Here is a 66318-nt window from a genome sequence, read left to right on the forward strand (position 1 = left end):
TAGCGTTTTCTTGCGTCCGACGCTAGCGTCGGAAACGACGCATGTGGCGAAAAACGCCACCAAAACGACGCACGCGTCCCCTATGTTAAACATAGGGGCGCGTCGCCGCTGCGTCGCCGCTGCGTCGCCGCTGCGTCGCCGGCGCGTCGCCGGCGCAACAGCGACGCACATTGGCGGAACGCCAATGTGAACGTAGCCTTACACTACTAATTGTTGCACAATGTGGTCTCCATTCACTGACATGGAGGGTTCAGAGTTTAATACCACTGATGGCTCAGAGTCCGATACTACTGCAATGTGGTCTCCATTCACTGACATGCATGACATAGACTCCATTACTGCTGACTGATGTACACCATTGTCTCCATTCACTGACCTTGAGGGTTCAGACTCCATTATAATGTTTGTATCTATTGCAGACAGGCAAGCACCAGTGAGCGGGGTCTCCCACACAGCACTGAGCGGGGTCTCACACACAGCGTCAGTACAGGGGGCACTTTCTTTATCACACACAGGAGCTGTGCTCACTTCATTTCTGCATACAGAGGACACTGCAGTTAACCCCTCGTTTGCTGACACACTTTCCTCAGCAGAGCTCCCATCATTGTCTGCTGCCTCAGACCCCTCACATTGTGCGGCTGATATAAGTTCTGCATTTCTTACCGGACTTCCTTGCTCCTCACCGTGCACACTTTTATTTTTAATGTCCTTTTTACCAGTTAAACTTTTACTTTTTCTACTCTCCTTCTTGGCTCTGGATCCCCTTTTTTTCTCCATAGCCCAAGTTACCTTTCTGGGCACAGAACTTACATCTTTGTCCAGGTTTTCATTCCGAATGACCAGCTCTCGTCTACAATCATCCAGGCTCTCACTTTTCATCAGTTTTAGCTTTGGATCAGTCTCATTCTTAATTTCATCTTTAAATTTGCTGATTTGCAATTCCAGCTTAAAAATGCTTTGCCTTGTAACTTTAGCACTCAATCGAGCAGCATAACAAGCAGGTTTAGAAGACTCACCAGCCACCATTTCCAGGTTTCCATTACCATCATGTCCATGCTGCAGGCCACATTCCAGGCTGGGAGCTGCCCCTGGATCATCAGCCCAGCTTCCCTCCCCTCCACCTGGGTCAAAAGCCATGCCTCCGCCCTGCTGGGAGCTCACAAACACACGTCTATCCTCTCCTATGGACAAGAATAGAACTACTATAATACTGCCCCTCTGTACAAGAATATAACTACTATAATACTGCTCCCACATACAAGAAAATAACTACTATAATACTACCCCTACATACAAGAATAACTACTATATTACTGCTCACGATGTACAAAAATATAACTACTATAATACTGCTCCTATATACAAGAATATAACTACTATAATACTGCCCCTATGTACAAGAATATAACTACTATAATACTGCCCCCTATGTACAAGAATATAACTACTATAATACTGCCCCCTATGTACAAGAATATAACTACTATAATACTGCTCCCTATGTACAAGAATATAACTACTATAATACTGCTCCCTATGTACAAGAATATAACTAGTATAATACTGCCCCCACATACAAGAAAATAACTATAACACTACCCCTATATACAAGAATAACTACTATAATACTGCTCCCTATGTACAAGAATATAACTACTATAATACTACCCCTATATACAAGAATAACTACTATAATACTGCTCCCTATGTACAACAATATAACTACTATATTGCCCCATGTACAAGAATATAACTACTATAATACTGCTCCCACATACAAGAAAATAACTACTATAACACTACCCCTATATACAAGAATAACTACTATAATACAGCTCCCGATGTACAAAAATATAACTACTATAATACTGCTCCTATATACAAGAATATAACTACTATAATACTGCCCCCTATGTACAAGAATATAACTACTATAATACTGCCCCCTATGTACAAGAATAGAACTACTATAATACTGCTCCCTATGTACAAGAATATAACTACTATAATACTGCTCCCTATGTACAAGAATATAACTTCTATAATACTGCTCCCACATACAAGAAAATAACTATAACACTACCCCTATATACAAGAATAACTACTATAATACTGCTCCCTATGTACAAGAATATAACTACTATAATACTACCCCCATATACAAGAATAACTACTATAATACTGCTCCCTATGTACAACAATATAACCACTATAATATTGCCCCATGTACAAGAATATAACTACTATAATACTGCTCCCACATACATACATACATACTATAACACTACCCCTATATACAATAACTACTATAATACTGCTCCCGATGTACAAAAATATAACTACTATAATACTGCTCCTATATACAAGAATATAACTACTATAATACTGCCCCCTTTGTACAAGAATATAACTACTATAATACTGCCCCCTATGTACAAGAATATAATTACTATAATACTGCCCCCTATGTACAAGAATAGAACTACTATAATACTGCTCCCTATGTACAAGAATATAACTACTATAATACTGCTCCCACATACAAGAAAATAACTATTATAATACTGCCCCATGTACAATAATATAACTACTATAATACTGCTCCCACATACAAGAAAATAACTATTATAATACTGCCCCATGTACAAGAATATAACTACTATAATACTGCTCCCTATGTACAAGAATATAACTACTATAATACTGCTCCCACATACAAGAATATAACTACTGTACTATAATACTGCTCCCACATACAAGAAAATAACTACTATAATACTACTCCTATATACAAGAATGACTACTATAATACTGCTCCCTATGTACAAGAATATAACTACTATAATTCTGCCCCTATATACATGCCCCACGAAGAAGCACTATTACGAAACGCACGTTGGGGTTCCCTTTTCCACGTTCCTTACCAGGTTGGTTTTGCCATTTTAACATATGTTCTATTAATCACATGGTCTTTATATTTGGTCAGACTCAGGCACAAACTGTGATTATTGGGCACAGTGCATTATCCTTTGATATTTGAAAACTTTCATCCACTTTCTGAGATATTTTGGGATATACCCTATATACAAGAATATAACTACTATAATACTGCCCCTATATACAAGAATATCACTACTATAATACTGCCCCTATGTACTGTTTTCCCTCCCTGTGGATCTCATATTTTATGATGGATCACAGGTTCTCTATGGGGTTCAGATCAGGTGAACAAGGGGGTCATGTCATTATTTTTTCTTCTTTGAGACCTTTACTGGCCATCCCCGCTGTGAAGTAGTTGGAGGCATGTGATGGAGCATTGTCCTGCATGAAAACCATGTTTTTCTTGAACGATACCGACTTCTTACTGTACCACTGCTTGAAGAAGTTGTCTTCCAGAAACTGGCAGTAGGTCTGGGAGTTGAGCTTCACTCCATCCTCAACCCGAAAAGGTCCCACAAGTTCATCTTTGATGATACCAGCCCATACCAGTACTCCACCTCCACCTTGCTGACGTCTGAGTCGGAGTGGAGCTCTCTGCCCTTTACGGATCCAGCCTCTGGCCCATCCATCTGGCCCATCAGGAGTCACTCTCATTTCATCAGTCCATAAAACCTTTGAAAAGTCAGTCTTAAGATATTTCTTGGCCCAGTCTTGACATTTTATCTTATGCTTCTTGTTCAAAGGTGGTCGCTTTTCAGCCTTCCTTACCTTGGCCATGTCCCTGTGTTTCGCACACCTTGTGCTTTTTGTTACTCCAGTAACGTTGCAGTTTTGAAATATGGCAACACTGGTGGCAAATGGCTTCACGCTTGATTTTCCTCAATTCATGGGCAGTTATTTTGCGCCTTTTTGTCCAACACGCATCTTGCGGCCCTGTTGGCTATTTGCCATGAAACGCTTGATTGTTTGGTGATCACGCTTCAAAAGTTTGGCAATTTCAAGACTTCTGCATCCCTCTGCAAGATATCTCTTTACTGACCCATTTTGCCAAAGGAAAGGAAGTTGCCTAATAATTAAGCACACCTTATATAGGGTGATGATGTCATTAGACAACACCCCTCCTCATTACAGAGATGCACATCACCTGATTTACTTAATTGGTAGTTGGCTCTCAAGCCTGAACAGCTTGGAGTAGGACAACATGATGTATAAAAAGTATCATGTGATCAAAATACAACTTGCCTAATAATTCTGCACACAGTGTACAAGGCAAAAATACCGCCACACCATGACCAGACCACATATCACCACCACATAGCAATCAAACACTACAATACTGATCATTAATAAAAACAAAACAATACTAATATTACCATAAGTGCAATTATACATAGGAGCTATGTATTTAGCATATAGCGTACAGGTAATACAATGATTACCAGTGACATACACAGGAGCTCTGTATATAGTGTACAGTATATAGTGTCAGTGTACAGGTAATACAGGGATCACCGATGACATTATGCACAGGAGCTCTGTATATACAGTAAAAGAAATAATTATTTGATCCCTTGCTGATTGCGTAAGTTTGCTTAATGACAAAATTATAAACTGTTCATTCTCTTTAAGGGTAGGTTAATTTTAACATTGAGAGATAGACTATCAAAAATAAAATCCAGAATATCACATTGTATAAATTATATAAATTTATTTGCATTTTGCAGTGAGAAATAAGTATTTGATCCCCAACCAAGAATTAAGAGTTCTGCAACATGCAAAATCTCACCTTATGGGGTATCAATGATCATGAGGAAGGTGAGAGATCAGCCTAAAACTACAAGGGGGGAACTTGTTAATGATCTCAAGGCAGCTGGGACCACAGTCACTAAGAAAACCATTGGTAACACATTACACCGTAAAGATTTAAAATCCTGCAGTGCCCGCAAGGTCCCCCTGCTCAAGAAAGCACATGTGCAAGCCCGTCTGAAGTTTGCCAGTGAACACCTGGATGATTCTGTGAGTGTTTGGGAGAAGGTGCTGTGGTTAGATGAGACAAAAATTGAGCTCTTTGGCATTAACTCAACTCACCGAGTTAGGAGGAAGAGAAATGCTGCCTATGACCCAAAGAACACCATCCCCACTGTCAAGCATGGAGGTGGAAACATTAGGTTTTGGAGGTGTTTCTCTGCTAAGGGCACAGGACTACTTCATCGCATCAGTGGGAGAATAGATGGAGCCATGCACCGTAAAGTCCTGAGTGACAACCTCCTTCCCTCCGCCAATACATTAAAAATGGTCCAAACGGGTGTTGAAGTATCAAAACGAAATCTTTATTAGTCCATGAAAGAGCAACGTTTCGACCAGTATCCTGGTCTTTGTCAAGCATACAACTAGGTACAATGTGTCGGCTTAAATGGTGTGGATACCACGTAAGGCACCAATCACCAACCAGCCATTAATTACATATATAAACACAGTAAAAAACATCAATCAGACAACATAAAAAAGCGTTAAAAAGGATCCACATAATGTCTGCAGTATATAGAAAAGAAAATCAAATTCAACACATAAATAATGTAACCACACTGCAGTGTTTATATTCCGTCCAACCAATTAGGTTCCGGCATCATCATAACCATGGATACGAAGGCCCAATAAGAAGGTCATAGCACCAATCCTCTTAGCCAATCCGGATCCTTATTGTGGATAGCGCCAAAAATCCAGCCAGCCTATCCAATTTCCTCTTGTTCCTGGTAAAGATCTAAGTAGCAAATCAAATAACCACTTACAAATGCGCAGCAAGATCGCATCATAATCCGGCGCCCTCCCCCCAGAGGGTCACATGACCGCAAAACACTCAGGGATACCACGTCATATGTGGCTGCGCACCATGGCAACAGCCGGCCCCTCACGCGAGCTCATGGAAAGGATCCGCCCCGCCACCACGTGACCATATGTCATCCCTGCGAGAGAGGAATCGCGGCCGTGCGCACGCGCAGCACCGCCGGAACCCGCAGCATCGCAAACACGATACATGCATATCCAGCGACGCTGCGAGCGCCACACCCCGGACTCCACCCACACCAAGGAGACACAGGCACGCCGCCGCTGGGACATCCCAACCATAACGTCACAGAGAGGGCAGGCTAGACACCAGTGCGCAAACGCCCAGTATACCTATGGGTCTATGTGACCACGGCCCACATAAGTTGCCATACAAGCCAAGAGAGCATAAGCGGATTATTAAACCATATATACACAATATAGCTCGAGCATAATGTATAAGCAAGACCACAAAATACATATAGAATCACATAGTTATATTAACCGAGGACAAGAAAACATCGTTTAATCCCATGTATAATATAAAACCTTAAAAATAAAAATAAACACCGTAAAAGCAAAATACCGATGAAGTTGCCAAAATTGCGGGGAGGAAGATTATTTAGGGATACAAACCTGTAAATTAAAATCTAAATTTAAACCCCCAGGTTGTAGGGTCCCCAATGAGTAAATCCACCTCATTTCTTTTTTTCTGAGTAATGATAATCTATCCCCTCCTCTCCTCAAAACTGGGACACTGTCTATCACTCTAAAGCGTAACTGATTAATAGAATGTTTTTTCTCCAAAAAATGTCTAGGGATCGGCAAATCAGTAAGTCCAGTACGTATCGTGCTCTTGTGTTTACTGATTCGTGCCCGCACCTCCATTGTGGTCTCCCCCACGTAAGCCAACCCGCACGGACACGTAATCATGTAAACAATAAAACTCGAAGAGCAAGTGTACCGTTCTTTCAGATAGATTTTTTTACCCGTGTGCGGGTGATGAAAAAACTCCCCTTTGAGCATATTATTGCAACTCGCACAACCCAGGCATGGAAAATTTCCAAGTCTGGGTGTGCCCAAAGTTGTCTGAACAGAGGAGCTTTTAGATGACCCAATATCTGATCTCACTAGACTGTCACCCAGATTGCGTCCCCTCCTGTAAGACATCATAGGATAATTCTTAAACGCCGGTATTGATGGTAAACCGCGTTGTAAACCCAACCAATGTTTCCTCAAGATTTTATCAATGTGGCAGCTAGCTGAAGTGTAGGTAGATACAAAGGGGATACGCTCACCCGATCGCTTAGGGGAGCCTGATTTACGAACAGATTCTCGCGTTACATTTCGGGCCCTACAACTAAACCTGCGTAGCTCCTTCTTAGGATAGCCCCTATTGGAGAATTTGAGGCACATCTCATCAAGCCTCCGGTCAGCCAAAATGTCATCCGACACTATTCTCCGAACCCTCAGGAGTTGGCTCCACGGTAAGGAGTTAACCATTCTCCGAGGATGGTTGCTATCAAATAGCAGCAGGCCATTTCTGTCCGTCTCCTTCACAAAGATATCCGTCTTTAGCTTATCTCCTTCTTTATATACAAGGGTATCTAAAAACTGAAGCTGAGTGGTAGACGATGTCAAGGTAAATTGTAACTCCACATAAATTCCATTAAGATAATCATGAAACGCATTAAGCTCTGTGATGTTACCGTCCCAAATCAAAAAAATATCATCAATATAGCGCCACCAAGCTCTGACGTGGCGCCAGAGGTTGGAACAGTACACAAACCTGTCCTCGAATACCGCCATGTAGATGTTAGCATAAGTGGGGGCCACATTCGACCCCATGGCGGTACCCCTCAACTGTAAAAAGAACTCATCCCCAAAGAGGAAATAATTCCTCCTGAGGATGAGCTCCAACAGTGTGAGGACAAGCTGTGCACTCTCTGGGGCCACGTCAGAGCCCGATAGCGCACAAGAGACTGCATTCAGACCTTTGTCATGCTCGATTGACGTGTATAACGATACAACGTCAAACGATGCGAGAAGGGTAGTCTCAGACACAGTAATGTCCTCTAGTTTATTAAGGAAATCATTTGTGTCACGAATATAAGATTTGGCAGATGTCGCATAGGTACGTAATACCTTATCCAGGAAGATCGATGTCTTATTAAACAGAGAGCCCCTGCCCGACACAATAGGCCTACCGGGGGGGTTTAACAGATCTTTATGAATTTTCGGTAGTATATATAATACCGGTATTACCGGTGTGTCCACGATCAGGTATTCAGACAACTTGTGGTCAATGAGTCCCATGGCCAGGGAGTCACTGACCACAAGTTGTAATTCTTTCTGAAACCGAAGAGTAGGGTTATTTGGTAGTTTCTCATAGACATATTGGTCCCCCAATTGCCGCAAGATTTCTGCTCTGTACTTATCACTGTCCATAACGACAACCGCCCCACCCTTATCGGCCTGTTTGATGGTCAGCGCAGCATTGTCTGCCAAGGCCCTCAACACCCTCTTATCTGTCAATGTCATATTCTGACCGCCCTGAGATTTAAATGTTTTTTTCAATTTATCGATATCCCTCTGTACCAATTCAATATAGGATTCTACAAAATGATCCTTATTAGGTGGCTGGAAATTACTTTTAGTATACAGTCCCAACTCACGTAAAGCGAAACCCTGTGCAGGTTCGCATGTGTTAGAGGGAATATCATTACGTTTGTCCGCAAAAAATGAGGATAATCTTAACCTCCTAAAAAAAGCATGTAAATCAATCTCTAATGTAAACCAATCAGGATTACTGGACGGGCAAAATGACAGACCTTTAGACAATACTTTAAGTTCAGTTTCTGACAGTGTAACAGAAGAAATATTTACCACCAAACTCCTACTGTCCATTAACTGTCCTTCATGTTCCTCATTTTCATCGTGTTCTTCCTCGTTGGTCGTTGTTCCCTGTGCAAGCTCCGATTTTCTGTGCTTGCGGCCGCCTCTCCGGCCCCTCCTCCTGGATCTGCTTTGTCCAACCCTTCTCTCTCTAAAAAATGCAATCGCCCAGCACCTTCCATGTTGGAATCCTCTGTAGAGTCCGATTCAACAGAAGTGAAACCAAAATTTGGACGTTTCCTCGCCTGTGGCTTCCTGCGTTTCCTTTGCAACCCGGGTTTACCCCTACCACTGTAGGGGGGATGGTTAGGTCCCATATGCCATGAAAAAATCCGACCAGCCTTGTAATCCTCCATATCACGGAACCACTTAACTCTTTTGGTGGATTCAATATCTGATCGGAATTTATCTAAGTTCGCCTCGATCTTATTCTGTAGGGGACCCCAGTCCTGTGCTGTCAGCTGTGACTTGAGTTGTTCCTCTAATTCCATATAGCTTCTCTTCAACACCTCCATTTCCTTTTTTAAAAATTCAATGTTCAATAGCATAATATCAAATGCAAACTTATTTGTTATTAATTCAAACTTGGAACAAAATAATTCATTATCAGGCAACAGGGTAGGCCTCAGGTGTGGCCGCAACCCACGTGGAATCCTCCTTACTCTGAAATATTCCATCAGAGTTACCACATGTAGTTCCAGGGAGATATATCTCCTCCTGTCATTCTCCCACTTCTTCCTGAGCATATCTGCCGTGGGTTTACTTAAAAATGACATGTCAGCATTAGAGCCAGAGAGTATCCGTCTGGCATCATCATCGGTATATGAGAAAATCATGGCATTATCTAGGCCACCCACCTCTAGATTAGTATTCACCTCCATATTCATGGTTGGGGTGCACATCAGTCCAGGTTCAGTCCATGTAGTAAAGAAAAGTGGGGCTGACAGCACTCACACAGAGGGGCGCTCGTTCCTTGGTCCAGGGAACCGACCTGGAAATACGTGTAGTCCAAAGAGAAGAGATGAACAGCGCTCCAAACGGGTGTTGAAGTATCAAAACGAAATCTTTATTAGTCCATGAAAGAGCAACGTTTCGACCAGTATCCTGGTCTTTGTCAAGCATACAACTAGGTACAATGTGTCGGCTTAAATGGTGTGGATACCACGTAAGGCACCAATCACCAACCAGCCATTAATTACATATATAAACACAGTAAAAAACATCAATCAGACAACATAAAAAAGCGTTAAAAAGGATCCACATAATGTCTGCAGTATATAGAAAAGAAAATCAAATTCAACACATAAATAATGTAACCACACTGCAGTGTTTATATTCCGTCCAACCAATTAGGTTCCGGCATCATCATAACCATGGATACGAAGGCCCAATAAGAAGGTCATAGCACCAATCCTCTTAGCCAATCCGGATCCTTATTGTGGATAGCGCCAAAAATCCAGCCAGCCTATCCAATTTCCTCTTGTTCCTGGTAAAGATCTAAGTAGCAAATCAAATAACCACTTACAAATGCGCAGCAAGATCGCATCATAATCCGGCGCCCTCCCACCAGAGGGTCACATGACCGCAAAACACTCAGGGATACCACGTCATATGTGGCTGCGCACCATGGCAACAGCCGGCCCCTCACGCGAGCTCATGGAAAGGATCCGCCCCGCCACCACGTGACCATATGTCATCCCTGCAAGAGAGGAATCGCGGCCGTGCGCACGCGCAGCACCGCCGGAACCCGCAGCATCGCAAACACGATACATGCATATCCAGCGACGCTGCAAGCGCCACACCCCGGACTCCACCCACACCAAGGAGACACAGGCACGCCGCCGCTGGGACATCCCAACCATAACGTCACAGAGAGGGCAGGCTAGACACCAGTGCGCAAACGCCCAGTATACCTATGGGTCTATGTGACCACGGCCCACATAAGTTGCCATACAAGCCAAGAGAGCATAAGCGGATTATTAAACCATATATACACAATATAGCTCGAGCATAATGTATAAGCAAGACCACAAAATACATATAGAATCACATAGTTATATTAACCGAGGACAAGAAAACATCGTTTAATCCCATGTATAATATAAAACCTTAAAAATAAAAATAAACACCGTAAAAGCAAAATACCGATGAAGTTGCCAAAATTGCGGGGAGGAAGATTATTTAGGGATACAAACCTGTAAATTAAAATCTAAATTTAAACCCCCAGGTTGTAGGGTCCCCAATGAGTAAATCCACCTCATTTCTTTTTTTCTGAGTAATGATAATCTATCCCCTCCTCTCCTCAAAACTGGGACACTGTCTATCACTCTAAAGCGTAACTGATTAATAGAATGTTTTTTCTCCAAAAAATGTCTAGGGATCGGCAAATCAGTAAGTCCAGTACGTATCGTGCTCTTGTGTTTACTGATTCGTGCCCGCACCTCCATTGTGGTCTCCCCCACGTAAGCCAACCCGCACGGACACGTAATCATGTAAACAATAAAACTCGAAGAGCAAGTGTACCGTTCTTTCAGATAGATTTTTTTACCCGTGTGCGGGTGATGAAAAAACTCCCCTTTGAGCATATTATTGCAACTCGCACAACCCAGGCATGGAAAATTTCCAAGTCTGGGTGTGCCCAAAGTTGTCTGAACAGAGGAGCTTTTAGATGACCCAATATCTGATCTCACTAGACTGTCACCCAGATTGCGTCCCCTCCTGTAAGACATCATAGGATAATTCTTAAACGCCGGTATTGATGGTAAACCGCGTTGTAAACCCAACCAATGTTTCCTCAAGATTTTATCAATGTGGCAGCTAGCTGAAGTGTAGGTAGATACAAAGGGGATACGCTCACCCGATCGCTTAGGGGAGCCTGATTTACGAACAGATTCTCGCGTTACATTTCGGGCCCTACAACTAAACCTGCGTAGCTCCTTCTTAGGATAGCCCCTATTGGAGAATTTGAGGCACATCTCATCAAGCCTCCGGTCAGCCAAAATGTCATCCGACACTATTCTCCGAACCCTCAGGAGTTGGCTCCACGGTAAGGAGTTAACCATTCTCCGAGGATGGTTGCTATCAAATAGCAGCAGGCCATTTCTGTCCGTCTCCTTCACAAAGATATCCGTCTTTAGCTTATCTCCTTCTTTATATACAAGGGTATCTAAAAACTGAAGCTGAGTGGTAGACGATGTCAAGGTAAATTGTAACTCCACATAAATTCCATTAAGATAATCATGAAACGCATTAAGCTCTGTGATGTTACCGTCCCAAATCAAAAAAATATCATCAATATAGCGCCACCAAGCTCTGACGTGGCGCCAGAGGTTGGAACAGTACACAAACCTGTACTCGAATACCGCCATGTAGATGTTAGCATAAGTGGGGGCCACATTCGACCCCATGGCGGTACCCCTCAACTGTAAAAAGAACTCATCCCCAAAGAGGAAATAATTCCTCCTGAGGATGAGCTCCAACAGTGTGAGGACAAGCTGTGCACTCTCTGGGGCCACGTCAGAGCCCGATAGCGCACAAGAGACTGCATTCAGACCTTTGTCATGCTCGATTGACGTGTATAACGATACAACGTCAAACGATGCGAGAAGGGTAGTCTCAGACACAGTAATGTCCTCTAGTTTATTAAGGAAATCATTTGTGTCACGAATATAAGATTTGGCAGATGTCGCATAGGTACGTAATACCTTATCCAGGAAGATCGATGTCTTATTAAACAGAGAGCCCCTGCCCGACACAATAGGCCTACCGGGGGGGTTTAACAGATCTTTATGAATTTTCGGTAGTATATATAATACCGGTATTACCGGTGTGTCCACGATCAGGTATTCAGACAACTTGTGGTCAATGAGTCCCATGGCCAGGGAGTCACTGACCACAAGTTGTAATTCTTTCTGAAACCGAAGAGTAGGGTTATTTGGTAGTTTCTCATAGACATATTGGTCCCCCAATTGCCGCAAGATTTCTGCTCTGTACTTATCACTGTCCATAACGACAACCGCCCCACCCTTATCGGCCTGTTTGATGGTCAGCGCAGCATTGTCTGCCAAGGCCCTCAACACCCTCTTATCTGTCAATGTCATATTCTGACCGCCCTGAGATTTAAATGTTTTTTTCAATTTATCGATATCCCTCTGTACCAATTCAATATAGGATTCTACAAAATGATCCTTATTAGGTGGCTGGAAATTACTTTTAGTATACAGTCCCAACTCACGTAAAGCGAAACCCTGTGCAGGTTCGCATGTGTTAGAGGGAATATCATTACGTTTGTCCGCAAAAAATGAGGATAATCTTAACCTCCTAAAAAAAGCATGTAAATCAATCTCTAATGTAAACCAATCAGGATTACTGGACGGGCAAAATGACAGACCTTTAGACAATACTTTAAGTTCAGTTTCTGACAGTGTAACAGAAGAAATATTTACCACCAAACTCCTACTGTCCATTAACTGTCCTTCATGTTCCTCATTTTCATCGTGTTCTTCCTCGTTGGTCGTTGTTCCCTGTGCAAGCTCCGATTTTCTGTGCTTGCGGCCGCCTCTCCGGCCCCTCCTCCTGGATCTGCTTTGTCCAACCCTTCTCTCTCTAAAAAATGCAATCGCCCAGCACCTTCCATGTTGGAATCCTCTGTAGAGTCCGATTCAACAGAAGTGAAACCAAAATTTGGACGTTTCCTCGCCTGTGGCTTCCTGCGTTTCCTTTGCAACCCGGGTTTACCCCTACCACTGTAGGGGGGATGGTTAGGTCCCATATGCCATGAAAAAATCCGACCAGCCTTGTAATCCTCCATATCACGGAACCACTTAACTCTTTTGGTGGATTCAATATCTGATCGGAATTTATCTAAGTTCGCCTCGATCTTATTCTGTAGGGGACCCCAGTCCTGTGCTGTCAGCTGTGACTTGAGTTGTTCCTCTAATTCCATATAGCTTCTCTTCAACACCTCCATTTCCTTTTTTAAAAATTCAATGTTCAATAGCATAATATCAAATGCAAACTTTTTTGTTATTAATTCAAACTTGGAACAAAATAATTCATTATCAGGCAACAGGGTAGGCCTCAGGTGTGGCCGCAACCCACGTGGAATCCTCCTTACTCTGAAATATTCCATCAGAGTTACCACATGTAGTTCCAGGGAGATATATCTCCTCCTGTCATTCTCCCACTTCTTCCTGAGCATATCTGCCGTGGGTTTACTTAAAAATGACATGTCAGCATTAGAGCCAGAGAGTATCCGTCTGGCATCATCATCGGTATATGAGAAAATCATGGCATTATCTAGGCCACCCACCTCTAGATTAGTATTCACCTCCATATTCATGGTTGGGGTGCACATCAGTCCAGGTTCAGTCCATGTAGTAAAGAAAAGTGGGGCTGACAGCACTCACACAGAGGGGCGCTCGTTCCTTGGTCCAGGGAACCGACCTGGAAATACGTGTAGTCCAAAGAGAAGAGATGAACAGCGCTCCAAACGGGTGTTGAAGTATCAAAACGAAATCTTTATTAGTCCATGAAAGAGCAACGTTTCGACCAGTATCCTGGTCTTTGTCAAGCATACAACTAGGTACAATGTGTCGGCTTAAATGGTGTGGATACCACGTAAGGCACCAATCACCAACCAGCCATTAATTACATATATAAACACAGTAAAAAACATCAATCAGACAACATAAAAAAGCGTTAAAAAGGATCCACATAATGTCTGCAGTATATAGAAAAGAAAATCAAATTCAACACATAAATAATGTAACCACACTGCAGTGTTTATATTCCGTCCAACCAATTAGGTTCCGGCATCATCATAACCATGGATACGAAGGCCCAATAAGAAGGTCATAGCACCAATCCTCTTAGCCAATCCGGATCCTTATTGTGGATAGCGCCAAAAATCCAGCCAGCCTATCCAATTTCCTCTTGTTCCTGGTAAAGATCTAAGTAGCAAATCAAATAACCACTTACAAATGCGCAGCAAGATCGCATCATAATCCGGCGCCCTCCCCCCAGAGGGTCACATGACCGCAAAACACTCAGGGATACCACGTCATATGTGGCTGCGCACCATGGCAACAGCCGGCCCCTCACGCGAGCTCATGGAAAGGATCCGCCCCGCCACCACGTGACCATATGTCATCCCTGCGAGAGAGGAATCGCGGCCGTGCGCACGCGCAGCACCGCCGGAACCCGCAGCATCGCAAACACGATACATGCATATCCAGCGACGCTGCGAGCGCCACACCCCGGACTCCACCCACACCAAGGAGACACAGGCACGCCGCCGCTGGGACATCCCAACCATAACGTCACAGAGAGGGCAGGCTAGACACCAGTGCGCAAACGCCCAGTATACCTATGGGTCTATGTGACCACGGCCCACATAAGTTGCCATACAAGCCAAGAGAGCATAAGCGGATTATTAAACCATATATACACAATATAGCTCGAGCATAATGTATAAGCAAGACCACAAAATACATATAGAATCACATAGTTATATTAACCGAGGACAAGAAAACATCGTTTAATCCCATGTATAATATAAAACCTTAAAAATAAAAATAAACACCGTAAAAGCAAAATACCGATGAAGTTGCCAAAATTGCGGGGAGGAAGATTATTTAGGGATACAAACCTGTAAATTAAAATCTAAATTTAAACCCCCAGGTTGTAGGGTCCCCAATGAGTAAATCCACCTCATTTCTTTTTTTCTGAGTAATGATAATCTATCCCCTCCTCTCCTCAAAACTGGGACACTGTCTATCACTCTAAAGCGTAACTGATTAATAGAATGTTTTTTCTCCAAAAAATGTCTAGGGATCGGCAAATCAGTAAGTCCAGTACGTATCGTGCTCTTGTGTTTACTGATTCGTGCCCGCACCTCCATTGTGGTCTCCCCCACGTAAGCCAACCCGCACGGACACGTAATCATGTAAACAATAAAACTCGAAGAGCAAGTGTACCGTTCTTTCAGATAGATTTTTTTACCCGTGTGCGGGTGATGAAAAAACTCCCCTTTGAGCATATTATTGCAACTCGCACAACCCAGGCATGGAAAATTTCCAAGTCTGGGTGTGCCCAAAGTTGTCTGAACAGAGGAGCTTTTAGATGACCCAATATCTGATCTCACTAGACTGTCACCCAGATTGCGTCCCCTCCTGTAAGACATCATAGGATAATTCTTAAACGCCGGTATTGATGGTAAACCGCGTTGTAAACCCAACCAATGTTTCCTCAAGATTTTATCAATGTGGCAGCTAGCTGAAGTGTAGGTAGATACAAAGGGGATACGCTCACCCGATCGCTTAGGGGAGCCTGATTTACGAACAGATTCTCGCGTTACATTTCGGGCCCTACAACTAAACCTGCGTAGCTCCTTCTTAGGATAGCCCCTATTGGAGAATTTGAGGCACATCTCATCAAGCCTCCGGTCAGCCAAAATGTCATTCGACACTATTCTCCGAACCCTCAGGAGTTGGCTCCACGGTAAGGAGTTAACCATTCTCCGAGGATGGTTGCTATCAAATAGCAGCAGGCCATTTCTGTCCGTCTCCTTCACAAAGATATCCGTCTTTAGCTTATCTCCTTCTTTATATACAAGGGTATCTAAAAACTGAAGCTGAGTGGTAGACGATGTCAAGGTAAATTGTAACTCCACATAAATTCCATTAAGATAATCATGAAACGCATTAAGCTCTGTGATGTTACCATCCCAAATCAAAAAAATATCATCAATATAGCGCCACCAAGCTCTGACGTGGCGCCAGAGGTTGGAACAGTACACAAACCTGTCCTCGAATACCGCCATGTAGATGTTAGCATAAGTGGGGGCCACATTCGACCCCATGGCGGTACCCCTCAACTGTAAAAAGAACTCATCCCCAAAGAGGAAATAATTCCTCCTGAGGATGAGCTCCAACAGTGTGAGGACAAGCTGTGCACTCTCTGGGGCCACGTCAGAGCCCGATAGCGCACAAGAGACTGCATTCAGACCTTTGTCATGCTCGATTGACGTGTATAACGATACAACGTCAAACGATGCGAGAAGGGTAGTCTCAGACACAGTAATGTCCTCTAGTTTATTAAGGAAATCATTTGTGTCACGAATATAAGATTTGGCAGATGTCGCATAGGTACGTAATACCTTATCCAGGAAGATCGATGTCTTATTAAACAGAGAGCCCCTGCCCGACACAATAGGCCTACCGGGGGGGTTTAACAGATCTTTATGAATTTTCGGTAGTATATATAATACCGGTATTACCGGTGTGTCCACGATCAGGTATTCAGACAACTTGTGGTCAATGAGTCCCATGGCCAGGGAGTCACTGACCACAAGTTGTAATTCTTTCTGAAACCGAAGAGTAGGGTTATTTGGTAGTTTCTCATAGACATATTGGTCCCCCAATTGCCGCAAGATTTCTGCTCTGTACTTATCACTGTCCATAACGACAACCGCCCCACCCTTATCGGCCTGTTTGATGGTCAGCGCAGCATTGTCTGCCAAGGCCCTCAACACCCTCTTATCTGTCAATGTCATATTCTGACCGCCCTGAGATTTAAATGTTTTTTTCAATTTATCGATATCCCTCTGTACCAATTCAATATAGGATTCTACAAAATGATCCTTATTAGGTGGCTGGAAATTACTTTTAGTATACAGTCCCAACTCACGTAAAGCGAAACCCTGTGCAGGTTCGCATGTGTTAGAGGGAATATCATTACGTTTGTCCGCAAAAAATGAGGATAATCTTAACCTCCTAAAAAAAGCATGTAAATCAATCTCTAATGTAAACCAATCAGGATTACTGGACGGGCAAAATGACAGACCTTTAGACAATACTTTAAGTTCAGTTTCTGACAGTGTAACAGAAGAAATATTTACCACCAAACTCCTACTGTCCATTAACTGTCCTTCATGTTCCTCATTTTCATCGTGTTCTTCCTCGTTGGTCGTTGTTCCCTGTGCAAGCTCCGATTTTCTGTGCTTGCGGCCGCCTCTCCGGCCCCTCCTCCTGGATCTGCTTTGTCCAACCCTTCTCTCTCTAAAAAATGCAATCGCCCAGCACCTTCCATGTTGGAATCCTCTGTAGAGTCCGATTCAACAGAAGTGAAACCAAAATTTGGACGTTTCCTCGCCTGTGGCTTCCTGCGTTTCCTTTGCAACCCGGGTTTACCCCTACCACTGTAGGGGGGATGGTTAGGTCCCATATGCCATGAAAAAATCCGACCAGCCTTGTAATCCTCCATATCACGGAACCACTTAACTCTTTTGGTGGATTCAATATCTGATCGGAATTTATCTAAGTTCGCCTCGATCTTATTCTGTAGGGGACCCCAGTCCTGTGCTGTCAGCTGTGACTTGAGTTGTTCCTCTAATTCCATATAGCTTCTCTTCAACACCTCCATTTCCTTTTTTAAAAATTCAATGTTCAATAGCATAATATCAAATGCAAACTTATTTGTTATTAATTCAAACTTGGAACAAAATAATTCATTATCAGGCAACAGGGTAGGCCTCAGGTGTGGCCGCAACCCACGTGGAATCCTCCTTACTCTGAAATATTCCATCAGAGTTACCACATGTAGTTCCAGGGAGATATATCTCCTCCTGTCATTCTCCCACTTCTTCCTGAGCATATCTGCCGTGGGTTTACTTAAAAATGACATGTCAGCATTAGAGCCAGAGAGTATCCGTCTGGCATCATCATCGGTATATGAGAAAATCATGGCATTATCTAGGCCACCCACCTCTAGATTAGTATTCACCTCCATATTCATGGTTGGGGTGCACATCAGTCCAGGTTCAGTCCATGTAGTAAAGAAAAGTGGGGCTGACAGCACTCACACAGAGGGGCGCTCGTTCCTTGGTCCAGGGAACCGACCTGGAAATACGTGTAGTCCAAAGAGAAGAGATGAACAGCGCTCCAAACGGGTGTTGAAGTATCAAAACGAAATCTTTATTAGTCCATGAAAGAGCAACGTTTCGACCAGTATCCTGGTCTTTGTCAAGCATACAACTAGGTACAATGTGTCGGCTTAAATGGTGTGGATACCACGTAAGGCACCAATCACCAACCAGCCATTAATTACATATATAAACACAGTAAAAAACATCAATCAGACAACATAAAAAAGCGTTAAAAAGGATCCACATAATGTCTGCAGTATATAGAAAAGAAAATCAAATTCAACACATAAATAATGTAACCACACTGCAGTGTTTATATTCCGTCCAACCAATTAGGTTCCGGCATCATCATAACCATGGATACGAAGGCCCAATAAGAAGGTCATAGCACCAATCCTCTTAGCCAATCCGGATCCTTATTGTGGATAGCGCCAAAAATCCAGCCAGCCTATCCAATTTCCTCTTGTTCCTGGTAAAGATCTAAGTAGCAAATCAAATAACCACTTACAAATGCGCAGCAAGATCGCATCATAATCCGGCGCCCTCCCCCCAGAGGGTCACATGACCGCAAAACACTCAGGGATACCACGTCATATGTGGCTGCGCACCATGGCAACAGCCGGCCCCTCACGCGAGCTCATGGAAAGGATCCGCCCCGCCACCACGTGACCATATGTCATCCCTGCGAGAGAGGAATCGCGGCCGTGCGCACGCGCAGCACCGCCGGAACCCGCAGCATCGCAAACACGATACATGCATATCCAGCGACGCTGCGAGCGCCACACCCCGGACTCCACCCACACCAAGGAGACACAGGCACGCCGCCGCTGGGACATCCCAACCATAACGTCACAGAGAGGGCAGGCTAGACACCAGTGCGCAAACGCCCAGTATACCTATGGGTCTATGTGACCACGGCCCACATAAGTTGCCATACAAGCCAAGAGAGCATAAGCGGATTATTAAACCATATATACACAATATAGCTCGAGCATAATGTATAAGCAAGACCACAAAATACATATAGAATCACATAGTTATATTAACCGAGGACAAGAAAACATCGTTTAATCCCATGTATAATATAAAACCTTAAAAATAAAAATAAACACCGTAAAAGCAAAATACCGATGAAGTTGCCAAAATTGCGGGGAGGAAGATTATTTAGGGATACAAACCTGTAAATTAAAATCTAAATTTAAACCCCCAGGTTGTAGGGTCCCCAATGAGTAAATCCACCTCATTTCTTTTTTTCTGAGTAATGATAATCTATCCCCTCCTCTCCTCAAAACTGGGACACTGTCTATCACTCTAAAGCGTAACTGATTAATAGAATGTTTTTTCTCCAAAAAATGTCTAGGGATCGGCAAATCAGTAAGTCCAGTACGTATCGTGCTCTTGTGTTTACTGATTCGTGCCCGCACCTCCATTGTGGTCTCCCCCACGTAAGCCAACCCGCACGGACACGTAATCATGTAAACAATAAAACTCGAAGAGCAAGTGTACCGTTCTTTCAGATAGATTTTTTTACCCGTGTGCGGGTGATGAAAAAACTCCCCTTTGAGCATATTATTGCAACTCGCACAACCCAGGCATGGAAAATTTCCAAGTCTGGGTGTGCCCAAAGTTGTCTGAACAGAGGAGCTTTTAGATGACCCAATATCTGATCTCACTAGACTGTCACCCAGATTGCGTCCCCTCCTGTAAGACATCATAGGATAATTCTTAAACGCCGGTATTGATGGTAAACCGCGTTGTAAACCCAACCAATGTTTCCTCAAGATTTTATCAATGTGGCAGCTAGCTGAAGTGTAGGTAGATACAAAGGGGATACGCTCACCCGATCGCTTAGGGGAGCCTGATTTACGAACAGATTCTCGCGTTACATTTCGGGCCCTACAACTAAACCTGCGTAGCTCCTTCTTAGGATAGCCCCTATTGGAGAATTTGAGGCACATCTCATCAAGCCTCCGGTCAGCCAAAATGTCATCCGACACTATTCTCCGAACCCTCAGGAGTTGGCTCCACGGTAAGGAGTTAACCATTCTCCGAGGATGGTTGCTATCAAATTTCGTTTTGATACTTCAACACCCGTTTGGAGCGCTGTTCATCTCTTCTCTTTGGACTACACGTATTTCCAGGTCGGTTCCCTGGACCAAGGAACGAGCGCCCCTCTGTGTGAGTGCTGTCAGCCCCACTTTTCTTTACTACATGGACTGAACCTGGACTGATGTGCACCCCAACCATGAATATGGAGGTGAATACTAATCTAGAGGTGGGTGGCCTAGATAATGCCATGATTTTCTCATATACCGATGATGATGCCAGACGGATACTCTCTGGCTCTAATGCTGACATGTCATTTTTAAGTAAACCCACGGCAGATATGCTCAGGAAGAAGTGGGAGAATGACAGGAGGAGATATATCTCCCTGGAACTACATGTGGTAACTCTGATGGAATATTTCAGAGTAAGGAGGATTCCACGTGGGTTGCGGCCACACCTGAGGCCTACCCTGTTGCCTGATAATGAATTATTTTGTTCCAAGTTTGAATTAATAACAAATAAGTTTGCATTTGATATTATGCTATTGAACATTGAATTTTTAAAAAAGGAAATGGAGGTGTTGAAGAGAAGCTATATGGAATTAGAGGAACAACTCAAGTCACAGCTGACAGCACAGGACTGGGGTCCCCTACAGAATAAGATCGAGGCGAACTTAGATAAATTCCGATCAGATATTGAATCCACCAAAAGAGTTAAGTGGTTCCGTGATATGGAGGATTACAAGGCTGGTCGGATTTTTTCATGGCATATGGGACCTAACCATCCCCCCTACAGTGGTAGGGGTAAACCCGGGTTGCAAAGGAAACGCAGGAAGCCACAGGCGAGGAAACGTCCAAATTTTGGTTTCACTTCTGTTGAATCGGACTCTACAGAGGATTCCAACATGGAAGGTGCTGGGCGATTGCATTTTTTAGAGAGAGAAGGGTTGGACAAAGCAGATCCAGGAGGAGGGGCCGGAGAGGCGGCCGCAAGCACAGAAAATCGGAGCTTGCACAGGGAACAACGACCAACGAGGAAGAACACGATGAAAATGAGGAACATGAAGGACAGTTAATGGACAGTAGGAGTTTGGTGGTAAATATTTCTTCTGTTACACTGTCAGAAACTGAACTTAAAGTATTGTCTAAAGGTCTGTCATTTTGCCCGTCCAGTAATCCTGATTGGTTTACATTAGAGATTGATTTACATGCTTTTTTTAGGAGGTTAAGATTATCCTCATTTTTTGCGGACAAACGTAATGATATTCCCTCTAACACATGCGAACCTGCACAGGGTTTCGCTTTACGTGAGTTGGGACTGTATACTAAAAGTAATTTCCAGCCACCTAATAAGGATCATTTTGTAGAATCCTATATTGAATTGGTACAGAGGGATATCGATAAATTGAAAAAAACATTTAAATCTCAGGGCGGTCAGAATATGACATTGACAGATAAGAGGGTGTTGAGGGCCTTGGCAGACAATGCTGCGCTGACCATCAAACAGGCCGATAAGGGTGGGGCGGTTGTCGTTATGGACAGTGATAAGTACAGAGCAGAAATCTTGCGGCAATTGGGGGACCAATATGTCTATGAGAAACTACCAAATAACCCTACTCTTCGGTTTCAGAAAGAATTACAACTTGTGGTCAGTGACTCCCTGGCCATGGGACTCATTGACCACAAGTTGTCTGAATACCTGATCGTGGACACACCGGTAATACCGGTATTATATATACTACCGAAAATTCATAAAGATCTGTTAAACCCCCCCGGTAGGCCTATTGTGTCGGGCAGGGGCTCTCTGTTTAATAAGACATCGATCTTCCTGGATAAGGTATTACGTACCTATGCGACATCTGCCAAATCTTATATTCGTGACACAAATGATTTCCTTAATAAACTAGAGGACATTACTGTGTCTGAGACTACCCTTCTCGCATCGTTTGACGTTGTATCGTTATACACGTCAATCGAGCATGACAAAGGTCTGAATGCAGTCTCTTGTGCGCTATCGGGCTCTGACGTGGCCCCAGAGAGTGCACAGCTTGTCCTCACACTGTTGGAGCTCATCCTCAGGAGGAATTATTTCCTCTTTGGGGATGAGTTCTTTTTACAGTTGAGGGGTACCGCCATGGGGTCGAATGTGGCCCCCACTTATGCTAACATCTACATGGCGGTATTCGAGGACAGGTTTGTGTACTGTTCCAACCTCTGGCGCCACGTCAGAGCTTGGTGGCGCTATATTGATGATATTTTTTTGATTTGGGACGGTAACATCACAGAGCTTAATGCGTTTCATGATTATCTTAATGGAATTTATGTGGAGTTACAATTTACCTTGACATCGTCTACCACTCAGCTTCAGTTTTTAGATACCCTTGTATATAAAGAAGGAGATAAGCTAAAGACGGATATCTTTGTGAAGGAGACGGACAGAAATGGCCTGCTGCTATTTGATAGCAACCATCCTCGGAGAATGGTTAACTCCTTACCGTGGAGCCAACTCCTGAGGGTTCGGAGAATAGTGTCGGATGACATTTTGGCTGACCAGAGGCTTGATGAGATGTGCCTCAAATTCTCCAATAGGGGCTATCCTAAGAAGGAGCTACGCAGGTTTAGTTGTAGGGCCCGAAATGTAACGCGAGAATCTGTTCGTAAATCAGGCTCCCCTAAGCGATCGGGTGAGCGTATCCCCTTTGTATCTACCTACACTTCAGCTAGCTGCCACATTGATAAAATCTTGAGGAAACATTGGTTGGGTTTACAACGCGGTTTACCATCAATACCGGCGTTTAAGAATTATCCTATGATGTCTTACAGGAGGGGACGCAATCTGGGTGACAGTTTAGTGAGATCAGATATTGGGTCATCTAAAAGCTCCTCTGTTCAGACAACTTTGGGCACACCCAGACTTGGAAATTTTCCATGCCTGGGTTGTGCGAGTTGCAATAATATGCTCAAAGGGGAGTTTTTTCATCACCCGCACACGGGTAAAAAAATCTATCTGAAAGAACGGTACACTTGCTCTTCGAGTTTTATTGTTTACATGATTACGTGTCCGTGCGGGTTGGCTTACGTGGGGGAGACCACAATGGAGGTGCGGGCACGAATCAGTAAACACAAGAGCACGATACGTACTGGACTTACTGATTTGCCGATCCCTAGACATTTTTTGGAGAAAAAACATTCTATTAATCAGTTACGCTTTAGAGTGATAGACAGTGTCCCAGTTTTGAGGAGAGGAGGGGATAGATTATCATTACTCAGAAAAAAAGAAATGAGGTGGATTTACTCATTGGGGACCCTACAACCTGGGGGTTTAAATTTAGATTTTAATTTACAGGTTTGTATCCCTAAATAATCTTCCTCCCCGCAATTTTGGCAACTTCATCGGTATTTTGCTTTTACGGTGTTTATTTTTATTTTTAAGGTTTTATATTATACATGGGATTAAACGATGTTTTCTTGTCCTCGGTTAATATAACTATGTGATTCTATATGTATTTTGTGGTCTTGCTTATACATTATGCTCGAGCTATATTGTGTATATATGGTTTAATAATCCGCTTATGCTCTCTTGGCTTGTATGGCAACTTATGTGGGCCGTGGTCACATAGACCCATAGGTATACTGGGCGTTTGCGCACTGGTGTCTAGCCTGCCCTCTCTGTGACGTTATGGTTGGGATGTCCCAGCGGCGGCGTGCCTGTGTCTCCTTGGTGTGGGTGGAGTCCGGGGTGTGGCGCTCGCAGCGTCGCTGGATATGCATGTATCGTGTTTGCGATGCTGCGGGTTCCGGCGGTGCTGCGCGTGCGCACGGCCGCGATTCCTCTCTCGCAGGGATGACATATGGTCACGTGGTGGCGGGGCGGATCCTTTCCATGAGCTCGCGTGAGGGGCCGGCTGTTGCCATGGTGCGCAGCCACATATGACGTGGTATCCCTGAGTGTTTTGCGGTCATGTGACCCTCTGGGGGGAGGGCGCCGGATTATGATGCGATCTTGCTGCGCATTTGTAAGTGGTTATTTGATTTGCTACTTAGATCTTTACCAGGAACAAGAGGAAATTGGATAGGCTGGCTGGATTTTTGGCGCTATCCACAATAAGGATCCGGATTGGCTAAGAGGATTGGTGCTATGACCTTCTTATTGGGCCTTCGTATCCATGGTTATGATGATGCCGGAACCTAATTGGTTGGACGGAATATAAACACTGCAGTGTGGTTACATTATTTATGTGTTGAATTTGATTTTCTTTTCTATATACTGCAGACATTATGTGGATCCTTTTTAACGCTTTTTTATGTTGTCTGATTGATGTTTTTTACTGTGTTTATATATGTAATTAATGGCTGGTTGGTGATTGGTGCCTTACGTGGTATCCACACCATTTAAGCCGACACATTGTACCTAGTTGTATGCTTGACAAAGACCAGGATACTGGTCGAAACGTTGCTCTTTCATGGACTAATAAAGATTTCGTTTTGATACTTCAACACCCGTTTGGAGCGCTGTTCATCTCTTCTCTTTGGACTACACGTATTTCCAGGTCGGTTCCCTGGACCAAGGAACGAGCGCCCCTCTGTGTGAGTGCTGTCAGCCCCACTTTTCTTTACTACATGGACTGAACCTGGACTGATGTGCACCCCAACCATGAATATGGAGGTGAATACTAATCTAGAGGTGGGTGGCCTAGATAATGCCATGATTTTCTCATATACCGATGATGATGCCAGACGGATACTCTCTGGCTCTAATGCTGACATGTCATTTTTAAGTAAACCCACGGCAGATATGCTCAGGAAGAAGTGGGAGAATGACAGGAGGAGATATATCTCCCTGGAACTACATGTGGTAACTCTGATGGAATATTTCAGAGTAAGGAGGATTCCACGTGGGTTGCGGCCACACCTGAGGCCTACCCTGTTGCCTGATAATGAATTATTTTGTTCCAAGTTTGAATTAATAACAAATAAGTTTGCATTTGATATTATGCTATTGAACATTGAATTTTTAAAAAAGGAAATGGAGGTGTTGAAGAGAAGCTATATGGAATTAGAGGAACAACTCAAGTCACAGCTGACAGCACAGGACTGGGGTCCCCTACAGAATAAGATCGAGGCGAACTTAGATAAATTCCGATCAGATATTGAATCCACCAAAAGAGTTAAGTGGTTCCGTGATATGGAGGATTACAAGGCTGGTCGGATTTTTTCATGGCATATGGGACCTAACCATCCCCCCTACAGTGGTAGGGGTAAACCCGGGTTGCAAAGGAAACGCAGGAAGCCACAGGCGAGGAAACGTCCAAATTTTGGTTTCACTTCTGTTGAATCGGACTCTACAGAGGATTCCAACATGGAAGGTGCTGGGCGATTGCATTTTTTAGAGAGAGAAGGGTTGGACAAAGCAGATCCAGGAGGAGGGGCCGGAGAGGTGGCCGCAAGCACAGAAAATCGGAGCTTGCACAGGGAACAACGACCAACGAGGAAGAACACGGCCAGCTCTACCCTCACCTACTGTATCCTCACCCATCCCTTGTAGATTGTGAGCCCTCGCGGGCAGGGTCCTCTCTCCTCCTGTACCAGTTGTGACTTGTATTTTTCAAGATTATTGTACTTGTTTTATTATGTTTACCCCTCCTCACATGTAAAGCGCCATGGAATAAATGGCGCTATAATAATAAATAATAATAATAATAATAATATTCCCTCTAACACATGCGAACCTGCACAGGGTTTCGCTTTACGTGAGTTGGGACTGTATACTAAAAGTAATTTCCAGCCACCTAATAAGGATCATTTTGTAGAATCCTATATTGAATTGGTACAGAGGGATATCGATAAATTGAAAAAAACATTTAAATCTCAGGGCGGTCAGAATATGACATTGACAGATAAGAGGGTGTTGAGGGCCTTGGCAGACAATGCTGCGCTGACCATCAAACAGGCCGATAAGGGTGGGGCGGTTGTCGTTATGGACAGTGATAAGTACAGAGCAGAAATCTTGCGGCAATTGGGGGACCAATATGTCTATGAGAAACTACCAAATAACCCTACTCTTCGGTTTCAGAAAGAATTACAACTTGTGGTCAGTGACTCCCTGGCCATGGGACTCATTGACCACAAGTTGTCTGAATACCTGATCGTGGACACACCGGTAATACCGGTATTATATATACTACCGAAAATTCATAAAGATCTGTTAAACCCCCCCGGTAGGCCTATTGTGTCGGGCAGGGGCTCTCTGTTTAATAAGACATCGATCTTCCTGGATAAGGTATTACGTACCTATGCGACATCTGCCAAATCTTATATTCGTGACACAAATGATTTCCTTAATAAACTAGAGGACATTACTGTGTCTGAGACTACCCTTCTCGCATCGTTTGACGTTGTATCGTTATACACGTCAATCGAGCATGACAAAGGTCTGAATGCAGTCTCTTGTGCGCTATCGGGCTCTGACGTGGCCCCAGAGAGTGCACAGCTTGTCCTCACACTGTTGGAGCTCATCCTCAGGAGGAATTATTTCCTCTTTGGGGATGAGTTCTTTTTACAGTTGAGGGGTACCGCCATGGGGTCGAATGTGGCCCCCACTTATGCTAACATCTACATGGCGGTATTCGAGGACAGGTTTGTGTACTGTTCCAACCTCTGGCGCCACGTCAGAGCTTGGTGGCGCTATATTGATGATATTTTTTTGATTTGGGACGGTAACATCACAGAGCTTAATGCGTTTCATGATTATCTTAATGGAATTTATGTGGAGTTACAATTTACCTTGACATCGTCTACCACTCAGCTTCAGTTTTTAGATACCCTTGTATATAAAGAAGGAGATAAGCTAAAGACGGATATCTTTGTGAAGGAGACGGACAGAAATGGCCTGCTGCTATTTGATAGCAACCATCCTCGGAGAATGGTTAACTCCTTACCGTGGAGCCAACTCCTGAGGGTTCGGAGAATAGTGTCGGATGACATTTTGGCTGACCGGAGGCTTGATGAGATGTGCCTCAAATTCTCCAATAGGGGCTATCCTAAGAAGGAGCTACGCAGGTTTAGTTGTAGGGCCCGAAATGTAACGCGAGAATCTGTTCGTAAATCAGGCTCCCCTAAGCGATCGGGTGAGCTTATCCCCTTTGTATCTACCTACACTTCAGCTAGCTGCCACATTGATAAAATCTTGAGGAAACATTGGTTGGGTTTACAACGCGGTTTACCATCAATACCGGCGTTTAAGAATTATCCTATGATGTCTTACAGGAGGGGACGCAATCTGGGTGACAGTCTAGTGAGATCAGATATTGGGTCATCTAAAAGCTCCTCTGTTCAGACAACTTTGGGCACACCCAGACTTGGAAATTTTCCATGCCTGGGTTGTGCGAGTTGCAATAATATGCTCAAAGGGGAGTTTTTTCATCACCCGCACACGGGTAAAAAAATCTATCTGAAAGAACGGTACACTTGCTCTTCGAGTTTTATTGTTTACATGATTACGTGTCCGTGCGGGTTGGCTTACGTGGGGGAGACCACAATGGAGGTGCGGGCACGAATCAGTAAACACAAGAGCACGATACGTACTGGACTTACTGATTTGCCGATCCCTAGACATTTTTTGGAGAAAAAACATTCTATTAATCAGTTACGCTTTAGAGTGATAGACAGTGTCCCAGTTTTGAGGAGAGGAGGGGATAGATTATCATTACTCAGAAAAAAAGAAATGAGGTGGATTTACTCATTGGGGACCCTACAACCTGGGGGTTTAAATTTAGATTTTAATTTACAGGTTTGTATCCCTAAATAATCTTCCTCCCCGCAATTTTGGCAACTTCATCGGTATTTTGCTTTTACGGTGTTTATTTTTATTTTTAAGGTTTTATATTATACATGGGATTAAACGATGTTTTCTTGTCCTCGGTTAATATAACTATGTGATTCTATATGTATTTTGTGGTCTTGCTTATACATTATGCTCGAGCTATATTGTGTATATATGGTTTAATAATCCGCTTATGCTCTCTTGGCTTGTATGGCAACTTATGTGGGCCGTGGTCACATAGACCCATAGGTATACTGGGCGTTTGCGCACTGGTGTCTAGCCTGCCCTCTCTGTGACGTTATGGTTGGGATGTCCCAGCGGCGGCGTGCCTGTGTCTCCTTGGTGTGGGTGGAGTCCGGGGTGTGGCGCTCGCAGCGTAGCTGCATATGCATGTATCGTGTTTGCGATGCTGCGGGTTCCGGCGGTGCTGCGCGTGCGCACAGCCGCGATTCCTCTCTCGCAGGGATGACATATGGTCACGTGGTGGCGGGGCGGATCCTTTCCATGAGCTCGCGTGAGGGGCCGGCTGTTGCCATGGTGCGCAGCCACATATGACGTGGTATCCCTGAGTGTTTTGCGGTCATGTGACCCTCTGGGGGGAGGGCGCCGGATTATGATGCGATCTTGCTGCGCATTTGTAAGTGGTTATTTGATTTGCTACTTAGATCTTTACCAGGAACAAGAGGAAATTGGATAGGCTGGCTGGATTTTTGGCGCTATCCACAATAAGGATCCGGATTGGCTAAGAGGATTGGTGCTATGACCTTCTTATTGGGCCTTCGTATCCATGGTTATGATGATGCCGGAACCTAATTGGTTGGACGGAATATAAACACTGCAGTGTGGTTACATTATTTATGTGTTGAATTTGATTTTCTTTTCTATATACTGCAGACATTATGTGGATCCTTTTTAACGCTTTTTTATGTTGTCTGATTGATGTTTTTTACTGTGTTTATATATGTAATTAATGGCTGGTTGGTGATTGGTGCCTTACGTGGTATCCACACCATTTAAGCCGACACATTGTACCTAGTTGTATGCTTGACAAAGACCAGGATACTGGTCGAAACGTTGCTCTTTCATGGACTAATAAAGATTTCGTTTTGATACTTCAACACCCGTTTGGAGCGCTGTTCATCTCTTCTCTTTGGACTACACGTATTTCCAGGTCGGTTCCCTGGACCAAGGAACGAGCGCCCCTCTGTGTGAGTGCTGTCAGCCCCACTTTTCTTTACTAAATACATTAAAAATGGGTCTAGGTGGATTTTCCACCAAGACAATGACCCAAAACATACAGCAAAGGCAACAAAGGAGTGGCGGCTCAAACAGAAGCACATTAAGGTCATGGAGTGGCCTAGCTAGTCCCAGACCTTAATCCCATAGAAAACTTATGCAGGAAGTTGAAGTTCCGAGTTGCCAAGTGACAGCCTCAAAATCTTAATGATTAATTAAGAGATTATCTGCAAAGAGGAGTGGACCAAAATTCCTCCTGACATGTGTGCAACTACAAAAACATCATCAACTACAAAAAAAGTCTGCTGTGCTTGCCAACAAGGGTTTTGCCACCAAGTATTAAGTCTTGTTTATCAGAGGGATCAAATATTTAATTCTCACTGCAAAATGCAAATACATTTATACAATATGATTTTGTGGATTTTATTTTTGATATTCTATCTCTCAATGTTAAAATTAACCTACCCTTAAAATTATAGACTGTTCAGGTCTTTGTCAGTGGGCAAACTTAAAAAAATCAGCAAGGGATCAAATAATTATTTCCTTCACTGTAGTGTATAGTGTACAGGAAATAGTGATCACCAGTGACATTATACATAGGAGCTCTGTATATAGTGTCGGTTTACAGGTAATACAGGGATCACCAGTGACATTATACACAGAAGATCTGTATATAGTTTACAGTGTACAGGTAATATAGTGATCACTGGTGACATTATACACAGGAGCTCTGTATATAGTCAGTGTACAGGTAATACAGTGATCACTGGTAACATTATACACAGGAGCTCTGTATATAGTGTCAGTGTACAGGTAATACTGTGATCACCAGTGACATACACAGGAGCTCTGTATATAGTGTCAGTGTACAGGTAATACAGTGATCACCAGTGACATTATACACAGGAGCTCTGTATACAGTGTCAGTGTACAGGTAATATAGTAATCGCTGACATTATACACAGTAGCTCTGCATATAGTGTCAGTGTACAGGTAATACAGGGATCACCAGTGACATTATACACAAGCACTGTATACAATATACAGTGTATAGTGTCAGTGTACAGGAAACACACAGACTCACTGATGACGTCTCTATTTGAAGTCCTTCATCTTCATCCATCACAGACCATGATCAGCCAGGACACGTCTCTGTCGAAAATAAGTTATCTAGAGCACATTGCACAATTTTCCCCCAACTTCTACACTACGCCAAGTGAAGAAAAAAAAAGAAAGTCTCGCCGTGCAAAGCAACCGGACACCCCCCCACTGAAAACAGTATCTTCAAAGATAAAATACATCACAGCAGTAATAATATCCCTTAATTAGCCCCTAAAGTAATAATGTCCCATATTCTGCTCCCATATGTACTCTATTATGGACCCCACATGCAGGGCTGCCACTAGAAATTTTGGGGCCCCATACTGGCAAAATTTTCGGGGCCCCCTTGAAACTCCGCCCAGGCTCCACCCCAGCCCCGCCTCCAGGCTCCACCCCACGAACTGTCCACAGTCCCACCGCTCTCTCTTGGAAAATCTCCACTTCTCACCTATCACACATTGACAGTTCCCATCACCAGATCACACATATAGCCGGCAGCTTTTGTTTTGGCCAAAAGATTTTTTAAGCCGCCACCATAACACGGTAGACACTTTTGGCCGGGCCCTACTCTACTGTAACCTATTAAATATTTGTTAAAATATGCAATACAATTTAGGTATATTTTTATTTGTTTTTCAATTTTTAAAATGACCTATAATACTACATACAAGGAACAAATACCACAGCACTATGACCAGATGACATATTACCACCACAGTGATCGAATAATATAAAATACAAGGAACAAATACCGCTACACCATGACCAGACCGCATATTACCACCAATGACTGAATACTACAATACTGATCAGTAATAAAAAAAAAACCCACAATACTATCACCATCAGTGCCATTATACACAGGAGATCTGTACTTAGTATGCAGTGTCTGTGTACAGGTAATACAGTGATCACCGGTGACATTACACACAGGAGCTCTGTATATAATGTAGAGGTAATACAGTGATCACTGGTGACATTGTACACAGGACCTCTGTATATAGTATACAGTGTATAGTGTCAGTGTATAGGTAACACTGACTCACCAGTGACGTCTCTAGGTGAAGTCCTTCATCTTTCATCCAGCACAGACCGCCATCACTTCATCCAGCCAGGACTCGTCTCTGCAGGAGAAATAAAACAATTATCTCGAGTTCCGCTTGTAGAACACATTACTTAATTTTCCCAGCTTCTACATTACACCACATGAAGAAGGCGACATAGTATCACTCTACACAGTAACAGGACCGCCCCCCATTTAAAACAGTATACTCAAAAAATAAAATAAATACATCACTGCAATAATAATATCCCTTAATTAGCCCCTATGGTAATATTCGCCATCCTAGCCCCCGTGTGTCTCATTCCAGGCTCCAGCCATATGTTCTCCCATCCTGCCCTCATGAGTATCCATTCTGCCCCATAAGATCTCCCCATCCTGCCCCATCTGTCTCCATCGTATCCATCCTGCCCCATCTGTCTCCAATCCTGCCCTATCTGTCTCCATTCTGCCCCATCTGTTTCCAATCCTGCCCCATCTGTGTCCAGCACTCTGCCCCATCTGTCTCCAATCTTGCCCCATCTGTTTCCAATCCTGCCCCATCTGTGTCCAGCACTCTGCCCCATCTGTGTCCAGCACTCTGCCCCATCTGTGTCCAATCCTGCCCCATCTGTGTCCAATCCTGCCCCATCTGTGTCCAGCGCTCTGCCCCATCTGTGTCCAATCCTGCCCCATCTGTGTCCAGCGCTCTGACCCATCTGTGTCCAGCACTCTGCCCCATCTGTGTCCAGCACTCTGCCCCATCTGTGTCCAATCCTGCCCCATCTGTGTCCAGCACTCTGCCCCATCTGTGTCCAATCCTGCCCCGTCTGTGTCCAGTACTCTGCCCCATCTGTGTCCAGTACTCTGCCCCATCTCTGTCCAGCTTTCTAACCCCCCCCCTCCCCCGGGTCCAGCTTTACTGGCCTGGCTGTGCTGGGGATTTTCTTCATTTTATTAATAGGGAAAAAATAAAACACAAAACTCCAGAGCTGCACTCACTATTCTGCTGATGAAGTGCACATACATTATTTATCATGTACTGATCACAAGTTACTAGGCATTATTCAGATGTCCGTTTTTTCATGTACACATTCTGTCTGTATTTTCCTGAATAGAACACATACAAATTATAATCTATGGAGGTGTTCGTGGTTTTTGTGGTACTTTTATCAGTGATTTTTTTTTTTGTGGAAACACGTCCATTGTTGATTAAAGTCAAGAATGAGGATCACTCGACAAGTCTATGGGTCTGCGAAAATAGACATCACTTGTGAATCCATGTCATGTCCATTTTTAACATTGTACTGTAAAGAAGTTTTTTTTGGCACATGCCCCCCAAAAAAATCAAACAAAAATAATTGATGGTAAAAACAGACATACTAACCAAACACTATAGAGAAATTGGTCCATTTTTTTTTCATAGCACGTGACTAAAAAAAACAAAACAAAGCCCACACTCCCAGGATGTCTGAAAGAGGCCTAAGGCTATGTGCGCACATTGCGGATTTGCTTGTGTAAAATTCTGTGCGGTTTCGGCCTCTCTTGGTAGAAAACGCAGTTGAAAATCAGAGCGGTATTTCTGCGTATTTGATGCAGTTTTTTTTTGCGGATTTTCCTGTGTTTTTGTAAATCCATAGAGCCAATAAAGATATATTATTATTAAAAAAACAATTGTGATGTAGTTTCCTTGTCCAACCTCTTCAGCCAGATACCCTCATTAATATTTAATAAAGACACATACCCGCCTATGTAGGAGCATTAACATAATTAACCTACATATGCTGTAACAACAAGGCAACTGTCAGGGTATGTTCCCACGGTCAGTAATCTCTGTGGGTTGGACACTGCGTACATCTGCAGCATCCAACCCGCAGCGGCCAGATGTTACAGCATGGTAGACTGGATTCCCTGCGGATCAATATCACCCCCAGTAGCGTAGCTACCAGGGGGTAAGAGGGTCACCCCGTTTTTTCAGATTGAGATAAAAATACTGTTATATAGGGCCTGCGCTGTGCGTTACAATAGTGTATGTAGTGTACCCTGATTCCCCACCTATGCTGCAAAATACATTACCAAAGTCGCCGTTTTCGCCTGTCAATCAGGCTGGTCAGGTCGGGTGGGCGTGGTGACATCGCTGTTTCTTCCCCAGCTTTCCGTTGGTGGCGTAGTGGTGTGCGCATGTCCAAGTGCCGAATCCACTGCGCGCAGGTGAAGAAAAAGCGCGTGATCTGCGCTATTACCCTTGTCATCGGTGGGGGCGGCCATCTTCCTGAGGCCGCGCGTGCGCAGATGGAGTGCTCTGCTGCACGGGGCTTCAGGAAAATGGCTGCGGGGTGCCGCGCGTGCGCAGATGGAGATCGCGGCGGCCATTTTCCCAAAGCCGAGTTTGCATCACAAGTAAGTGTGTATAGAAAATCACATATGATTGCAGGCCCCTGAACATATACTCAGTCTAGACAACAAGACCCCAAAGGGGGAGAAGGGAAAAAGAGAGGAGCAGACGAGCCAGGGAGTGTACTTTCTTCTTTAGATTGGTAATATTCTACCTCCCCCTCATTCTTCTGGTTGCCTCTTTTCCTTTTCCCTCTTTGGTGTCTTGTCCAGACAAAAGTACTTTTTTAGGGTTACCTGGATATATTCAGGGAGCTATACCCATACACTGGCCTCTATAAACACCAACTGGCTGTTTCTATTTTCTTCTATTTAGCTCTTTGTTAAGTATATCAGGGCTGTACAAGTAGCAGCCCACACACAGGGACATGCAGTGAAAAGATTCTAAGGAGTGGAAGCTATTGCAAGTTCCATTATACAGCATGGGAGCTACTGTGGGGGTCATTATACAGTGTGGGAGATAATGCAAGGGCTGTTATACAGTTTGGAGGCTGCTGTCGGGCCATCATACAGTGTAGGGGTGTATATACAGTGTGGGAGCTACTGTGGGGGTCACTATACAGTGTTGGGACCACTGTGGGGGCTGTAAAGAGTTTGGGGCTACTGTGAAGGCACATAGACATTTTACTATGTAAGGGCACAATGGTGGCATTACTATGTGAAGCAGTATGAGGAACAATGCTTTTGTACCACACAGCAGATGCAGTAACAGGGACACATACGGCAGCAGCGGCTCAGTATTGGGGTATCAGGGGCAGTAATAGGGACACATACGGCAGCAGCGGCTCAGTATTGGGGTATCAGGGGCAGAAATAGGGACACATACGGCAGCAGCAGCTCAGTATTGTGGTATTAGGTGCAGTAATAGAGAGACACATACGGCAGAAGCAGCTCAGTATTGGGGTATCAGGGGCAGTAATAGGGACACATACGGCAGCAGCGGCTCAGTATTGGGGTATCAGGGGCAGAAATAGGGACACATACGGCAGCAGCAGCTCAGTATTGTGGTATTAGGTGCAGTAATAGAGAGACACATACGGCAGAAGCAGCTCAGTATTGGGGTATCAGGGGCAGTAATAGGGACACATACGGCAGCAGCGGCTCAGTATTGGGGTATCAGGGGCAGTAATAGGGAAACATACGGCAGCAGAGGCTCAGTATTGGGGTATTAGGTGCAGTAATAAGCACACATACGGCAGCAGCGGCTCAGTATTGGGGTATCAGGTGCAGTAATAGGGACACATACGGCAGCAGCGGCTCAGTATTGGGGTATCAGGTGCTGTAATAGGGACACATACGGCAGCAGCGGCTCAGTATTGGGGTATCAGGTGTAGTAATAGGGACACATAGGGCAGGAACGGCTCAGTATTGGGGTATCAGGTGCTGTAATAGGGACACATACGGCAGCAGCGGCTCAGTATTGGGGTATCAGGTGCAGTAATAGGGACACATATGGCAGCAGCGGCTCAGTATTGGGGTATCAGGGGCAGTAATAGGGACACATACGGCAGCAGCGGCTCAGTATTGGGGTATCAGGTGCAGTAATAGGGACACATGGCAGCAGCGGCTCAGTATTGGGGTATCAGGGGCAGTAATAGGGACACATATGACAGCAGCGGCTCAGTATTGGGGTATCAGGTGCAGTAATAGGGACACATACGGCAGCAGCAGCTCAGTATTGAGGTATCAGGTGCAGTAATAGGGTCACATACGGCAGCAGCGGGTCAGTATTGGGTGTATCAGGGGCAGTAATAGGGACACATACGGCAGCAGCGGTTCATTATTGGGGTATCAGGTGCAGTAATAGGAACACATACGGCAGCAGTGGCTCAGTATTGGGGTATCAGGTGCAGTTATAGGGACATATACGACAGCAGTGGCTCAGTATTGGGGTATCAGGTGCAGTAATAGGGACACATACGGCAGCAGCGGCTCAGTATTGGGGCATCAGGGGCAGTAATAGGGACACATACGGCAGCAGCGGCTCAGTATTGGGGTATCAGGTGCAGTAATAGGGACACATACGGCAGCAGCGGCTCAGTATTGAGGTATCAGGTGCAGTAATAGGGTCACATACGGCAGCAGCGGTCAGTATTGGGGTATCAGGGGCAGTAATAGGGACACATACGGCAGCAGCGGTTCATTATTGGGGTATCAGGTGCAGTAATAGGAACACATACGGCAGCAGCGGCTCAGTATTGGGGTATCAGGTGCAGTAATAGGAACACATACGGCAGCAGTGGCTCAGTATTGGGGTATCAGGTGCAGTAATAGGGACATATACGACAGCAGTGGCTCAGTATTGGGGTATCAGGTGCAGTAATAGGGACACATACGGCAGCAGCGGCTCAGTATTGGGGTATCAGGGGCAGTAATAGGGACACATATGGCAGCAGTGGCTCAGTATTGGGGCATCAGGGGCAGTAATAGGGACACATACGGCAGCAGCGGCTCAGTATTGGGGTATCAGGTGCAGTAATAGGGACACATACCCCAATACTGAACCGCTGCTGCCGTATCAGCAGGATGAGGAGTTTGTGCAGGTTTGGAATAGATGGTGATGGGGCTGGAATATGAGAAGTGAAATGTGTCTTTGTTGTATTCTCTGCAGTCGAGTCTTTGCTGGAAGAAGTTGTAATGTCAGTCTGGGCCAGATGGAAAAGACAGGAAAAGTGACGACTCCCATCAGAAAGAACATCAGTGGTAAGTCACCATCTGTAACTGTGCAGTGATCTATGTTCTGTTGGACTGGTATCTACCACTGTATGGTCACAATATGGCGGTAATATCAGTGTTGGTCTTTGTGGAGATTTTTTTTAGTTACAGGAGGATCATTGGCTGAGGTTCTTATACACACAATAACAGTGCCACACCGTAGTTGTAATCAGGGGTTAGGGGCCCACTCAGATGTCTCACCCCCCCTGAGCTGAACCACTAGCTACGCCTCTGATCACCCCTCCAGTGTATTGGGCGCGGTGATTCCAATGAATCATGCGGAATCACTTGCGTTCAAAAACCGGCAGCGCTTTTGACTGGGTGGATATGTGCTGCGTTCAAAGCGCTGCCAGTTACTGATTGTGGGAACATACCCTTAGATATCTGCGTGAAATGAATACCTTTACTTTTTACTTTTTTTTTTTTTTAAATAGCGTGGGCTCCCACATAATTTTAATAACCAGCAGAGGGAAAGCCGACAGCTGAGGGCAGATGTTAATATTCTGGGAAGGAGCCTATAGCCATAATGATTCCCAGGCTATTAGTATCAGCTCACAGCTGTTTGATAAGCCTTTACTGGCTAGTTTACAGGTGAACCCCAGAAAAAAAAATTGACATAGGGTCCCCCTATAAAATCAAACCAGCAAAGGCTAGGCAGACAGCTGCGGGCTGATATTAATAGACTGGGAAAGGGCCATTAATATTGGCACCCCCCCTTCCCGGGATAAAAACATCAGCTCTCAGCTGTCCCAGAAATGGCGCATCTTATAGATACGCCAATTCTGGCACTTAGCGTCCCTCTTCCCACTTTCCCTGTAGCGGTGGCAAGTGGGGTTCATATTTGTGGGGTTGTCATCTTTGTATTGTCCGGTGACATCAAGCCAATGGCTTAGTAATGGCGAGACGTCCATAAGACACCTATACATTACTAATCCTATAGTTAAATGGTAAACACACTGCCAGAATAAATCTTAAATTACCATACTTACTGAACGCCTAATCCCTGAGGCCTGCATCTCCTGCAACAAAAATAAAAGAGTAAACCAACATATAATACTCCCTGTCCGACGTAGTCCATTACTGAGTGTCCCACGACGATCTCACGTGTATAACAGTCACATCAGGAGATGTGACCACTCTACCCGGTCTCTGGTGATACACTGACAGGAGATAATCGATCCCCCAGTGTATCACTGAGTTCACCAGCTCTGATGCTGTCACTTATGGTACTGCTGCGTAAGAGTTTTCTCACGCAGCGGTGCCGAAAGTGAGAGCACCGGAGCTGATCAGCTGAAGAACTCTCGTGGCGGCTCGGTGATACACTGACAGGAGGTAATCTCTCCCGCAGTGTATCGCCGGAGTCCCAATGTGACTGTTCTACATGTGAGATAGTCATGGGACACTCGTTATTAAATGGACTACGGCGGACAGGGAGTATATGTTGGTTTATTATTTTTGATTGCTTGCAGGAGATGCGGGCTTCGGGGATTAGGTGTTTGGTGAGTATGTATATTGTATGTAAATGTATATTTTTTTTTACAATTGAACACAGGCGCCGGATGATGGGACTACACTCCCATCCTCAGCTTATGCTGTCACGGATATATATGACAGCGGACATAGCCAGATGAGAGTAGTCGTCTCATCAGATGACGCCTGGGTACACACACACCCGCAGATAGACGCAGACAGATGCAAACACCCGCAGACAGATGCACACACAGACAGACCCGCACATATTCTCCGCTCACACATTCTCCCCCTTCTGACATCATTTCCTTTCTGCAGTGTTTTTGGCACACAAATCCGCAAACCTTTTTACACCTGCGGTTTGGCTGCGGATTTGTCCGATTCAATGTAAGTCAATGGGTGCAGAAACGTTGCAGATCCGCAAAAAGAATTTACATGCTTTGGCAAACAAAACGCTGCGAATCAGGATGGAATTTTCCGCAGCATGTGCATACCAATTCTGCATTCCCACTGATCAACCTTGCTTGACCAATCCTTTGCGGACTTTGTGCAATGCCGCAAAGAAAAAACGCTGCGGGTCCTCACCAAATCCACAACTTGTGCACATAGCCTATCATTCCAGAGCTGCATATAGTATTCTTGCATGTCAAAAGATAAAATCTCTTACCATTCCTTACTTGTTCAGTATGGGAGGGAAGCATTTCTGTGAATGTTTACTTGGCTGATCATCTGCCCGTGTAGAAGGCCCTTAGGGCTTATACTCATCAGAGTAAAAAAAAATGCTTCGATGTTGATCCAAGTAGGACGAGTGTCATACGATTTTTCTCACATAGCATCCATGACATCCGTATGACCAGTGTATGCAATGCTTTTTTTCTCTACAAGTATTATTCTACAATCAAAATGCTGCAAGTTTTTTTAAGACCATCATAACAAAATAAAAACATTTGACACATTGTGCTGATGTAAGGTAGTGATGAGCGGACGTGCTCGGATAAGGTGTTATCCCACATGCTGGGGTGCTAACCAAGTGTCTTCTGCATGCTCCAATAATATGTTCGAGTCCCTGCGGCTGCATGTCCCAGCCACAACACATGGAGGGATGGCCTAACAGACAATCCCTACATGTGTTGTGGCTGTCGTACATGCAGCCGACGGGACTCTAACATATTATTCGAGCACGCCGAAGACACTTGGTTAGCACCCGAGCATGTTCGCGCAACACGAATAGACATAAGTTAAATGTAATCTATTTAATGACTATCTGGGTTAAGAGGTATAAAAACATTTAAAGTTTGAAAATTTTGCTAAGTTTTCCAAAAAAATTTCAAGTTTCCGTCATTTTGTAAAGAATACATGGGCATAAGTTTACCATTTCCATAAAGTCCCATACTTCATGAAAAAAAAACACAAGGACAACCCTCTCAAAATTACTGGGATTTGTTGAATCATTCTGAAGTTATTGCAACCTAAAGGGTCACATCAGAGCTGAAAAATTTGAGGTTAAAGCTCCATACTGTGCACATAGCCCTTAGCCAAATGTTGAAAACGAGCAAAAATCTCTTTGTAGTTGTAGACAATATAGTAAAGATTTAGATGTGACGTTGTATCACTTGTCTATCGGCAAATCATGCAGTCGCCGAACTTTGAGCACCATGTTCTGTTGAAAATTTACCACAAACGATTCTGGCCAGAATCTCCGGAACCTGCATTAAGTCCGATACAAGTCGCTTATAGGAGGTCGCTAAGAATCCAAAGTACAAATGTCTGATCTTAACTACGCAAATTGTCTCATCAGAGAGGAAGAGGACTAGAACTCTAGTGCCACCTATTGGAAGTAGCAATACTAACAGTCAATGTCGACTCTTTAACGAGCCTTGTCAAATGACTTAGGATAATAGCCAAACCAGAATCTCAATTTGCAGACACTGTGTTTCGGGGTACTGCCGCTCGTCAGTGCAAAGTGGAGATCTGGTTTGGCTGATTGAGAGGCGTCTGACCGGGATCCAAGAAGTATCGTTTCTCCTTGCAGAGAGTGACATGATAAGCATGTCGAGGTGATCTTAACTAAAATCTTTCTGGAATTCTTCATTCTTCAGGCGATGTGTATAAATGGAACATCAAAACGGGAAGGGGTGAGAAACAACACATTCAGCATATCATTGGTTAAAAACTAGTACACCTATTACAGACATTCAAAACTTCTGAAACTGTAGCCTTTGCCTTGGTGGAGGGAAGACAATTTAGGCGGTGTCATTTCTTATGGAGCTAGTTCAACTTCAACTTCATTTTTTAGCTGTGGCGTCTAAAGCTCCAAGAGGTCTGAACAGTCAGGCTAAGGAACCTGTGGCCGCAGGACAATGGATGGACCATTGCTACAATTACAGCTAAAAAGATGCTTCGTGTTGCAACATGGCAATGGGCAAAAATCCAAACCTGACAGATTTTTGCACAACTACCCTCCCAACTGTGAAAGCAGCATGCCATTGTCATATAGCGCTACATAGCCACAAATCACCACGTAACTGACATTAGGCTCGGCTTACTTTAATCAGGGGCATGATTTAATTTGCAGTTACCCCTTGTCTGTGAAACTAAGGGTATGACCAAGCAGGACATTTCCACTGGAGACTCTGCGGAAACTAAAGGTACCTTCACACATAACGATATTGTTAACGATATCGTTGCTTTTTGTGACGTAGCAACGATATCGTTAATGAAATCGTTATGTGTGACAGCGACCAACGATCAGGCCCCTGCTGGGAGATCGTTGGTCGCTGAATAAAGTCCAGAACTTTATTTCGTCGCTGGACTCCTGCTGACATCGCTGGATCGGCGTGCGTGACACCGATCCAGCGATGTCTTCACTGGTAACCAGGGTAAACATCGGGTAACTAAGCGCAGGGCCACGCTTAGTAACCCGATGTTTACCCTGGTTACCATCCTAAAAGTAAAAAAAAAACAAACACTACATACTTACCTACAGCCGTCTGTCCTCCAGCGCTGTGCTCTGCACTCCTCCTGCACGGGATGTGAGCGTCGGTCAGCCGGAAAGCAGAGCGGTGACGTCACTGCTCTGCTTTCCGGCCGCTGTGCTCACAGCCAGTACAGGAGGAGTGCAGAGCACAGCGCTGGAGGACAGACAGCTGTAGGTAAGTATGTACTGTTTGTTTTTTTTTTACTTTTAGGATGGTAACCAGGGTAAACATCGGGTTACTAAGCGCGGCCCTGCGCTTAGTTACCCGATGTTTACCCTGGTTACCGGCATCGTTGGTCGCTGGAGAGCTGTCTGTGTGACAGCTCTCCAGCGACCAAACAGCGACGCTGCAGCGATCCGGATCGTTGTCGGTATCGCTGCAGCGTCGCTTAATGTGAAGGGGCCTTAAGGGTATGACCAAGCAGGACATTTCCACTGGAGACTCTGCGGAAACTAAGGGTATGACCAAGCAGGACATTCCCCCATGCCAATCAGTATACACATATGCAGATATTTGCTACAGCTTCTGTACGGGATTTCTAGTAATCTTATACACCAGACCTGGGCAAACTGCTGCTCGTCCCCACACGCCATCCATCCTATTTTTAGGTTAATATGGTCATGTGAGGGCTTGCTTTTTTTCGGGACAAGTGGTACTTTTGAACGACGCCATTGGTTAACTTTTTTTTTTTATTTAAGTGGTGAAAAAAAAAAATCCAAAATTTGTTAAAAAAAAAAATGGTGCCATTTTCCAAGACCTCCAGTTTTCGTGATCTCGGGTTGGGTGTGGGCTTATTTTTTGTGTGCCGAGCGTTTTTATTGATACCATTTTGCTGCAGATATGATATTTTGATCGTTTGTTATAGCATTTTATTGCACTGTAGCAGGGACCCAAAAAATGTAATTCTGGCGTTTAATTTTTTTTTCATTATGGCGTTTAGCGATTGGATTCTTTTTTATATTGATAGATCGTGTGATTCTGAACTCGGCGATACCAAATATGTGTATGTTTGATTTTTGTTATTGTTTTATTTTGAATGATGTGAAAGGAAGGTGATTTGAACTTTGATATTTTTATTTTTTTTATATTTTTTTTTTTTTACTTTTGGTATGCTTCTATGGTCTCCATGGGAGACTGGAAGCTGCAGTACTTGATCGCGTCTGCTACAAAGAAATGTTCACTTGCTATGAGCGCCGACCAAGAGGTGGCGCTCATAGCAATCCGGCAAGGACAACCATAGAGGTCTGCTGCAGACCTCTGGTTGTCATGCCAACCCATCGGTGACCTGCAATCGCGTGACGTGACGGGACGGGGTCACCGATGGGTGGGATTTATAACGCGCTTCCGGTAAACGCGAGTTAAATGCCGCTGTCAGAGATTGACAGCAGCATTTAACTAATTAACAGCCGTGGGTGGATCGTGATTCCACCCATGGCTTTTGCGGGCACATGTCAGCTAATCCATACAGCTGACATGTGCCCGGAAAGGTGCAGGATCAGGGCAGAAGCCTGAACCAGACAGGGGGAGTCAGATGTGGGCATGGGATCATCCAGATGGTCATTGGCAAGCTTCAAACATGTCTGGTCATGTGCTGGTGCGAGCAGGGGGACCTTGTGTGGATTAAAATCCATGACGGCATAGTGTATTTCTAATGGTAACAGTAGTTCTGTGTTGATTCCTAACCTCTCTCAGAATCATCCATACCCCATGAGACAAGATTCTTGCATGGAGCCCCAAACCGAAGAAGATTAAGGCTAAGTGCACACGTTGCAGAATTGCCGTGAAAATTTCCGCAACTCCTGCCAGGGGAATATCGCATGCGGAATGGTCATGCGTATTCCCGCTAAACACTAGCGTTTTGCAAGCGTAATTAGCTTGCAGAATGCTAGCGTTTTCCAAGCGATCTGTAGCATCGCTTGGAAAACTGATTCACAGCTTTGTCACACTTGTCGAACATAGCGCTTGACAAGTGTGACCAACTTTTTACTATTGATGCTGCCTATGCAGCATCAATAGTAAAAGATAGAATGTTAAATGTCTGTGGAGAGTCTCCTCTCCTCCACCCTGGGTACCATCCGCACATGATCCACTTACTTCCCGCATGGTGGGCATAGCCCCATGCGGGCAGTAAGCGGATCAATGCATTCCTATGTGTGTGGAATCCCCACGATTCCGCAAATTAATGATCATGCTGCGTTTTTTTCCGGAATGCGTTTCCGCTCAGGAAAAAGACGCAGCATGCGCATACAAAATGCGGATTACATTCTAAAAATAGGATGCTTAATGTGAGCGGTTTTTTTTTCGTAGTTTTATCGCGTTTTTATAGCGAAAAATCCGGAACGTGTGCACACAGCCTGACAGTCATCTTGTGTTGCTTACATTGTCTAATAATTGTGCCAACAGTTGTTACCTTCTCACCAAGCTGGATGCCTATTGTCCTGTTGACCATCCTAACCTTGTGAAGGTCTACAATTTTGTCCCTGGTGTCCTTACACAGCTCTTTGTTCTTGGTGGAGAGGTTGGAGCGTGATCGATTGAACTTGTTACCTGTATAAGGCCGGGTTCACATTAGCGTTTGAGTCCGCAGCATGGTGCCGCAAACTTTTTTCCTTAGCTCCGCCTAATTCCGTATGCGTCCTGGACACCTATCTTTAACATTGGGTATACAGAGACGTGTTGTATGCGGATGCATCAGCGTGCGTCGTTTTGACGTGCCCGCCAAGCGCAACATGTTGCATTTTCTTGCGTTCAGCGGGCACGTCAAAACGACGCACACAGACGCATCCACATACAACGCATGTCCTTGTGTACCCAATGTTAACCCCTTAGTGACAGCCATTTTGGTACTTCATGACCGAGCCAATTTTTACAATTCTGACCACAGTCACTTTGAGGTTATAACTCTGGAATGCTTTAACGGATCCTGCTGATTGTGAGATTGTTTATTCGTGACATATTGTACTTCATGGTAGTGGTAAAACATTTCTTCGATATTACTTGCGATTATTTATGAAAAAAACGGAAATATGACGAAAATTTTTAACATTTTGCAATTTTCAAACTTTGAATTTTTATGCCCTTTAATCAGAGAGATCTGTCACATAAAAGAATTAATAAGTAACATTTCCCACATGTCTACTTTACATCAGCACAATTTTGGAAACCATTTTTTTTTTGTTAGGAAGTTATAAGGGTTAAAAGTTGACCAGCAATTTCTCATTTTTACAATAAAATTTACAAAACCATTTTTTTTGTTAGGGACTATGTCACATTTAAAGTCACTTTGAGGGATGTACATGACAGAAAATACCCTGTATTATACTTGACATCATTCTAAAAACTACACCCCTCAATGTGCTCAAAACCACATTCAGTAAGTTCATTTACCCTTTATGTGCTTCACATTGCAAACATTTTATTTCAGAACCATTTTTTTTATTTTCACAAGTGTAGAAAGAGTAAATGAACCTCAAAATTTGTTGTGCAATTTCTCCTGAATACGCCGATACCCCATATGTGGGGGTGAACCACTCTTTGGGCGCACCGCAGAGCTCGGAAGGGAAGGAGCGCCGTTTGTCGCTTTTGGAGAGCCCCTGATCTGCCTAAAAAGTAGAAACCCCCCACAAGTGACACCATTTTGGAAACTAGACTCTTTAAGGAACTTGTATAGATGTGTGGTGAGCACTTTAAAAACCCAGGTGCTTCACACTTATAATGTAGAGCCGTGAAAATAAAAAATCATTTTTTTTCCCTCAAAAATGATTTTTTTAGCTCGCAATTTTTTATTTTCTCAAGGGTAAACAGGAGAATTTGGACCCCAAAATTTGTTGTCCAGTTTATCCCGAGTACGCTGATACCCCATATGTGGGGGGGGGGACCACTGTTTGGGTGCACATCGGGGCTCAGAAGGGAAGTAGTGACGTTTTAAAATGCAGACTTTGATGGAATGGTCTGCGGGCGTCGTGTTGCATTTGCAGAGCTCCTGATGTACCTAAACAGTAGAAAACCCCCACAAGTGACCCCATTTTGGAAACTAGACCCTCCAAAGAGCTTATCTAGATGTAGAGCCATGAAAATAAAACAAACAAACATTTTTTTCCACAAAAATGATCTTTTAACTCCCAAATTTTACTTTTACAAGGGTAACAGGAGAAATTGGACTCCAAAATTTATCGTGCAATTTATCCTGAGTACACTGATACATCATATGTGTGTGGGGGGGGGGGGGGGGGAGCACTGTTTGGGCGCATGGCAGAGCTCGGAAGGGAAGGAGCGCCGTTTTGGAATGAAGACTTTGATAGAATGGTCTGTGGGCGTTATGTTGCGTTTGCAGAGCCCCTGATGTACCTAAACAGTAGAAACCCCCCACAAGTGACCCCATTTTGGAAACTAGACCCCCCAAGGAACTTATCTAGATATGTGGTGAGCATTTTGAACGCCCAAGTGCTTCACAGAAGTTTATTATTATTATTATTATTATTTATTGTTATAGCGCCATTTATTCCATGGCGCTTTACATGTGAGGAGGGGTATACATAATGAAAACAAGTACAATAATCTTAAACAATACAAGTCATAACTGGTACAGGAGGAATGAGGACCCTGCCCGCGAGGGCTCACAATCTACAAGGGATGGGTGAGAATACAGTAGGTGAGGGTTTGACGCAGAGCTGTGAAAATAAAAAAATCTATTTTTTTCCCACAAAAATGATTTTTTAGTGTACAATTTATTTTTATTTTCACAAGGGTAACAGGAGAAACTGGACCCCAAAAGTTGTTGTCCAACTAGTATTTAGTACGCTGATGCCCCATATGTGGGGGTGAACCACTGTTTGGGCGCACGGCAGAGCTCAGAAGGGAGGGAGCACCATTTGATTTTTTGAGCGCAAAATTGGCTGTCTCATTTGGCGACCCCCTGATGTACTTAGAATTGGGGGGTTTCCACTGTTTAACGCCAACCCTAACCCCAACACACCCCTAACCCCAACCATAATCCTAATCACAACCCTAACTCCAAAATACCCCTAACCTCAAACCTAACCCCAATGCCAACCCTAACCCTAATCCAAACCCTAATCCAAACTTTAGCCCCAACCCTAACCGGAAAATAGAAATGCATACTTTATTATTTTTTCCTAACTATGGGGGTGACAAAGGGGGGGGGAGGGGGGGGAGAGTTATTTACTATTTTTTTTTTTTTTTGATCACCGTGATAGGATCTCACAGTGACCAAAATAAAACAAGAGGAAGAATCTTCCTCTGCCGGCCGGCACATCACAGCGGGCGCACTGCGCATGCGCCTGCCATTTTCTTCCCGTAGGGAAAAAAAAACCGGCAGCCAGGAGGGGACGCAGGAGGACCCAGGGATACCGGTAAGTATAACAGGGTCCCCAATCCCCCTATTTTTCTGTCCTCTGATTTGCGATCACATCAGAGGACAGAAAATGACACCGCATTTTGTTTTGTGGTCGCCGGTAAAACTGTTAATTACCAACGATTACAACATGGGGGTTGGTAAAAACAGACCCCGATCATGTTCTTTGGGGTCATGTTCTTTGGAGACCCAAAAGAAGTGCCAGGTGCCGGCATTTTTTGCCAGAAGATGGCGGGGCCCATGGGGAACCACGAGGAGCACCGGGGGGGAGACGGGTGAGGATTGGGGGGCGATCGGGGACCCCATTTCTCTGTCCTTTGATGTGCGATCACATCAGAGGACAGAGAAGTTAAATGGCAAATCCCTGTTTTTTGCGACCGCCGGTAAATGGTTAATTATTGGCGATCGCAACTCGAGGGGGGGGGGGGGTCGATAAATACCGACACGGATCATGTTCTCTGGAGTCTTGGCTACCCCCGGCAACCGAGACCCCAGAGAAAATTTAACGCTGGGGGAACGCTATACACTTTTTCCACAGCGCCGTTGATTAACAGCGCTGTGGTTTAAGTACCCTTAACTGCCGCCGTTAAAAGGCGTATTGGCGTTTGTTAAGGGGTTAAAGACAGGTACGCAAGACGCATGTGGAAGTAGGTGGAGCTTAAGGAAAGAAGTCCGCAGCACCACGCTGCGGACTCAAACCCTAATGTGAATTGAGCCAAAAAGACACTTGTCCACACTCAAACCGTTGCAATTAATACAACTGAGTGCAGAGTAGGAAGCTTCTAAAAGAAAAACTAACAGGTCTGTGAGAGACAGAATTCTTGCTGGTTGGTAGGTGGTTAAATACTTATTTCATGTAATAGAAAATTACCTTGTATGATGTTTAACCCCTTAGTGACCGAGCCAAATTTTTGAAATCTAACCAGTGTCACTTTATGTGGTAATAACTCTGCAACGCTTCAACAAATCCCAGTGATTTTGAGATTGTTTTTTCGTGACACATTATACTTTATGATAATGGTAAATTTTGTTCAACATTTTTTGTGTTTATTTATAAAAAATATCAAAAATTTGAGAAAAATGTTAAAAAATTAGCAATTTTCTAAATTTGAATGATTATCCCTTTAATCCAGATAGTCATACAACAGCAAACCATTAATAAATAACATTTCCCACATGTCTGCTTTACATCAGCACCATTTGTAAAATGTTATTTTATTTTGTTAGCATTTTAGGAGGTTTAAAAATGTAGCAGCAATTTTTCATTTTTTCAAAGAAATTTACAAAATTTATTTTTTTAGGGACTTATCCATGTTTGAAGTGACTTTAGGGGTCCCATATATTGGGAAACCCACAAACGTGATACCATTTTAAAAACAGCACCCCCTGACATATTGAAAACTGCTGTCAGGTAGTTTATTAACCCTTCAGGTGCTTTACAGGAATTAATGCAAAGTGGTATGACAGAAATGAAAATGTGTATTTTTAACCACCTAAATGTTGCTAACTTCTAAACAGATTACTACAGCCGTCAGACTCTAAGGCCGCTATTTGGTCATGAATGGCCATGGCAAACATCAGGACCATAAAATCATGATCTGAGGGCACTAATTGTGACAAAGAAGAAGCCCCCACACTCTGTTAACCATTTATGATGTAGTCACTATTGACAGCAGCATCTAAGGGGTTAAACAGATTTAGATGGTGCAAATACTGATCGTGGCTGGTACAGCAAGTTGTCAGCTATAGTGTACAACCGACAGATGCTGAATTGTCATCTGTATGGGGAGGCTATTCTCTTATATCTCAGGTCAGTCAAAAGACGTATTGGCGGTCATTAAGGGGTTAAATAGTTAAATTTCTTTTTTGTTTATTTTTAGTTTCTGTCTCCGAGGTGAAGTGTATCTCCGAAAAAAAATTACAGACCTCTCCATTCTTTGTAGGTGGGAAAACCTGCAAAAATTGGTATTATATCAAATACTTATTTTCCCCACTGTATGGGTTTGTCTTTTTAAAATGTGTATGGGATGTCTGTATGTATATAGGAGGCTATATGGGTGCTCATACTGCATATACAGGGGTTGTGTGTGCTCTTACAGTATATAAAGGGCTATGTCTGGGCTCATACGGTGTATATAGGGAGATGTTAGCATACTTAATTTTTCTCAATAGCGACACAGTTAATATGACATTATAATATGCTAATATTAAAATTGAGCAGAATTAATTTCAGCCGATTGGTTCAACCCACGACAACAGTCACGGTTTCACGTGGCCTATTGGGAAAATTACCCACCCCTGTCATTCACAGTAGTGGGGGGTGTGGGGGAAGAGTAGGAGCTGGAAAATCCAGCGCTAAGGCACCTGCGCGGAAATGCACTCCAAACATCCTTTCACTTAAATTGCTTTTTCAGGGATTGAGATTACTTGCAGAAAAGTTTTGAGTAGTCACCTAAAATAAAGCATTTTCACCTGATCCCCCTGCCACATCTGTTTCACCTCTGGCTAGGTTCCCACAAATCTTTGTGCTCTCGCTTCTGTTTATGTAACCCCTGCAGCCGATCATCGCCTGTCTGATGACTAACAAAGAGCTGCATACTATACATTCTGCAGCATATACATGGGGGCTATAGGAGTAGCCACCAAGATAAGCATCTGAGGTCTGCATGCACCAACTCCATACATCAGTTGCATGCCACCACTTTAAATCATAAACTTCATATTTTATGGAGGAAAAAAAAAAAATTTAGGTGGAGAATTTTTTTTTTCTTTTAGGAGGTCCTTCTTCAGAGTCAGAATCCACACACCAGTGCTGTTCCTATGATAGAACTCCAAGTGGCAGAGATGAATGTTGAAGTATTCCTTCATCTTGGACTGATGTCTGATGCATAGGATGGACTCTGCTCCACAACAGACATATAATGGTCAAGATTAGGGTCAAACCGTCTCATTTTTTTTGAACATCTAAGAACGTGGAGATTTCTAAATCAAGATGTCACCACACCATCTCAATAAATTTGTCTGAAGACAATGGTTAAATGACTTGACAGTATACAAACCACTTCTTGGCCTTCCTGTGAATCACAGTGCACAACCGGGACTATGTACACGAACTGATTTGGCGGTGTACGAATATGTTCCTTCATCTGATTAACTACAACTCATAGGGTTTTATGCTCTTCAATATCCATCGTTTTAGTTAGATTATAATTATTTTCATCAATAAAATGTAAATACTGAATTGATTCTCAGTTACATTCTGTGTACTATTCCAGAGCTGCACTCACTGTTCTGCATGCCTCAGAGCTGAAATCTGAACATCACTGTTTGTTCAGGATCTGATGTGCTAACTGGCACCAGACTGTAATTTGATAAAAAACAAAATAGGCTTCCCTGACATTGTAGCAGCTCTATAAGCAGTGTGTGATCATTGCTGATTGTTTCTACTTACAGCCAGCAGAATTACAAATGCAGCTCCAGGCTATGTAACAGCTTGTGACACTGGATCGGTGCAAAAACAATTAAAGCAATGTATTATGCAACTTTTTATATAGATCTCACTGTAGACAGGTTACACGTTCCATCACATGAAGATAACAGCCATAGAATGATGATTTATTAAAACATAACATCAGAAATCTGGTTAGAATTGTGTATCAAAACTTTCAACTCTTTATATTAAATACAATTTATTTGACAAAAGGTTAAACTTGCCTACATTTTTCCTTTTATATCAGGGGGTGGACAAGTACTTTTTAGATTGAGGGGGGAAAGGCGTTTAACTATGCCACATGGCTGCAGTGCTTACCGGGCGATGATTGACTGGTTGATCACTCACAATGTTCTTTGCCGTTAATCGCATCCTTAGGCTAGGTTCACATGGCGTTCGTGCAATCCATTTAGCGCATACGCTAACGGAATGCGCTAATGCAATGTCCAAAAGGGGATTGCGTTTGGCGATCCCGATCTGCGCTAGCGAAGAACGGACCCTGAACGTGCAAGCAGCGTTCGAGGTCCGTCCGAAAATAACGGGACATCGCTGACACATGCCAAAAATGGCATACGTTAGCGATGCGTCAACACATTGCGGTCAATGGGTGTGCTAACGGATCTGTTACATAGCGTTAATTGCGCCATGTAACGGATTCCGTTAGCGGACACCCACTAACGCAATGTGAACCCAGCCTGCCCTTATACAATTAGTTTGTCCTCAGGATAGCCCCTTATGTAGGCAGGTACTCGACTGTCACTCGTAAGGGAAACTAGTTGCTCACTGGCTATATTAGAGATTTTGCTACCAGCCTATTTTAAGACCCTCACCCAAGCATTGGCCCATACAACGATCACCGGGCACAGTGCCTCGGTGAAGGTGGCATTGTATGTATACAAATGTCTCATCGAGTCACCCAGCTCGTAAAAAGACAGCAGTCCAGCCGCATAATCCAGATATATCCTCACTTTGTAGCAGGAAGGTCGACAGGCTAATGGAATTTCTTTTGCATTATGTTTTACTGAATAATGTTTATTAAAGCTGCGCAGACCCCACGACTTTTCACTATTTCCAATGAGAGAAGATTTTCCATTTCTCCTTATGCTGGGATAAGCCATCCCCACTCTCCATCCTCCCTCCTTACTGACTTCTATGTCCCAGTAAAGTCTTCCTGCAGAAAATCCAGTCGTGCTCAAAACTCTACGAGTGGCAAATCTCTTCGGAGTTTTTGGACGTTGCTGATGTACGTCTGACCAGGAAGCGGTGGTCAGGTCATCCGAGATGTGCACGTCGTTAGCAGCAGTGTTCACGTCCAATAATAGGCCAGATGCCTCTTGAACATAATAACCTTTGTGAAGGTTAGACATTATGTTCGCCAGGTCAGAGTTCAGGGTGCTAATGAGCAGATCGTCAGACAGGTCAGGAACTTCCAGCTCTTTTAGGTTTTCATCGCTATGCCCCATCAAATCACCATTGTCAGCTTGTAGGTACAGTAGAGGATCGGTCACCTGGCATAGCTCCTCTATAGCAGTCAGCTTACAGGACAGACTGTCCCTCTTATTATCCAGCTGTTGGATCAGACTGGAGACCTGCAGTGACACCTGCTCCTGATGCTTCGAGATCTCGTCCAGTATACGACTCTCCAACGTATCCTGCTTCATCCTGATGTCTTGAAACTGGACACTGACTTTCTCCACAATACCTGCTGCCTTTTCTCTGGTGCTTTTTAAATGGTCCTGGAGACTCTGGACTTGCTTTTCAATCTTATCCCTTTCTTGGAGGATACGGTCTTGAATAATCTTCAGTTTTTCTTTTTTCTGCCTATAGGCCTCATTCAGTAAACAGATTTCATGTCCCCGATTTTTCTCTGCAGGCAAGCAGGAGACACATAAACACTGGGCATCCTCAGCACAGTAAAATAAGAGGTTCTTGCTGTGGTGGCAGCATTTTCGGCTCCTGTAGGAGATTGTTGGTTCGATTAAGACGTGTTCTGGTTGCTTGCTGTGTACGGTGAGGTGAACATCACATAGGGCAACTTCACACGTCAGACATGATTTGGAAGCCACCATCGGTGTTTGGATACAGTACTCACAGAATATCGGACGTTCTTCCTGAGAATGGAAATGGTCGGCTATGTTACACAGCGTGGTGTTCCTCTGAAGTGTAGGGCGTTCCTGAAACCGCGTTCTGCATTGAGGGCAGCTGTAACCAACAGACCTCTCCTGTGAATCCAACACATTCTCGATACACTCCCAGCAGAAGTTGTGTCCGCATCTTAATGTTACAGGATCGGTGTAGAGGTTCAGGCAGATGCAACAAGTTATTTCATTTCTCAAATCGGTAGAAGCCATTGCTGTATGGTGAAGGAGGACGTAGACAAAGCTTCTGTGCAGGAGGGCGTTTTTTTTTCCGTACGCGACTCTAGAAGTAGAACAAACAATTGGCTTATTATCAGATACTATATTAGACAAGTAAAAAGAAGGAAAACTAAACAACCTGGTTACTGTAAAGTAGTGGTCTCCAATCTGCAGCTGACCAGCTGTTGCAACACTACTAGCAGCATGCCCTGGAGCAGTCACAGGTTGGAGAACGTAGTCACCACTGATTGTTCGGCCTAATCATAGTGATTATTATGGTGTCAGATCTAGTGAGCAAGGCTTAAGGCTAGGTTCACATTGCGTTAGGGCAGTCCGTTTAGCGCATAGCGCTACGGACTGCGCTAACGCAATGTCCCAAAAGGGATCGGGTTTGCCGATCCCGCTAGCGCAGATGCCCGATCTGCGCTAGCGAGGAACGGACCGCGAACGCTGAAAGCAGCGTTCAAGGTCCGTCACTCAAATGACGGCACATCGCTAGCACCCGCCCAATGTGGGCGTGCGCTAGCGATACGTTCGCCATTACAAGCAATGGCGGCGTTAACGGACTACGTTACACCGCGTTATGCCGCGGTGTAACGTAGTCCGTTTAATGGGTTCACATAACGCAATGTGAACCTAGCCTTATTGGAACTTCTTAACTAGAGATGAGCGAAATCTCAAGTAACGAGTATATTCCCAGCACGCTTGGGGGTCCTCAGAGTATTTTTTAGTGCTCGGAGTTTTAGTTTTTCTTGCCGCAGCTGAATGATTTACATCTGTTAGCCAGCATAAGTACATGTGGGGATTCCCTAGCAACCAAGCAACCCCCACATGTACTTATGCTGGCTAACAGATGTAAATCATTCAGCTGTGGCAAGAAAAACTAAATCTCAGAGCACTAAAAAAAATACTCTGAGGACCCCCGAGCGTGCTCAGGAAATCTCGAGTAACGAGTATACTCGCTCATCACCATTCTTAACCAATGAATTTTGTTTTCCCTTGCATGTGACATACCAGGAGAAGATTTTGACTTGAATAAAATTGAACTGATAGGTACACTTTAAATGCTATACCTCCATACATGTCTCGAGACCCCCACCAGACACTGAAAAGACTGATCAGGAGCACTCAGCTGAGCACGCACAGGCTCAATAATAAGCCTAGGTGACCGAACACACCATAGCTTCCTGAGCAATCTTGAGTGGTCGTGGGCTCAGAACCCAGACCCAAACCAATCAGCAGGATATATAAAGGGGTAGAACATTAAAAGTTTTTTTTTTTTGCAAAAACAGAGGCACATTAGGATATCGCAATTGCCAGTGTAAATGGGATGGCTAATCTCTTCTGCTGACAGATTAGAGGGAAGCTGTCAGCAGATTTTTTTTAATCCGAGAGCTGCATATTGCAGTTTCAATAAAATCAATGGTTTTATGAGCAGGGTATCACTAGAGGGCTAGCTATCTCATGCCATTAAGTCCTCTTGCGGTATAACCTCACCTTGACACTGATTAGCAGATTTCTGCCCATACACAGTATACACAAAAAGCTGCCCCCAATCAGTGGTGTGTTGGGGATATACAGAGCTCAACGTTCAAGTAGGTCTGCTTTTAAATTATATAGCAACAACCTGGTGATAGAAGCATACAGAAAAAAAAAATCCTATGTTTCAGTATCTATAGTCCAAATAGGTTTGGTTCACAGATTAACTTGATATTTGAATGTTAGGACATGCACAGTAGAGCATAAAAAAGATGCTTTGATTTGTTATAACACCACTATTATATTTATTAACACCAGTGTCAAATATGCGCTATTGTTATTATTTCCACTATTATTCCATCTCAGTTATTACTACTTTTCCAATGGAACATGAAGTCAGGTCCATGGTAGAGGAGGATAGAGGTTTCCACATGGACAAATCTGCGTCAGAGATGGGAGATCTGACCAGCCTCCAAATCCAGATTCCCAAATTATGGCAGGAAGACGTACGAGACAACTGTCAGGATTTGCAGCAGAAGTTTCAGCTGGAAATCCTGATGTCTCGGCAGGAAAAACGCCACTTAAAATACGTACCGTATGTGTTTGTTGCATATTTTTATCCACTCAGTGTGGGCAAATTCTGTTGCAAAAATTGACATGCCACATATTTGAATCTGCAATCAAAAACAGCATGTGCATAAGATTTCAGGAATCTCATTCACATTGCTGGTACTGTAAAACGCTGAGTACGGTATTTTCCTCATATAGGAAAAAAGAAAGCGCAACAAAAATGCAAAAATGTGCTCAATACCTTAAAACTTTTCTTTAGTTTCTCAAGGAATATTGGCCATTACAGACCAACAGGGCTAGCGTCAGAACGCGGGGACACCTGAGCAAATGACGGGCTAGAAAAAGACCCCAAACATTTGGTACTGAATCCTATCTGTGACATACTGCCTGACCGCTGAAACGGAGCCGGCACAGGAGGCGAGTATAAGCTTTATTAGGATCAAAAAAAAAAAAAAAAGGAGAGAGGCCCAAATAGGACATTTGCTATTGGGCTCCATGATTTTTATGTACTCCCCTGGCAATAGTCAAAGTGCTCCTCAGTTTCCAAATAATATGGGATACAGACCATGTAGAAGCTCCTTCTGAAGGGTCGGGCCCACATCTGGACTGTTTTGAACTGCATTGGGATGTCCCCGCTAGTGTAACCCCTAGACCCTCTGCAAGACATTCTCCACACAGCTCGGAGTCAGATTGTGGCATCGACAAGTGCTTGGGGATCAAGCATTGATAGAATCGGGGTAGGTAACTCTGCGCACATGCATCAAGATTATGGAAGATAAAAAGGGCCCACGAGTTGACATTTATTGTCTGCAGGATCAGTTTTTGGCTTGCCCTTGTGCTCTCCTCAGAATAGTTAACAGGAGAATTCCAAAAAAGATCCAGCAGAGGAAGTTTATATACGGAAATGTGAAAGTTTTCTCCTTGTGCATGTGTATTCAATTAAAATTATAGTCTACTCTAGCCAGGGGCAGAACCAGTTAATGATAATTCATAAAAGGTGAGGTCTGACATTTCAGACTCGCCCTGAATAGGAATAAGGTAAAACACGCTCCACTAGATTTCTGAGACGTTTTTAACTCGTCTTCAATATTTTCGAGAATGGCGTCTGCTGATCTGGCAGATACGCTCATCTGCTCCGCTTGTCTCGCCATCTGCAAGGAACCCATAAGGCTGAGATGTGGACACAAGTTCTGCCAGGAGTGTATGGATGTGCAGAACACCCTGGAGGAATCTGGAGATCATATCTGTCCGGAGTGCAGTGTGGAGTTTCCAGAACAACAGCCGTCCCCGAAGACACAGCCCGTGAGTGAAGATGATGATATCTTCAGTACAGATTGCACATTTTCTCCTCTACAAGCAGCTATATCCTGTTTGACTTGTGAAGCTTCACTATGTGATAACCACTTGAGAGGCGACAGTATGTCAGAGGAGCACGTCTTCACTAAACTCAACTTCACTTGTTCCTCTCCCAAAAATGCCCTCACACATTACTGCTCCGAAGACGAGTCTTGCATCTGCGTCATCTGCTCTGGTGCTGAGGAATACGAAGGACATCAAGTGGAGCCATTGATGGAAGCCTCAGACAAGATGAAGGAAAACCTAAGAAATGTTCTCGAGAAACTATCCAAAAAAAAAAAGGCTGCAGAGGTAAGAGTAGAGGACTTACAAAAATATCTAACTGAAGCCCAAGAAAAAGCTTTCGGACTATCAGAGAGTGTTGTTGCATTGTTCAGAGACATCAGAAGGCAGCTGGATGCTCTAGAACACAAAGCCCTAAAGGACATCTCCAACCAGGAGGAGCAGGTCAGAACATCAGTCTGTAATCTCATCCACGAGCTGGAAATAAAGATATCTAATCTGTCCAGAGATATAAAGGACATGGAGGAGCTGGGTACCATGACGGAGCCTTTGCCGGTCTTTCATAGATGGGAGTCAGTCAAACATGACCTTGGGGGTGTTGAGGAGCTCCTTAATCATGACAGGTGTGATCTGGATGTAGGCCTGATTTCGGCAACACTACACACAGCCCTTTCGGATATCGTTACAAGTAGGAAAATGGGTTTTTATGTCGAGCAGACACCGGACATTGTGCTGGACCTTAACACGGCGTCTGACGACATATATATTACTGGGGACCTTAAAAGTGCATCTGGATCGGAGTCCAAGCAGAACCGCCCAAAAATACCAGAGAGGTTTCAGTACAACCAGGTTTTAAGTGCCAGGAGTTTCTCTTCTGGTCGACATTTTTTGGAAGTGGAGACCTGTCCCACCGGGAATTGGAGGCTGGGAATTACATATCCCAGCATTGCCAGGAAAGGCTACCACTCGCTCGTTGGACATAGTGATAAGTCTTGGGGTCTGTGCAGGTACTTGAATCAATATTTTGTCATACACTACAGAAGGGTCATCCCTGTTCCTCACAAGCCGTCTTCTCAGAGGGTGGGGATATACCTGGATTACGAGGCTGGACAAATACGGTTTTATGAGTTGTGTGATCCAATTAGACACCTGTATACATACACCACCACCTTTAATGAAGGTCTTCATCTTATACTTGGTGTGTATACAGGCTGGGTAAGGATTAGAAGCTAGTTTAAATAACTGGTTTCATTTATGCCGCTGGTTATGAAAAAAAATATATATATATTTCAAAAAGTTTATCATAAAATGTGTTTGTACAAAAATGCATTGAGCAATCTGAGTAATCTGAAACAGACTGGTTGCTAAGAAGTTTATCCAAAGCAACTAGTATGTACAGTATAAATAAAGAATCGTTTGAAGCCATACTTAAAGGCAATTGTCCAACTTTCAAACGGAAGAAAATGTATAAAAAAAAAAAAAAAAAAAAAAGACTCACCCCCTCTAATCCCCATGCACAAGCAAAGGCCACTCCATTTTTCATGCACACCTCATTACATCTTGATCATCACCTATCACAACCAATCAGTGGCTGGGTGACTGAAGAATGGGATATTATTGCCTTCTGTCCTAGTGAGGGCTACAGGAGTGGTCTGTGCAGAAGCAATTGGGTTAGAGCTTCTTTCATAACATTTCCTGCTAATTGAATTTTATTTGTAAGTTGGACAACCCCTTAAAATCTTCCATAAAAAAATGTAATCAAGGGGGTGACTATTAGGCCAGGTTTAGCTAGCCATAATTCACTTTCCATTGACGGACTGTAATACCTGGATTAACCAGAGGTCTTCTGACTTGACCTTGGAGACTCATGAGACGAGTAGTCAGTCCAGGCATCCTGCTCTGTAAAATATCATTGCCTGAACGAAGCACAAGACTCAATATACAAGATTTTAAATTTAGTGCCAAAGCTATTGGGGTACATAGGTATTTGCAATTTTGGATACATCAACAAAGACAAATTTTTAGACCCAATACAACCCATTGGCAATCGTGGAGCTTTTTTTTTTTTTTTTTTTTATAAAGCCATGTGGACAGCTCTTTTAAAAAGATTCCTCTTCTTCTCTTTGAATTTCCATAGATCCAGTGTAATGGACGCTTACAAACTGCACACAAGTAGCCATTGTGAAGGTGTGTGTGTGTGTGTGTGTGTGTAAAGCCACTTGGAAAAAAAAAACAAAACACAACTACTGGTGGAGCTAGCCACTTCTATCTGTCCTGTTATTGCATTAAGAAATTAGGCTATTACTGTGATACTGGAACTTGAAGGTAGTGGAAATGGTAAAAAGGTCTGTGGCCCAAAAGTGAGTCTCCATTGAAGAATTAAAAGCTGTCTTCTTGCAGCTGCCACTAGGGGGACCTTAGATTTTGCATCAGTTTTTCTATTGTTGATAGGAGCGTTAGCAAAGCTATTGCTGATGGCTGGGGGTCCGACTTCTGCGATCCCAAGAATGGAGCGCCACCGCCTCTCCATTAATGGTCTAGAGCACTGCCGGAAATAGCAGATTACTGTACTCCGCTTTGTCACGTATTCCTATTGAGAATGAATAAACTTGAGGTTGAACATGCGCACGTACGCTCTATTCAACAAGGCGCTTTGCAGAGCTTGCTTCCCAAGGATCACTGGGGGTCCCAACAGCTGGACCCCCAGTAATCAGCAATTTATCCCCTATCCATAGGATAGAGGATAACTTTGGAAATAACCACTTAACAGGAAATAAATGTATGAATGTTAAGGCCTGCCCCCCCAAGCGATAATTAGAACAGGGTCCAGTGTCCCCTTCCCCCTTGTAATGCAGTAGTATGCAAGTATGGCCTTCGCTTCTATGGGAGTGATGGTGTGCATGTGTGACCACTACATCTAGTAACACACAGGAGACAAGACTGAAGATCTCAGGATCAGTGGGGACTAATGCAGTCAGACCCTCACTGATCATGAATAAGTAATACAGAAGTTCAGGGAATAAAAAAAAAAAAAAATAAACAGTAAGCTCCTTCTAGTCGTTGCTCTTTATCATAAGATCTGAACTCCGACCCCTACAAACATATTGAGAATTAACCAGCACATGATAAAAAAAACAAAATGGTATTTTCTTAGTGAAGCCCTCACCTGTTATGTCATTACTTTCAACGCTGATTATATTTCTATTCAGTCTAGGAGCTAAAGCAGTGGTCCCCAACTCCAGGCCTCGAGGGCCGCCAACAGTGCAGGTTTTCAGGATTTCCTTAGTATTGCACAGGGGTTGGAATCATCACCTGTGCAGATGATCACATTACCACCGAAGAAATCCTGAAAACCTGCACTGTTGGCGGCCCTCGAGGCCTGGAGTTGGGGACCCCTGAGCTAAAGAATGGCAGCACCGTTACTGACAAAATAAATACAGAGTAAAAACTGCGTGGGTTATCTTGTGTATATACATGAAGGTGGCAAGTAGTCCTGAGGAAAAGAAAAACGTAGTTTATGGTGGACAATGTGAATGACTTGGTATTTTAGCCAATCCCAGACAGTGATGTAGGGGAGAAAGGGAGAACGTTATTTTTTTTATTTTTTAATCCAATCTAGAAAACGGACAAAACACAACCCAGACAGACCCCATAATAATCAACACTGCCTCTAAGCTTTGGTTTGCTATGGATGCATTTTGGACATGCATGCCATATGTCTGTATCCAAGACAGAAGTGTGAGCATCCCAGCTATAGATGCAAGTCTACATAAAAAAATCATATATGATAGATTAAAAAAAAAAAAAGTACAGATCCCCCTTAAAGGGACTCTGTCACCTGAATTTGGAGGGAACAATCTTTAGCCATAGGGGCTGAGTTTTTGGGTGTTTGATTCACCCTTTCCTTACCCGCTGGCTGCAATATTGGATTGAAGTTCATTCTCTGTCCTCCGTAGTACATGCCTGCACAAGGTAATCTTGCCTTGTGCAGGCGTGTACGATGGAGGACAGAGAATGAACTTCAATCCAATATTGCAGCCAGCGGGTAAGGAAAGGGTGAATCAAACACCCAAAAACTCAGCCCCTATGGCTGAAGATTGTTCCCTCCAAATTCAGGTGACAGAGTCCCTTTAAGGGTTTAAAATTGCTGTAGACCAAATACGGTATAGAAAATGAACAGTAGATGGTGAGAAACACCCAGAAAGGACAGCTGTGTAGACTGAATGAAACGCTATTTCCTCTGAAATGCTCATCCATCAATGTGTAAGATGTTACTTTGGCACAATTACTTATAACTCAGCAGAAATCCAAGATAAGTCTGCACGGATTACGGTATATCACAGGCCAAGTCTGATCCTGTCATTAGTATGTCAGATCAGGTATGAAAGTAAAAACAGTAACTGTACAATTTACTCTACAATTGGCTTCTTACTTGAGTTATAGCTGCTACAATGCTGCCCCCCTATGGCCCAGCCTGTAACTGCTACAATGCTGCCCCCCTATGGCCCAGCCTGTAACTGCTACAATGCTGCCCCCCTATGGCCCAGCCTGTAACTGCTACAATGCTGCCCCCCTATGGCCCAGCCTGTAACTGCTATAATACTGTCCCCTATGTACAAGAATATAACTACTATAATACTGCCTCTATATACAGGAATACAACTACTATAATACTGCTCCCTATGTACAAGAATATAACTACTATAATACTGTTCCCTATGTACAAGAATATAACTACTATAACACTGCCCCTATGTACAAGAATATAACTACTATAACACTGTTCCCTATGTACAAGAATATAACTACTATAACACTGCTCCTATGTACAAGAATATAACTACTATAATACTGCCCCTATGTACAAGAATATAACTACTATAATACTGGCCCCTATGTACAAGTATATAACTACTATAATACTGCCCCTATGTACAAGAATATAACTACTATAATACTGCCCCTATGTACAAGAATATAACTACTATAATACTGGCCCCTATGTACAAGAATATAACTACTATAATACTGCCCCTATGTACAAGAATATAACTACTAGAATACTGCCCCTATGTACAAGAATATAACTACTATAATACTGCCCCTATGTACAAGAATATAACTACTAGAATACTGCCCCTATGTACAAGAATATAACTACTATAATACTGGCCCCTATGTACAAGAATATGACTACTATAATACTGCTCCTATATACAAGAATATAACTACTATAATACTGCCTCCTATGTACAAGAATATAACTACTACAATGCTGCCCCTATGTACAAGAATATAACTACTACAATGCTGCCCCTATGTACAAGAATATAACTACTACAATGCTGCCCCCTATATACAGGAACATAACTACTATAATGCTGCCCCCTATGTACAAGAATATAACTACTATAATACTGCCCCCTATATACAGGAATATAACTACTATAATGCTGCTCCTATATACAAGCATATAACTACTATAATACTGCTCCTATGTACAAGAATATAACTACTATAATACTGTCCCCTATATACAAGAATATAACTACTATAATACTGCCTCCTATATACAAGAATATAACTACTACAATGCTGCCCCATGTACAGAAATATAACTACTATAATACTGCCCCCTATATACAAGAATATAACTACTATAATACTGCCCCCTATGTACAAGAATATAACTACTATAATACTGCCCCCTATATACAAGAATATAACTACTATAATACTGCCCCTATATACAAGAATATAACTACTATAATACTGCCCCTATATACAAGAATATAACTACTATAATACTGCCCCTATATACAAGAATATAACTACTATAATACTGCCCCTATGTACAAGGATATAACTACTATAATACTGCCCCTATGTACAAGGATATAACTACTATAATACTGCCCCTATGTACAAGAATATAACTACTATAATACTGCTCCTATGTACAAGAATATAACTACTATAATACTGCCCCTATGTACAAGAATATAACTACTATAATACTGCCCCTATGTACAAGAATATAACTACTATAATACTGCCCCTATGTACAAGAATATAACTACTATAATACTGCTCCCTATGTACAAGAATATAACTACTATAATACTGTCCCTATGTACAAGAATATAACTACTATAATACTGCTCCCTATGTACAAGAATATAACTACTATAAAACTGCTCCTATGTACAAGAATATACCTACTATAATACTGCTCCTATATACAAGAATATAACTACTATAATACTGCCCCTATGTACAAGGATATAACTACTATAATACTGCCCCTATGTATAAGAATATACCTACTATAATACTGCCCCTATATACAAGAATATAACTACTATAATACTGCTCCATGTACAAGAATATAACTACTATAATACTGCTCCCTATGTACAAGGATATAACTACTATAATACTGCTCCTATGTACAAGAATATAACTACTATAATACTGCTCCCTATGTACAAGGATATAACTACTATAATACTGCTCCTATGTACAAGAATATAACTACTATAATACTGCTCCCTATGTACAAGAATATAACTACTATAATACTGCTCCTATGTACAAGAATATAACTACTATAATACTGCTCCCTATGTACAAGAATATAACTACTATAATACTGCTCCCTATGTACAAGGATATAACTACTATAATACTGCTCCTATATACAAGAATATAACTACTATAATACTGCCCCTATGTACAAGGATATAACTACTATAGCCCTGCTTGTAGATCCACATTACAGGACATGGGTGATGGGAGGACGGTGATGACAATGGCGGGGAGGTCGCCGGACCCCCACACTCAGACAATAGTCCTCTCATGACCACAATGGGAGGTCTCAGAGCTCTGGAGAACACGGGATTCTCACACACATCTGCCAGACTAGCCACACACTGGCCCATTGTCCGGACACAACAAGAATCTGCATAATACAAGCAGCCATGTCAGACACACGGGACGGGGGAGGGCAGCGCGGCCATCACTTTATACAGACAGCTGTAGCCGGACTGTAACAAACCCTCAGCTGTGAAAGGTATTGGAATCACAGCTATGATAATGAAAGTTCACATTCACTGGCAACAAGCAGGGTCTGGAATTTCCCCCCAATATATTATATCCACCTGTATACTACTGCAGACTTATCACCTGAGGTAATACACTAAAAGCAGTGAAGGCTTCAGTCATAAAACTCCAACATGGCGGCCAGCACATTCTTCCTACCAGTCACTGGGCTCCTTACCTGCTGCGTCCTGACCACACAGGCTGCAGACAATCACTAGCGGATGCTGGGCCTCATATGACGTGTGGGCAATATTTACCAATCAATGCACAGCTTCTTTCCACATTGATAGTAGCAACCAATCAGCTCACAGCTTTCATGTTTGTGCATTGGCCATAACAACCAATCAGCTCACATCTCTCATGGTAAGTGCCGTAATGGCAACCAATCTGCTGTCATGTTCAATAAATTGGCCATAGTAACCAGTTTTAATTATTCTTTGCATTTGCTTTAGCAACCAATCAACTCACACCTTTCATGCTTTGTGTGTCAGCCTATTAGATTGCAGCTAACAAGTTATACGCACCGGCCATAGCAAGATGATCAGCTAGCAGGTTTGGCTCATTGATCATAGCAACCAATCAGCTTCCAGCTTACATGTTCTAGACACTGGCTAAAGAAATGAGAGCTACAATGTGATTGGTTGCTATGGGCAACTGTTTCGCTTTCTCAGCACCACTTTCTACTTATCTTTGTTAAAAGGAACCTGTCACCCCGTTTTTTGAGATTGAGCTATAAATACTGTTAAATAGGGCGTGCGCTGTGTGTTCCTATAGTGTATGTAGTGTACCCCGATTCCCCACCTATGCTGAGAAATAACTTACCAAAGTCGCCGTTTTCGCCTGTCAATCAGGCTGGTCAGGTCGGGAGGGCGTGTTCACAGCGCTGGTTCTTCCTCAGCTTTACGTTGGTGGCGTAGTGTGCGCCTGTTGAAGTGACGAATCCACTGTGGGCACGTGAACAAGCAGCGCGCGATCTGCGCTGTCATCCCTTTCGTCGGTGGGGGCGGCCATCTTCCTGGGGCCGCGCGTGCGCAGATCGAGTGCTCTGCTGCACGGGGCTTCAGGAAAATGGCCGCGGGATGCCGCGCGTGCCCATTAGAGATCGCGGCGGCCATTTTCCCAAAGCCGAGTTTGCATCTATGTAATTATCGCCACATTTTGCCCCTCGCCGTCCAAACAGTAATGAATTCCTATTATGGGCAATAGGCAGCCGCTTATGTTAGAAGAAATCATAGGATCCCACTCTGCCCTTGTCAGTCTTCATACGGACACATTGGTCCAATCTAGAATAACTGGACGCAAAAAATACAAACGTGCACCTCTTGTCAGATCAACATCAGTTACTTAAAGAGGTTGTCCACGATCCTTTTAGGATATTAGGATAGGTCATCAATGTCTGGTCAGGGTCCGACCCCATCAGCTATTATCGGTGCCGGCGACAACTTGCGAGCTGCTCCGTCTCCTGATAGCACCCGACAGTGGCCACTACACATCCGCCTGATTGGAGTAGGAGTCCGCTGCGTAGTGCCAGGCCTCGGTCACTAACAGAAGACCATGCGAGTATTTCCGGCTGGTGGCCACCGACACAGATAACAGCTGATCGGCAGTGGTGCCAACCGATCAGACAATGATGACCGATCCTGAGGATAGGCCATCAGTGCTAAAGTAGTGGACAACCCCTTTAACCTTCAGGACAGTTACCTGCCTCGCCCACGTGTGGAAATATGACAAATTAACTCGCTTGGACCCCACACGATTATTTAAAGGGGTGTAATCCAGCTCCAGTCACATCCGCATCGGGAGGTGAGCATGGCCGTGGACATCACGTCTACATATTTACTAGATTGCGTGGGTCATGTATCACGCTCCTGTCCCATTCATTAGCGCAGCACTGATGTAAGATCCCCGCCGCCCTCACGCGTCCCAGCAGATATCTGTAGATGTGATGTCCCTGCTCACTTCCGCATTAGGAAGTCGGATTACCCCTTTAAAATGAAAACATAGCTATTTCTTGGCCTCAGTTGAGTCTAGTATTGCAGATCTTTTCCATTGAAATGAATGGAGCAGAGTTGTAGTACCAGACCCAACCTATGGACATGTGTGGTTAGTTTTTGGAGATGTATTTTTTTGTTGTTGTTTTTTTAAATCTTACAATATTTCTTGGTAGGCCGGGGTCACACTTGCTAGTTCAATGCGAGAAACTCAAATCAAGACCCGGCAGTGGGACCGGAGTGTAATTCTATGCAGCTGAAAGCTCCGTTCCTGAGTGCCGGCGGCAGTGCCTGGATTTGATGCGAGTTTCTCGCATTGAAATAGCAAGTGTGACCCTGACCTTAGGCCTCTTTCACACGTCAGGATAATTCCGGTACCGGAGAAATCGGTACCGGAGTTATCCGTGAGCTCACATAGCACATCAGTGTGGCACTTGTGCGGCAGCCATGTGCTGCCCGTGTGCCGACTGAGGACCACACGGACCGTGCAGGAGACAGCACTACAGTTAAGCGCTGTCCCCTGCTTTTGGTGCTGAAGCCGGCATTCATTCCTTCTCCCCAGCAGCGTTCGCTGGAGAGAAGGAATGAAAAATCTTTTTTTTTGTGTTAAAAATAAATGTTGGGGTTACCGCCCGCCTCCCATGCCCTGTGCGCCCGCCCGCTTGCCGAGAAATACTCACCCAGCTCCAGCGATGTCTCCTCTCAGCGCTGGCAGCAGGTCCTGTGTGAGCGGTCACATGGTACCGCTCATTACAGTGAGGAATATGCGCATATTCCTCACTGTAATGAGCAGTACCAAGTGACCGCTCACACAGGACCTGCTGCCAGCACTGAGACGAGACATTGCTGGAGCTGGGTGAGTATTTCTCGGCAAGCGGGCGGGCGCACAGGGGATGGGAGGTGACCCCAACATTTATTTTTAAAGGGAACCTGTCACCTGAATTTGGCGGGACTGGTTTTGGGTCATATGGGCGGAGTTTTTGGGTGTTTGATTCACCCTTTCCTTACCCGCTGGCTGCATGCTGGCTGCAATATTGGATTGAAGTTCATTCTCTGTCCTCCATAGTACACGCCTGCACAAGGCAAGATTGCTTTGCCCAAGCGTGTACTATGGAGGACAGAGAATGAACTTTAATCCAATATTGCAGCCAGCATGCAGCCAGCGGGTAAGGAAAGGGTGAATCAAACACCCAAAAACTCCGCCCATATGACCC

The 66318-nt window shown here is 43.8% G+C and overlaps 2 protein-coding genes across 2 annotated transcripts; one reads left to right on the forward strand and one right to left on the reverse strand.

Annotated features, from left to right (window-relative positions):
- Positions 1–49550: 49550 nt before the first annotated feature.
- On the reverse strand, positions 49551–52664 carry LOC138667448 (nuclear factor 7, brain-like). Its single transcript, XM_069755651.1, has one exon. The coding sequence runs from the start codon at positions 52596–52598 to the stop codon at positions 51060–51062; it is 1539 nt and encodes a 512-aa protein (XP_069611752.1). The 5' UTR covers positions 52599–52664; the 3' UTR covers positions 49551–51059.
- A 3087-nt stretch (positions 52665–55751) lies between these two features.
- On the forward strand, positions 55752–57245 carry LOC138666673 (E3 ubiquitin-protein ligase TRIM39-like). The gene has a single exon (XM_069754860.1). The coding sequence runs from the start codon at positions 55752–55754 to the stop codon at positions 57243–57245; it is 1494 nt and encodes a 497-aa protein (XP_069610961.1).
- Positions 57246–66318: the final 9073 nt, after the last annotated feature.

This window comes from Ranitomeya imitator, chromosome 2 (genome assembly GCF_032444005.1).
Source record: "Ranitomeya imitator isolate aRanImi1 chromosome 2, aRanImi1.pri, whole genome shotgun sequence".
Taxonomy (NCBI): Eukaryota; Metazoa; Chordata; class Amphibia; order Anura; family Dendrobatidae; genus Ranitomeya; species Ranitomeya imitator.

Bases quoted from the DNA above. Each gene is read 5' to 3' on its own strand.
- LOC138666673 (XM_069754860.1), top strand. From the start codon at position 55,752: ATGGCGTCTGCTGATCTGGCAGATACGCTCATCTGCTCCGCTTGTCTC.
- LOC138667448 (XM_069755651.1), bottom strand. From the start codon at position 52,598: ATGGCTTCTACCGATTTGAGAAATGAAATAACTTGTTGCATCTGCCTG.